Raw genomic sequence first — 72,089 nt, 5'->3', positions numbered from 1 at the left:
CTCCTGAGTAGCTGGGATTACAGGCACGTGCCACTGCGCCTGGCTAATTTTTGTATTTTTAGTAGAGACAGAGTTTCACCATGTTGGCCAGGATGGTCTCAATCTCCTGACCTCGAGATCCGCCCGCATCAGCCTCCTAAAGTGCTGGGATTACAGGGGTGAGCCACCTTGCCCGGCCTCACAAGTGTATAATTTTCAAGTCATTGCATTGTAAATTTTAAATGGATGTGGTTTAACTACACATAAATCATTCCTCTCTAAAGTTGATTAGGAAAGATAATACACATGGTACAAAATTCCAAAGGTACAAAAGATTTTAAGTAAGTGCCCAACCTTAGAGGCAACCACCGTTACCAGTTTACTATGTATATTTCTAGACATATTTTTACTTAATATAAATTGCAGGTCTTTACCTATCAGTCCATTTTAAAAAACCCTCTTTCTTTTTTCTTTTTCTTTTTTTGAGAAGGAGTCTTGCTCTTTCACCCAGGCTGGAGTGCAGTGGCGCGATCTCGGCTCACTGCAGGCTCCGCCCCCTGGGGGTCACGCCATTCTCCTGCCTCAGCCTCCCGCGTAGCTGAGACTACAGGCGCCCGCCACCACGCCCGGCTAATTTTTTGTATTTTTAGTAGAGACGGGATTTCACCGTATTAGCCAGGATGGTCTCAATCTCCTGACCTTGTGATCCACCCGCCTCGGCCTCCCAAAGTGCTGGGATTACAGGCGTGAGCCACCGTGCCCGGCCAAAACCCTCTTTCTTTTTAAAAAGTGTCCATTTATGGCTGTACCATAATTTGCAGACCCAGTCTCTAGTCAATGGTCACTAGATTATCTCCAATCTTTTTACAAACAAAAATGAGCATAAAATTGCTGGACTAAAAAGTATGTGTATTTTTTTCTATTTTTAAAGATATTGTTAAATTATCCTCCATAGAAGTTATAGCAATGTATATTTCCACCAGCAATGAGAGTGTCTATTTTTCCATCCCTTGCTGACACAGCATGTTACAAAATAATTCAATTTGATAGGTAAAAAAGTAAATATCACTATAATTTTATTTTGTATTTTATGTTATGAGAGAGATTGAACATCTCTTCACGTTTTTTAAGAGTCATTTACATTATTATTTGCTTTTATAGTTCCTTTTTTGTAAACTATTTAGATCTGCCTGCTTTTCTATTGGGTTGTTGGTCTTTTTCACACTGTTTTGTAATAGTTCTTTATATATGGTCTTGGCTCAGATTCCCTGTGAAACAGAGCCTGAAGCAAAGCTCACGTGGTAATGTTTTACTGAGGGAGTGCGAGCCCAGACCAGCATGCACGAAGGGAAAAATGGAAGGGAGGACAGAAAGGAGAGAAAGCAAGTACAACATGGTGCATTATCAGGCTGACCATAGCTTCAGGAGGATACAGACAGTTGCTCAGTTAAGTTGCCCAGTTGTCAGGAGTGAAGGATGGTGGGAATGGGAACAAGAGGATTTTATCTGTCCTCCTATCTGCAGCCTCTCATAGATCCTTTTTTGCCACAGGGCATTAACTATCCTGCACTTCTGGGTTGCCTCACCTAGCACAGATGATGGGAAAGCCAGGTCCTATGTCCCACCTGAGACCAAAGGAGGAGAGCATCATATCTTCCAGATTTGGGTAACTGTGCAACTGTTGCCCAGCCTTCATCCTGGGGGCAGATGAGACAGGCAGTGTTGCTGGGAAGAAGGCAGAGAGGGCAGTGTTCAGGGCACCCTATGGAGCAAGCCACTGAGGCCCTGGAGAGGCAGGTAGATGTGAACAATTATGGAGAGAATAATAGTTATAGATATAGATACAAATATAATAATATATACTTATAATAATATGTATAATTATTGTTTTGCTGTATTATAATTTTTAGATATCCTCACTCACCCCCCCAAGTTTGTTATTTGACTTTAATCATTTATGTGATTCTTTTTGACCGTGCAGAAATATTTGATTTTTATCTGACAGAATTTATCAATTCTTTATATCATGGCTTCAGCCTTTTCTGCCCCTGAGATTATGAAAAAACAAACAAGCAAACAAAACCAAAAAAACTTTTATATTTTCTTCTTGTGCTTCTGGAATTTCATTTGTCAAAATTTAAATAGCTGTGATCCATCTGGACTTTATTTTGGTATAAAAGCATATATTATAGATATAATTTTATTTTTTCCAAAAGGCCACACATTGTCCCTGATGTAAAAGGCCACCTTTATCATATATTAAATATACTTATTTTTGAAGAATTCTTATTGAACATGCTTTCACCTAATGGGTCTGAAGTTTACTAGGTCTAAGAAATGATTTATGGGAGGAAAGTCAAAAAATTGTAGAGCTGGACTCTGTCTTGCACTATTATCCACTCTATAGAGGACAATGGTGGTCAAATAACAGAGTTAAAACATAATTAATAATTCATTTTGTAATACTATGGCCAAAAGTTTCATCTCCTTCATTTCACCAAGATGTTGCTAGCTGTGGAGACATCGCCCAGTCCTGACGTATTGTGGTTTGAATTAAAGCTTCTTTCCCTGGAGAATGTTGTAAAATACAAATGTAGCTTTAGATGTGCTATTTTTACTTGGCATGGTCTGTGGGATATCCTCAAAGGTAATTAAAATGCAAAAAAAAAAAAAAAAAACAGTAAGACAGGAATGAATAGGAAAAAGAAAAAACATGTTTGAAAGAAATTGGACCTTTGAAACAACACTTGACCTAGAGAATTAACCATTTATTTGTGCACCCAACCCCCTCCTCCCATTGATTTAACTTGTGCATCCTTCTGGCATAACCCCAAGACAATTTTAATGTCATTTAATTATTTATAGTCCATCCCTCCTGGCCAGACGGAAGGAAGCCATGCCTACATTTAATCCCAGGGCTTAGCCTAGAGCCTGAAACAGAATAGTTGCTTAAAACAGATTTCTGAAATGAATGAAATAAAGAGCAGGTCAATGAATTAACCCAAGTCCTTTGAAAGCTTCTTCTGATGTCATCATTTCTTCCTCCAACCCCACCTGGACTCTGGGGTCCCACTGTGCCCTTTTATCTAATCACTGACTTCCTCACTTACCCATTTATGTGTCTGTCTTCCCCATCAAAGTGTGAACTCTGAAGATGACTGTCTTAATCATTTTTATATCCCTAGCACCTGATATACACTATAAACATTTGTGGAGTGAATAAATGAATGAATTACAGTTACAGAGGCAAACAGTTAGAAAAGGTCTGAAAGTTGTTAAGGGGAAGCTAGAGTATCTGGTCTTTGCATCCAGAAAAACAGACTTTTCTTTCCAAAGGAGAAAATGTGGTTAAGTAGAAAGCCCATATGCTTTGGAGAGAGAAGGCCTGAATTCTAATTCCAGCTCTGCCACTTACTTTGGGCAAGTCACTTATTTTCTCCGAGCTTCAGTTTCCTGCACTGTAAACTGGAAATAGGATTGGAGATAACGTTTGGAAGTGTCCACCACAGGCATGGGCATGTAGTAGGCTATAGCTGTGCTTGGCTATTATTACTATTTACACTTATCATTATTAAGAGGTGTAGGAGGAATACAGAGCAAAGAGAGCTGTTAAATTTAGAATTTAGGGCTGTGTGCGGTGGCTCATGCCTATAATCCCAGCACTTTGGGAGACTGAGGCAGGTGGATCACTTGAGGTCAGGAGTTGGAGACCAGCCTGGTCAACATGGCGAGACTCCGTCTCTACTAAAAATACAAAAAAAATTAGCGGGGCGTGGTGGTAGTCCCAGCTACTCGGGAGGCTGAGGCAGGAGAATCGCTTGTACCTGGGAGGCAAAGGTTGCAGTGAGCCGAGATGGTGCCACTGCACACCAGCCTAGGCAACAGGAGACTCTGTCAAAAAAAAAAAAAAAAATTAGAATGTGGGTAGCTTTGGAGGAGATAGTTTGGGCGTGGAATGGAGTGAGGGGGACCTCTAGTCATCGTCATGGTGATACTAACCATCAAATACTGAGCCTACACTCCAAACACATCATTTCATTAATCCTCACAATAAATCCTAACATCAGTGGTATCACCCCAATTGTCAAAAGGAGGAAACCAAATCTCAGAGAACATCTTTGAGTTTCAAGGTCACAGAGCTAGTAAGTGGTTGAGCTGGGTTCAAACCCAAATTCATTTGATTTCAAAGCATGTGCTTCAATTTTAACTTTTATTTTCTTATTCTGAATAATCTGGGAGCTGAGAATATTCTGGAAATAAAATCCAGGTTAGAGACCTGCCAAGAGCCTAGATAGTGAGTTAAGCTGGGCTAAGGCACTGAGTAAACTCAGAAATGTCTGTTTGTCATCTCCCTGTGCTTACTGCTCCTGTTGTTAAAGATGTCTTAGCATCTTAAACAACTGAGCTTCTGCTGAACCAATGGACTACACTGGGTGTGGGAGCTGGTCCTTGGGGGAAAAAATCTCTCCCTGCACCCATATGTTTAGAAGCAGAAAGTTACCCGTGATTTTAAGAAAGCTGCCTTTTAGGAGACTGCCCTGGGCCTGGCTTATCACATGAATACAGAATACTGGTTTGCATTTCACCAGCCTACATCAGATGTTTGTTTTAGCATACCATACATTCTTAAAGCATGCGGGACAAGGAGATGCACTCCAGGAAGGGCCCTTTCAAAGTTTCGACTGGCTACAACCTCTTTTGACCTTTGCTCTAGTGCACAGGCCATCCTAGTCAAAGACTTGTCTTCTGCATTACAAAATTTAGAAACCAACTCTGAATTCACAGGCATTGTTTGCCAATGTTTTTCAAGTCTTCTCACTTCCAGCTGGATGGTCTTAAATGTACTCTGACCCACACAGTTTCAGGCAAGTTGCAGAGCGCTTTGTAGGTATCCGATAAGTATGCCCTGAATTGAGAGGCTAATTAAACAAGAGGAATTTAGCAATATCACCTCTTGGCATGAGTATTATGTAGCATCTGTAGTCAGGAGGGGTGGAGGGGTTGTAGAGCAGGGGTGACTTCTTTAAAACCTCTCAGTTTGCATATATGCCTCCCCTACGGAGAGTCCTGCTGGTAATAAACATAATCTGCCCTGTGTGTTCCCACCACAGGGGGGACATATAGCATGAATAAGAACTGGCTTCCCTTAGAGAGCTTTTCCAAAGGACACCATCTATTTACTCAGCAAATATTTACTGAGCAAAATGGGAGGAGAAGGGCCTTCCCGGGAGAGAGAAGAGTTTGAACAAAGCTAAAGAGGAGGGAAAACCAGGAGTATGTATGGGATACACTGAATAGTCAAATTCAGGTGATAAAATCTGAAAGGTAGGAGGGAACTGATAAGTAGAGCTTTGAATGCGTGGCAAGGAGTTTGGACTCACTGAAACAGGCAAGAGGGAGCCAAAGATGATTTTGAGCAAGTGATAAACATAATAAAAAATGCTTATTAGGCAAGTTAATTTGCCAGCGTTTCCTAAATTGGACTGGGTTGAAGAATAACTACATAAAGCAGCCAGCAATGATTGAGTAGTCACTATGTACCCAGCACCATGCCAAACTCTTTGCATACATTTTCTCATTTAATGAAAGTAATAGTTAATGCATTTAAGACTCAGTGTCTGGCCCATAATGTATTCCAACCCTCACAATCGTCCTGTAAATTGAGTATTACTACTTCAGATTTATAGATGATGTCTATATTGGTCTGTTTGCTATTGCTTATAACAGAATACCTGAAACTGACTAACTTCTAAAGAAGTCTATTTCTTACAGTGATGGAGGCTAAGAAGTCCCAGGTTGAGGGGCTGCATCTGGCGAGTTTTCTTGCTGGTGGGGAGTCCCCAGATAGTGCAGGGCACTCCATGGTGAGAGGCTGAGCAAGCTAATTAATTAATTAATTAACCATTTAATCCATTAATCCATGAATGAATTAATCCACAAATGAGGGCACTGCTCACATCAAATGTTTGACAGTTTTTTCTGTTTTTTTTTTTTTTTTTTTTTTTTTCTGTGTCTAAAGGGTTTTTTATTTAAGAGCCTGTAGTGCTGAGTTCCACCAAGGATTTGGAAGGTCACTCTCAGCAGCAGCCACTTCTGCCAGGACCAGTGGTGAGCACCTGGCAGGGCCTTGCTGTTTCCACATAAGGCAAAGGAATCCAGGTTTTCTGTAGGATTTTTGCTGCAGCTGTTCAAAACCTTGTGTGAGCCAGCAGTTCCAGTTCAAAGGTTAAGAGGGAGCATAGCACCTAGGTGGCCAGGTTCCTGTAAGTCACCACTCAGGTCATAAGTCACCATGGAGGGGAGAGACAAAGCAGCCACAGCTGTTCTGTTTCCAGTCCCACCCCTCTGGCAAACAGATAGGGGGAAATGGAGAGGAAAAGTTCACAAAGTAGTGAAATGCCAGTCATGGTGGCTCACACCTGTAATCCCAGCACTTTTGGAGGCCAAGGCAGGTGGATCACCAGTGGTCAGGAGTTCGAGACCAGCCTGGCCAACATGACGAAACCCCATCTCTAAAAATACAAAAATCAGCCAGGCATAGTGGCAGCCTCCTGTAATCCCAGCTACTTGGGAGGCTGAGACAGGAGAATCGCTTGAACCCAGAGGCGGAGGTTGCAGTGAGCCAAGATCATGCCACTGCACTCCAGCCTGGACGACAGAGTAAGTCTCCACTGAAAAAAAAAAAAGTAGGTGAAATGAAGAGGGCAGAGGAGCTGCAGGCAACTACGTGCAGGCCCCACCACACACCTGACAGTCCTGCCTTCAAGATCCAATCACCTCTTAAAGGCCCTACCTCTCAATACTGCCACAGTGGGGGTTAAATTTCAACATGAGTTTTGGAGGGGACCAATACTGAAACTATAGCACCGCCCAAGGTTCAAAGAGGTTAAGTATTTTATACCAAAGATCAAAGAGCTATACGTGGCAGAGCTAGGATTTAATCTCAGGTTGATCTGACACCAAAGTTGACTCTTAAGACAGGGAAGTATTAGGAAGCAATTTCAAAAGTCCTGACAAGTGGTGATGGACTAGGGGAGGGCAGGGGGAAAAAGACAGGAAAACAGATGTACAACTAATTTACAATTGCATAGCACACATGACATGGCAATTGATAAACCTTTAGATAGAGAGAATGGTCAAAGATGACCCAAGGTTTCAAACATGAGTGACCAACAGAAAGGTGGCACCAGACTGAAAATCCAGAACCTAAGAGGCAAAGTCAGTTAAAGGGATTCTGAATACGTTGAATTTGATGCGTTGATGATAACCATGTGGAGATAACTTGCAAACATTTGGAAAAATTTTCTTATTCCTTATACTGTGTTCCTCATTTATAACTCCTCATTCTTTTATTTAAAAAATTTTAAGAACAACTGAAAAATCAACAGCTCTTCTTAGATCCTTCAGAGAAGTGAGGTCACGGGACAAATCACTGCCTCTGAAATTAGAGAGACAGATACAGAGAATTACAACTTAACCAAGGCAGAAACCCATGAGCAGAAACTTCTGCGGAAACCAGTATTAGGGTAGAACAACTTAAACTGTAATTGATAAATTGCTAGAGGCTCCATTGTGGACAAGTCTGAAAAATAAAAACTCCACGGGGTCCTGGTCAGAGGGAGGCCCCACAAGTTTTTTGTGAGGTTTAGCTGCAGGAGCTCTACCAGGTTCTCACAGAGAGTACTAGAAAAAAAGCCCTTTATACTTCTAGGGAAAAGTAACCATTTTGAAATATGCCAGAGCATTCTGTTCTTCTGGACAAGGTCTGCCTTCAAGGGAAACGATTTTACCAGAGCCTAACCTAATGGGGTTTTATCAGCGCCTAAAACCAACTGGGGGGAAGAGAAATACCCAACTCCAGCCCACTGCAGCCATCGTGTCCCACATTGCAAGTTGAGGTGGATACTGAGAAGCACTGTGAAGTTTACAGCCCAGGGGCAAAGGCTTACTAAAAAACTGAGACCTCATTACATAGAATGCTTATCCTGTCCCTACGTCTTAACTCCACACCACTAAGGACTGTTTACCAGAGTTCCTTTTACCCAGTACATTGTATCTGTTGTGCAACAAAAAAAGTATAAGACATACTAAAAGGCAAAAAACATAGTTTAAAAAGACAGAGCAAGCATTATAACCAAGCTCAGGTATAGCAGGGATGTTGGAATTATCAGACCAGAATTTTAAAACAACTATGATTAATATATTAAGGCCTCTAATGGAAATAGTAGACGACATACAAGAACAAATGGGTAAACAGAGGGATGGAGATTCTAAGAAAGAATTTTAATAATGCTAAAGATAAAAAACACTGTAACAAAAATGAAGAATGCTTTTGATGGGCTCATTAGCAGACTAGACACGGCTGAGGAATCTCTCAGATTGAGGATATGGCAATAGAAACTTCCAAAGAGAAAAGAGACTGAAAAAAAAAAAAAAAGGAAGAGAATTTCAAGAACTGTGGGACAACTACAAAAGGTGTAAAATAGGCATAATGGAAATATCAAAAGGAGGAGGAAAAGAGAAAGAAACAGAAGAAATACTTGAAGCAATAATGACAGAATTTCCCCAAATTAATGGCAGTTAACCAGACCTCAGATCCAGGAAGCTCAGAGAACACAAAGCAGAATAAATGCCAAAAACAATAACAAAGCCCTACACCTAGTCATATTATATTCAAACCACAGAAAATCAAAGATGGAGAAGCCATGGAGTGGGAAAAATCCCATTACCTATGGAGGAGCAAAGGAAAAAATTACATTAGACTTCTCAGAAACCATGCAAGCAAGAGAGAAGAGAGTGAAATATTTAAAGTGTTAAGAGAGAGAGAAAAAAGCACCAACCTAGAATTCTGTGAAATTATCCTTCAAAAGTGGAAGAGAAATAATTACTCAGACAAACAAAAACTGAGGGAATTTGTTGCCTGCCTTGAAAGAAATGCTAAGACAGTTTTTTTCAGAGACAAGGAAAATGATATAGGTCAGAAACTCTGTTCTATATAAAGAAGAGTATCAGAGAAGAAATAAGTGAAGGTAAAATAAAACTTATTTTTCTTATACTTAATTGATCTAACATAATAGTTTGCTCAAAATAATTATAGCAACAAAGTATTATATTATGGATACTTGTGCGTATGTCTATATATGCTTATATAAGTTTATGTATTAAGTAAAATGAATGAATGATTAAAAGGATGAGAGGAAGGAATTAAGAATATTTTGTTATTATAAGGTACTTTCACTATCCCTGAAGTGGTATAGTGTTATTTGAAAGTAGACTTGGATTAATTGTAAGCATATATTGCAAATTCTAGGGCAACCACTAAAAAACATTTTTTAAAAAGTATATATTGATTAATACGCTAAGAAAGGAGAGAAAATGGAATAATACCAAATGCTAAATTAAAGCCACAAAAGGCAGAAAAAGAATAGAAGACAAAAATAGGAACAAAGAATAAGGATAATGAATAGAAAATAGTAATAACTATGGTAGATATTAATCCAAATGTATCAATAATAATTTTAAACATCAATGGTCTAATATACCAATGAAAAGACAGATTGTCAGAGTAGATTTAAAAAAACCCAACTATATGTTGTGTACAAGAAACTCACTTTTAATATAAACATATAGATTAAAAGTAAATTAATGGAGAAAGTCATACTATGCTAGTTCTAATCAAAAGAGAATGTGAGAAACTATATTAACTTTAGGCAGCAGACTTCAGAGCAAGGAAAGTTATCAAGGGTAAAGCAAGGCATTAGATAATGATAAAAGGGTTAATTCTCTAAGAAGACAGGACAATTCTTAATGTGTGTGCACCTAAAAACAGAGCATCGAAATATGTGAGGCAAAAATAGAATCGCAAGGATAAATAGAAGCAACCACTATTATAGTTGGAGACTTCAACACTCCTCCATCAGAAATGGACAAATCCAGCAGGCAGAAAATCAGTAAGGACATAATTGAACTCAATAGCACCATTAATCAAGTGGATATAATTAACATCTATAGATGACTTCATCCAACAACAGCAGAAAACACAGTCTTCTGAAGCTCACGCGGAACATCTGTCAAGATGATCACATTCTGGGCCATAAAACACACCTTAACAAATTTAAATGAATAGAAATCACGCCATGTCTGCCCTCAGATGTCAATGGAACTAAACTAGGAATTTATCACAGAAAGATAGCTGAAAAGCCCCAAAATATTGGGACATAAAACACTTCTACACAACACATGGTTGGAAAAAAGAAATCTCAAGAGACATTTAAAAATATTTTGAAGTAAATGAAAATGAAAATACAACTTATCAAAATTTGTGGGATGCAGTGAAAGCAGCACTTAGAGGGAAAGTTATAGCATTGAATGCATACATTAGAAAAGAACAAAGATTTAAAATTAATAATTGTTATGTACTGAATGTTTGTGTCCCCCTGAAATTCATATGTTAAAGCTCTAACCTTGAATGTGATGGTATTAGGAGGTGGGACCTTTGGAAAATAATTAGATTTAGATGAGGTCGTGAAGGTGGAGTCCCCATGATGAGATCAGTGCCCTTATAAGGAGAGGAAGAAGCAGTAGAGCTTCCTTTCTCCACCATGTGAAGACACAGCAAGAAGGCAGCCCTCTGCAAGACACGAAAAGGACCCTCACCAGAACCCAATTATGCTGACACCCTGATCTCAAACTTACCAGCCTCCAGAACTGTGAGAAATAAATGTCTGTTGTTCAAGCCACAGTCTCTGGTATTTTGTTATAGCATCCCAAGCTGACTAAAACAATAAATAATCTAAGCTTCTACCTAGGGAAACCAGAAAAAGAAGATCAAATTATAGACAAAGTAAGCAAAAGAAAAGAAATAATAAAAATTAGAAGCCGGGCGCAGTGGCTCACGCCTGTAATCCCAGCACTTTGGGAGGCCGAGGCGGGCGGATCATGAGGTCAGGAGATCGAGACCATCCTGGCTAACACGGCGAAAACCCGTCTCTACTAAAAATACAAAAAATTAGCCGGGCGTGGTGGCGGGCGCCTGTAGTCCCAGCTACTCGGGAGGCTGAGGCAGAAGAATGGCACGAACCCGGGAGGCGGAGCTTGCAGTGAGCAGAGATGGTGCCACTGCACTCCAGCCTGGGGGACAGAGCAAGACTCCGTCTCAAAATAAATAAATAAATAAAAATAAAAAAATTAGAGACAAAATCAACAAAATTCAAAACAGGAAATCAATAGATAAAGTCAATGAAACAAAAAAACTGGTTGTTTGAAAAGACCTATAAAATCGATGAGCCTCTAGCCAGGCTAACTTAGAAAAAAAGAGAGAAGACATAAATTACTAATGTTAGAAATGAAAGAGGGGGCATCACTACAAATCTCATGGACATTAAAAGGATAATAAATAGATATTTGGGTGACTGTATGCCCACAAATTTGATAATCTCCTATATGAAATGAACCAATTACTTGAAAGACACAATCTGCCAGAACTCTTATACACACACACACACACACACACACGCACACACACACAGACAATCTAAATAGGCCTGTATCTATGAAAAAAATTGAATCAATAATTAACGACCTTCCAAAGCAAAAAGTACCACACTCAGATGGATTCACTGGTGAATTCTACCAAACATTTAAGAAGAAATTATGCCATTTCTTTATAATCTCTCCCAAAAGATAGAAGCAGAGAGAATGTTTTCTAACTCATTCTATGAAGCCAGAATTACTCTAATACCAAAATCAAAGACATTATAGAAAACTACAGACCAATATCTCTCATGAACATAGATGCAAAAATCCTCAACAGAATATTAGCAAATGAAATCCAATAATGTACAAAAAGAATTATACAGGCCAGCCATGGTAGCTCATGGGATTACATGGTAGTGTAATCCCAGTGCTTTGGGAGGCCAGTAGGAGGACTGCTTGAGCCCAGGAGTTTGAGACCAGCCTGGGCAACACAGCGAGACACTGTCTCCACAAAAATAAAAAATTAGCTGGGTGTGGTGTCACATGCCTGTAGTCCCAGCTACTTGGGAGGCTGAGGCAGAAGGATTGTTTGAGCCCAGGAGTTCAAGGATGTAGTGAGCTATGATCAAGCCACTACGCTTCAGCCTGGGTGACAGAGCAAGATCGTATCTCTTAAAAAAAAACAGAAAGTATACACCATGTCCAAATAGGTCATATCGCAGGTATGCAAGGCTGATTCAACATTAAAAAATCAATTAATGGGATGCATCTCATCAACAGGCTAAAGAAAAAATCATACAATCATATCAATAGACACAGAAAAAGCATTTGACAAAATCCAATACCTATTCACAATGAAAACTGTCAGCAAACTAGCAATAGAGGGGAAATCCTCAACTTGATAAAGAACATTTGCAAAAACCCTGCAGCTAACGTCATACTTAAGGTAAAAAACTGAAAGTCTTCCAATAAGATCAGAATAAGGCAAGAATGTCCCCGCTAACCATTCCTTTTCAAGATCGTACTGGAAGTCCTAGCTAATGAAATAAGACTAGAAAAGGAAAGAAAAGATATTAGGATTGGAAAGGAAGAAGTAAAACTGCCTTTGTTTTCAGATGACATAATTGTCTATGTAGAAAATCTGAAAGAATCAACAAAAATCTCCTGGAACAATAAGTAATTATAGCAAGGTTGCAGGATACAACGTTAATATATAAAAGTCAATCACTTTCCTATATACCAGCAATGAACAAACAGAATTTGAAATCAAAAACACAATACTATTTACATTTGCATCTCTGAAAATGAAATACTTAGATATAAATCTAACAAAATATGTACAGGATAAATATGAGGAAAACTACAAAACTCCAATGAAAGAAATCAAAGAATAACTAAATAAGTGGAGAGATATTCCAAGTTCATAGATAGAAAGAGACAATATTGTCAAGATACGTCATTCCCAACTCAATCTGTAGATTCAACACAATCCCAATGAAAATTCCAATGAATTATTTTGTGAATATTGATAAATGGATTCTAAAGTTGATATAGAAAGGCAAAAGACCCAGCATAGCCAATCCAATGTTGAAGGAGAAAAACAAAGTTGGAGGACAAACATTACCTGATATCAAGATTTACTATAAAGCTACAGTAGTCAAGACAATGTGCTACTGGTGAAGGAATAAACAAATCAATTAATGGAACAGAATAGAGTGTCCAGAAATAGGCTCCCACAAATATAGTCAACTGATTTTTGACAAAGGAGCAAAGGCAATTCACTAGAGTAAAGACAGTCTTTTCAACAAATAGTGCCAGAATAACTGGATTTCCACATGTGAAAGTATGAATCTAGACACAGACTTTATACCTCTTACAAAAATTAACTCAAAATGATGGCCGGGCATGGTGGCTCATGCTTGTAATCACAGCACTTTGGGAGACTGAGGTGGGCAGATCATGAGGTCAGGAGTTCAAGACCAGCCTGGCCAACATAGTGAAACTCTGTCTCTACTAAAAACACAAAACTTAGCCAGGCATGGTGGCATGCGCCTGCAGTCCCAGCTACTTGGGAGGCAGAGGCAGGAAAATCTCTGGAACCTGGAAGGTGGAGGTTGTGGTGAGCTGAGACTGGATCACTGCACTCCAGCCTGGCGACAGACCAAGACTCCGACTCAAAAAAAAAAAAAAAAAAATTAACTTGAAATGGATTATAGCCCTAAATGATGTAAAACTACACAAAACTATACAAACACAAAACTACAAAACTCCCAAAACTCCTAGATGATAACATAAGAGAAAATACAGATAATTTTGGGAATGGCAATGACTTTATAGATACAACATTGAAAGCATGGCCTGTAAAAGAAATATTAATAAGCTACACTTCATTAAAATTGAAAACTTCTGCTCTGTGAAAGAAACTCAAGAAAATGAGAAGACAGGAATGTAAAATGATATAGTCACTGTAGAAAACAGTATGGGAGTTCCTCAAAAAAATTAAGAATAGAATTACCATATGATCCAGCAATTACACTTCTGGATATATTCCCAAAAGAATTAAAAGTAGGGTCTTGAAGAGATATTTGTACACCCATGTTCATAGCAGCATTAGTCACAATAGCTAAAACGTGGAAGCAACTATTGCTTTTGCTTATGCTATTGCTTGCATATTTGGCCCTCCAAACCTCAGGCTGAAATTTAATCTTGTGTTGGAGGTGGGGCCTAATGAGAAGTGTTTGAGTCATGGCAGTAGATCTCTCATGAATGGCTTTGCTCTACTAGAGCAAAGATTGTTAAAAAGTCTGGCACCTTCACCCACACCCACGCTTCTGTTCTCTCATCACGTGATCTCTGCACATGCAAGTTCCATGAATGGAAGCAGCTTGAGGCCCGCACCAGATGCAGATGCCAATGGCATACTTCTTGCACAGCCTGCAGAACCACAAGCCAAATGAACTTCTTTTCTTTATAAATTACCTAGCTCAGGTATTCCTTTATAGTAGCACTAAATGGGCTAAAACACAACTCAAGTGTCCATCAACGGACGAATAGATAAGTAACATGTAGAATGGAATATTATTCAGTTTTTAAAAGGAGGGAAATTCTGACATATGCTACAACATAAATGAAACTTGAAGACATTATGCTAAGTGAAATAAGCCAGTCTTAAAGTGATAAATACTGTGTGATTACACTTATATGAGATACTTAGAGTGGTCGAACTCACAGAGACAGAAAGTAGATTAGTGGTTGCAAAGGACCGGGGAAAGGGGAAATAGGAGTTATTGTTTAATGGGCATAGAGTTTCAGTTTCTGCAAGAAGAAAAGAGTTATGGAGATGGATGGTGGTGATGGTAGCACAACATTATGAATGTATTTAATACAACTGAGCTGTGTACTTAAAATGAGTAAGATGATAAATTTTATGTTATATGTATTTTACTGCAATAAAATTTTTTAAAAGAATGCGAAGATAAGCCACATACTGGGGAAAATATTTGCAAAAGACATATTCAAAATATACAAAGAACTCTTAAAACTGAACAATAAGAAAACAAACAACCTGATTTAAAAATAGGCAAAAGACCTGTACAGTCACTTTACCAAAGAAGGTATACAGATGGCAAGTAAGCATGTACAAAGATGCTCAACATTACACGTAACGAGGGAAATTCGAACCAAGACAACAATGAGATACCACTATACATCTATTAGAATGTACCACTATACATCTATTAGAATGGCCAAAATCCAGAAAATAGACAACACCAGGTGTGGCTGAGGATGTAGAGCAAGAGGAATGCTCATTCATTGCTGATAGGAATGTACATTTGTACAGACACTTTGGAAGAGAGATCGGTGGTTGTTAAAAAGAACCTGGCACCTTTCCCAACACCCTTGCTCTGTTCTCTCATCATGTGATCTCTGCACATGCCAGCTCCCCTTCCCCTCTTGCCATGAATGGAAGTAGCTTGAGGCCCCTACCAGAAGCAGATGCAAAGGTAAACATACTCTTACTATATAATTCTGCAATCTGGCTCCTTGATATTTACCCAAAGGAGTTGAAAAGTTACTTCCACACAAAAGCCTGCACATGGATGTTTATAGCACATTTATTCACAGTTGCCAAAACGTGGAAGCCAAGATGTCCTTCAGTAGGTGAATGGATAAATTGTGGTACATTCAGAAAATGGAATATGATTCAGTATTAAAAAGAAATGAGATATCAAGACATGAAAAGATATGAAGGAAACTTAAATACATATTACTAAATAAAAGAAGCCAATCTGAAAAAGTCACCTACTATCTGATTCCAACTATATAATATACTGGAAAAGGCAAAACTATGGAGACAGTAAAAAGATCAGTGGTTGTCAGGAGTCAAGGGGCTGGGAGTAATAGACTGGCAAAGCACAGACTTTAAGGGCAGTGAAAATATGCTGTACAATACTGTCATGGTGGATCTGTGTGATTACACATTTGTGAAAACCTGTAGAATGTTCACACCAAGAGTGAACCCTGAGGCAAACTATGGACTTTGGCTGATAATGATGTGCTAATGTAGGTTCATTGATAGGAAGAAATACACTACCTTGGTGAGGGATGTTCATGGTGGGGGGGGCTGTGCACGTGTGAGAGCAGTGGATATATGAAAAACCCCCATACCTCCTGTTCAATTCTGTTATGAACCTAAAACTGCTCTAAAAAATCATCTAATTTTTAAAATTTTAACATAAAATTAAATTGGCATGGATGTGTGTAGACTTGAAAATTTTAATGTATGTATAGGTTTGTGTAACCACCACCATAATCAGGACACAGAACAGTTCCATCACCCCCAAAACTTCCTCATTCTGTCTTTTTGTAATTACATTTTTTCCCTGTGTCTAACCACTGCCAACCACTGATCTGTTCCCCATTACTGAAGAATGTCATATAAATGGAACCATGCAGTACGTAACCCTTTAAAGACTGGTCTCTTTCACTCAGCATGCCTTAGATTCATCAAACTTGTTTCATGTATCAACAGTTTACTCGTTTTTAATCTATTGTGTGAATGAACTGCAGTTTGTTTATCCATTTACTTGTTTAAAAATATTTGGATTATCCATTTTGGGCAATCATGTATAGAGTTGCTATAAATATTCTTGTATGGGTTTTTGTGTGGACACAAATTTTTATTTTTCTAGGGCAACTATCTAGTTGCCCTATATAGTACAATTGCTGGGTCATATGGTAATTTATGTTTCTTTTTATAAAAAAATTGTCAAGCTTTTCCAGAGTGGCTGTACCATTTTGCATTTCCACCAGCAGTGTGTGAGAGTTCCAGTGTAGGACAGCCTTCTCATCAGCACTTTGTATTGTCAATATTTTTATTGTCACCATTCTAATGTGTGTCATGCATCTTATTAAGGGTTTAATTTGCATGTTCCTAATAACTAAGGATGTTGAACATCCTTGTTTGCTTTATATATCATCTTTGGTAAAGTGTCTTTTACTCATTTTTTTATTGGGTTGTTTGATTTCTTGTGCGAAGTTTTGAGAATTCTTTATATATTCTGTATTCAAGTCCTTTTAAAAATCTGATTTGCAAATATTTTCTCACAGTCTGTAGCTTGTTTTTCATCCCCCTTTATTATGTATTTTACAGCAGCTTTTTTTTTAACTTTGATGAAGTCCAATATACCCATATTTTTATTTTATGGATCATGCTTTTTTGTCACGTCTTAGGTCTTTATGGCTAATTCCCGGTCATTAACATTTTCTCCTGAAAGTTTTATAGTTTTATGTTTTAAATCTGTGATCCATTCTGAATTGATTTTTGTATACTGTGAGGTTTAGGTTGAGGTTTTTCTGCATACAGATATCCATCTGGTCCAACACAATTTGTTGAAAAGATTATCCTTTCTCCAGCGAATTGCCTTTGCACCTTTGTAAAACATCAATTGGCCATATTTGTTTGTGTCTATTTCTAGATTCTTTTTTTTTTTTTTTTTTTTTGAGATGGAGTCTCGCTCTGTCGCCCAGGCTGGAGTGCAGTGGCACAATCTCGGCTCACTGCAAGCTCCGCCTTCCAGGTTCACGCCATTCTCCTGCCTCAGCCTCCCTAGTAGCTGGGACTACAGGCGCCTACCACCACGCCCAGCTAATTTTTTGTATTTTTACTAGAGACGGGGTTTCACCGTGTTAGCCAGGATGGTCTCGGTCTCCTGAGCTTGTGATCCGCCTGCCTCGGCCTCCCAAAATGCTGGAATTACAGGCGTGAGCCACCAAGCCCGGCCTATTTCTAGATTCTTTATTCTGTTTCATTAATCTTTGTATCTCTTCTGTTTCCAATACCACAATGTTTCGATTACTGTAGCTTTGTGGTAAGTCTTAAAATCAGGTAGTGTGATTCATCCGCTTTTGTTATTCTTTTTCAAAATTTTTCTAGCTATTCTAGCTCCTTTTCCTTTCTGTATAAACTTTGGAATCAGCTTGTCTATGCCTACCAAAAATCTGCCAGGGTTTTGATTAGAATTGAGTTAAATTTATTTATCAATTTGTAGAGAATTGAATGTATACTCGATTGAGCTTTCCAATCCCTGAACATGGTTTATCTCTCCACTTATTTAGATCTCCTTTGATTTCTTTCATCAATGTTTTTTAGTTTTCAGTATGTAAGTCCTGGACATGTTTTAGGATATTTACATCTAAATATTTCATTTTTTAATTATTGGAAATGGCATTGGTTTTTTTGAATTTGGTCTTCAATTTTTGTTTTTAGTATATAGAAATATGATTGATTTTTATATGTTGACCTTACATCCTGCAACCTTGTCAGACTCACTTATTAGTTATATGGTGTGTGTGTGTGTGTGTGTGTGTGAATTCTTCAGGCTTTTCTACATATACAATCATGTCATATGTGAATAGAGATGGTTTTATTTCTTCTTGTCCAAACTGTATGCCTCTTATTTATTTTTATCATAAATAGATGTCATTTTGTCAAATGCTTTTTATGCATCAATTGCAATGGCTTTTTTCTTTAAATGGCAAATATGGGGATTACATTGATTGCTTTTTTTTTTCCTTTTCAAATATGGAACAAGGCTTGCATTCCCTAGCTAAACCCCACATGAGCATGGTATAGAAATCCTTTTGTGTCTATGTCCATGAGAGATATTGGTCTGTAGTTTTCTGATTTTTTCTGGTCTTGGTACAGTGATATCCTGTTCATGTACCAATGCTTTATTTTTAAAGGATGGAACTTAAGAAATGACAAGGATTCTGCAAACATCCCATAAAAGACACTTCCTGGCAGCATTTGTTGGTCTGTGAATTGAATATGACTACATTTTGCTCCTGAATTTCAAATACAGATGATAGTCATGTTATTCTCAGTGATAATTGACTTTTATAATCTCACTGTCTTATCATAATTGTTAAAATGGGTTTTTCCTGCTGACACATTTTCGGTCACTGATGCAACAAATGTTTACAGTTTCCTATAGCTGTACGGTCAACTTGATGGCTTTTTCTTCTCTATTTCATAGCCACAGCCAAAGTGGAACAAAATCTACCAACTGGGTCAACTAAGACAAGACCTCTGTGCATTTCACAACTATGTAGATTCCAGGGAGCTGAGGGTATTTCTGTTTCCTTTTCCTCCAGAAAAGTACATATAGGTCAGGTAACCCAGGCCTCTAGCAAAGCACGGCATTTGGCTGAGGAGACTGCCCACCTGAGGCCCATGGTTGTTCAGATAAAGGCCATCCTGGGTCATCGGCTAGGACATGTGAAAGCAGACAAGGGGAAATTTCCACCAGGCAGCCCCTCTCAAAGTGGTGGGAAGAATAGACAAGAAGTTAGTTATTCATTTCTCTTGTTCCATTTTTTAAAAAAACTATTTTTAAGTTTTTCCTAAGTATTAAATGTATGTAGTCCTAATGTGGAGGGATGTTTATGAAGTAGAGTGGGAAATAAATGATTAATAAGTATATTAAAATAGTTAAAACTCACGTGGTGCTTTTTATATGCCAGATACTGCTCTAAGAGCTTTACATGTATTAACGAATTTAATCCTGATAAATATCCTAATAAGGTAGGTATCATTGTTATCTTGATTTTACTAGGAAACTATCACAGGAGGGCTTGCCAAATAATATGGATAGTACCATATGTACAATTTTAAAATCCACATATGAATATATGACGTGGAGGTGAGGTTCCCCCACTCTACACCTGGAGTGTGGGAGTCAGTAGAGAGATAGAAAATTTTCTACTTTTGTTGCATGTACATCTGTTTGTTTAGATTTTTTACAATGAGTATGTCTTACTTTTGTAGGTTAAAAAATTATTTTAGGCCGGGCATGGTGCTCATGCCTGTAATCCCAACACTTTGGGAGGCTGAAGCAGGAGGATTGCTTGAGCCCAAGAGTTTGAGACCAGCCTGGGCAACATAGTGAGACCATATCTCTACTAAAAATAAAAAATTAGCTGGGTGTGGTGGCACATACCTGTAGTCCCAGCTCTGCGAGAGGCTGAGGTGGGAGGATCAATTGAGCCTCGGAGCTTGAGGCTGCAGTGAGCTATGACTGTGCCTCTGCACTCCAGCCTGGGTGACAGAGCAAAACTGTCTCAGGAAAAAAAAAAAAATTAAATTAAAATTTAATTTGAATTATTCGGCAACATAAGGTAATACACACTCATTGCAGAATTTTTGAAAAAGGAAGACAAACAAAAATGAGAAAATAAAAATGATCTGTAATCTCACCACATAGAGGAAACATGCATTTTGGTGTTTACCTTTCAGTTATTTTTTCTTTATATAAATATATAATTTCATGTTTACCAAAAAATTGGGTCACACCGTGATGCTGTTTTCAAAACTGCTTTCTTTCAGCTACGAATATTATCATGAACAACTTTCCATGTCATTAAATATCCTTCTGCCAGGCTACACAGTATGGCCTTCTATGACTGTACGGTATTTTTAGTCACTTACTGCTGAACTTTTCTTTTGCTGTTGTAAGTGTAACATGGCGATTAATTGAACATTTAGTGTGGCATAATAACGTGATTGAGAAATCAGCCATATCTGGTTTTCTTGGCTGTGGACTCTTCAGAAAAGAATGTGAAGTATTTTCTCCACATCCTCCCAAGGGGGCAGCCAGGGCTTCAAGTCCAGGATGTCAAAGAGGTTGGAAGGTGGTTTTTCCATTGAAAAGCAGAGTAGCCTTACCTGTGGGCAGTGACTTCCAGCACCAGGAAAGAGGGTGGGAGATCACAAGTGTCCACAAGTGGCAGCAGTTGAGATCCAACTGGAACTCTTCCCTCCACCCTGGGGATGGCACAACCTGAGGTAGAGCTAGGGGTGAGGAGGCTGGAAGAAAGCCCACTAAGTAGCTTGCTGCTGGGAGAGACCACTGTGAGTGGGCAACTCCCCAGCCTGCCTAGAGAAGCAGTACCCACAGACAGGGAGGACCTGCATACAGCCTGAGGGGCAGCCATTAGCAGTGGTGAGCTCCACTGAATCCCAACCAGCTGCCCCAGTCCTGCAAGAACAAACTCTTTGTTTATTTGGGGGTTTTCATTTTGTTTTATTTTTTGTAAAATCCAACGAGCCAAGAGAGGAAGCCCTAAAAATGATATCAGACTTCTCACCCACTGTGGATGGGATTTGGGAACAGATTTAAATAAATGTGGGAAAATAAAAAATACTGGCATGTCTTTCCCATCAAGTGTCAATGAAGCTATTCCTCCCTCATTAATACGCAAATATGCAACACCATGAGGAGCACTGATGCGTTCATCCATGATCACTGGTTGTTCATTTCATACATCTCCTTGGACCCCTAAGGGATAACAGGGTCTGTTGGGTCAGCCAACTCCACGGACGAAGCTTCCTGGATTAAGGGACCTGAACTGAGCCAAAACAGATGGGGTGGGAGAACCTGGGTCCAGTTCTTGCTCTGTCACGAATGTGCTTTATAGCTCTGAGCAAGTTTCTCACCTTTCTGTTCCTAAATAGAGGATTAACAAATAGGCTGCTCTGTAAAGCTCTGGGAATCTGTGGGTCATTGGCACTTAGGAGCCCTCAGCCCGTAGGGAATCTAGACAGACTCACACGTCCACGGAAACCGCAAGCAGCTCCACATTCTAAACCAGATGGCTGGCCACGTTCCAGAGCATACCCTACATTTCACACCTCCATATTCTTTCTCTTACTGTTCCCTCCATCTAAAGTCAGTGTTCCTCAAGTCCGCCTCTTGAAATCCTAGTCATCCTTTAAGATTCAACAAAACCAACTCTCCTTCACAAGCCTGCCCCATTCCCTCCATGGGGAGCGTCTTTCTTTCTTCTTCCACGGGCGTCTTCCGCCTCTGACTGCAGTCATCTGGACACATTTTGCAAGCTCCCTGAAGGCAGGGGCTGGGCCTCATTCATCTCTGCATCCCCCACGGGACCCAGCTCAGGATCCTGCAAGCTATGGTGCAGCCAAATGTTTGTGGAACTAAAATTGGGACGTGGGCCTAGGCTTGGATGAAGTTTCGGGCTATTTCAGGCCCTGGAATGGGTACGGCGATGAGGGGAATGTTGGGGTTGGGAGATAAAAGACTTGAGAGGGAATGTGGCCTGGGCTTCACTGACTGGAACAGCCTCTCCATCCCCACCCCTTGATATCTCCTCATCTAGCCCCGACAGAAACAGGGAAACACTGTGTACTTGCGACTCTCTTCCATCAGTCCCTTGAGCCCTTCCAGGCCCTCACGTCATCCACTCCTTCCCTGAGCCCTTATAAAGAGGTCAAAGGGCCAAGCAGGTCTGCAGGCAATGGCTGAAGGGCCTTTGTGGAGAGGCCAAGTTCCAAGCTCCTGGTCTCTGGCATGAGATCCATTCTTGCTGTTGGTCTAAAACATTGTGTTGACCCTCCGTCGGGACTCTGTGGAAGTGTGGAAGTGGCATGAGCTCATGTTGGAGGCTGAAGAGCTCTGTCCTCACTGCTGCAGAATGGGACAAATGCTGAGGGTGTGGAGGATGAGGCTTAACTCTTTCCCCGGGGAAGAGGCCAGGCTTGTGTTGTGCATGTGGAGCCTTCAACTCTTAAAAGGCTGTCCAGGCAGAGCTCCTGGAATCATGGAGCAGAAGGGAGGTTTTCAAGACCAGGGTTGAGAGGCATGACGGGCAGCCTTGGGAATCCAGGTCGGCTGCAGGGAGGGCTTGAGAGGGTGAAATGGTTAATGGTTTGTTGAAAAACAGGGAGAGTCCCTCCTCCAGGGGCCCAGCTGGCTGCAAAGCCAGGAGCAGAGACTCCAAGGGTGATGCAATGGGGCCCGCCCTGCACACCAGAGAGGGTGAGGAAGGCAGGCTCCCACCCCGCAGCAGCCTCCGCACCACCAGCAGCGGACCACTCTCCTCTGGCTCCAGCAAACCAGCCACAGGCCGGGCCCTTCAGGGCAAAGGGGCAAGACCCTGAGCACCTGAGCTTTGGGAGATGGCAGCTTCTGTCTGTTCCACTCCATCAGCCCCAGAGCCTTTCCAGTCAAGACAAATCCTCTGCTAGCTCCCAGCAGGCATCCTGAAGGAGTACCCACCAGGATATCGAACCATCCTGGCCACTTGTGTCTCTGCGATTCCAGGACTATTTCCAGTCCTAGAGGCAGGTTGCAGGTTGTGGGTAGAGAGGCAGGCCTGGGAGAGGCAAATACAGGCAGTGTCCTCCCTTATCCCAGAAGCTGACACTTAGATCTCGCCAGCCCACTCACCATTGTCCTGGGGGAGCACAACTGCCAGAGAAGCAGTATCCCAGAAGCTTCTAAAAGACTCGGGGTTACTTTAAGGGTGGGTCAGCATCTCTGAACTGGGGAGAGAGATTGCTCTTCCTTCCCTAGCATGGGGCTATTCACAGCCTCAGTGGCAGGGAGGGGAAGCATGCCACACACTCTGGAAGACTGCTCAGGGTGGGGCACGTGGAGACAGCAAGGAGGGGGTGTGCCCTCTCAGACAGTACTGGGAACCTCGATTTTCTGACAAAGCTCTGCTATGGACTGTAAGCCCCATGAGGACAGGAACTGTGTCTGTCTTGTTTACTGTGGGATCCCTGGCGCCCAGCACAGCTCCCGAGACAAAGCTGGTGCTCAGTAAATAACTGACTGGGCAGAGGCTAAAGTCCAAGGCCAGTGTCACAATTTCTACTTTTTTGGTAAACTCTTCACCATCCCCACCTCCATCCTCCCCCCTCCCATACACACACTTAAGAGCAGAAAAAACATACAAAGTGCATAAAGAGTCATCAGAACAGATTTCTTGAACATTGTTTACAACTGGTGGATGCCTTCTCAGTATGAACTTTAATGTGTGGCAGCTTTGGGAACTAAAAAAAGATACATCAGGATCTCTGGTCCAACCTAGAAAAAAAGCATGTGAAGAAGTTCCAAGGGGCTGCTGGTCACACAGCCAGACCCCGGGGCCAGGTTGGTCCAGGAAAGCAGCAATTGCTCATGGCTGGGGCAGTGTCAGCCCTCCCTTTTGAGGAAACACATCCACATGTCAACAAGTACTCAAAACCCACAATGACAATCCTTTCCTGCAGCAGACGGGTTTCTGCTTATTCCTGTCATTCTGGGAAGCGGAGCAAAGAGAGAATTCCAAATTCTCAACAACAGCTCCTTTGCCCTCCACGGTTAGCCTGGACCCACATCTTAGTACCTTACATTTGCACAATATTTGCAACTTGTTCAAAGCTCTTGCATATTTATGATCTTACTGGATTAGGTCATCACGAGCCCCAGATGGAGAGCTATCAACCTGTCTTGCATGAGGAAGAGGAGGTCAAAAAAGGTCCAGGATGCCAGTGGCCAAGTTAGTAGCAGAGTGAAGATTTGAGCCCACATCTCTGCCCAGTTTTCCTGCTTCCTCACACGATGCAGCCTCGCCATGAGTCAGCTATCACGAGTTCCAGACACAGGACCTCAGATCCTCTAGGGCCAAAAGGTGTCTCCTTATCCTGGTCCTTGTTTACAGTCAGTACAACTGGCCCCACTACTTACATTTTTGTTCCCTTTCTCTGGCAGGACCTGGTGCCGTGACCCATCTTCGCCTGTTTTGCTTGAAAGCCATCCCCACACCCACTCCGAAACCACCTCCCTCCATTCCATTATATTGCACTAGTTGGAAACAATTCAAATACCCAACAATAGGAAAACAGTTAAGCAAACTCATAAAGCAATATGACAGAAAGCTTGGGAAACGTGGACAATAATAACAAGTATGTCAATGTTCTCCGTTTGGGTCGCGTGTTTTTGAAATATTGTAATTTGATCAAAGCAGAATACAAAAGGACATGAACCTACCAATCACAGGTATGTAAAAATGAGTTTCTGCAAATTGCTAAGAACTAGGAGTGAACTTAACAAGATGAAAAGAGATTTTTAAAAAATCTTCATGGTTTTTTCTTTCCTATAATGTTCAAAATGATAATAAAGAGTAAGTGATCCTAATAAATATGATAATAATAAGCAGAGGGGGAGACAGAGAAGGAGGAAGGTTTTCCCACTGGAACTGGAGAAGGGGAAGGAGAAGAGGCTGAGGGTAGGGAGGGAGGGAGCTTGGTGGCAAGTAGGAGCCAGGAAGCCTGAGGACCAGCACCCACAGCCACAGAGGTGCAACCGGGAGCCCAGCCTCTGGGGGTCCCTCAGGGCCAGCGAGGTAGGTGACCAATCTGAAGTGGTGCTCCAGGGCACCTTTCACAATAATTACAATGTCAGTGGTGCCTCCTAGAGCTGTGCAAGGTAGCAGTTCTCGGACAGAAAGAAGGCTGGACCTGGAGGGTTTGCCCATGCTGGAGAGCCAGAGGCAGAGCCACTGCCCTCTTCACCTTCTTCCAGACTTCCATTGTCACCCACGATCTCTGCAGTTTTTCTGCACTTTCATTCCAGAGGGCTAACACGAGGCCTGGCCAACAGGAGCTGAAAGGCCTTCAGGAGGAGCACAGCCTCCCCCTGGTGGGAAGCCTGACTGGCAGGGAGCAGGCAGTTCCAAAAGGTGCCAATCTGGGCTCCCCTGAGACTCAGGGACAGTGCCCTCCATAGACATATCAAACTCAACATGTCCCAAGCTGACTCCTCTAGGCAGCCCCCCTCCACCCCTCTAGCCACACCTGCTTCTCCTCTTGTGCTCCCCAGCATGGCAGACATCACCACCACCTACCCAGGGCTTAACAGGCCCTGCAGGATCTGGCCCTGGCTTCAGCGCTCACTTCACCCTGCTTTGCACCCTGTGCCCCACCCACATGGCGATATTTACAGTTCCCGTAATATGCCAAGCTGTTTTAATCACCATGCCTATTCTCAGGCTGTTTCTTCAGCCTGGAGAATCTTCCCTCCCTTGCCCAGCTGCTTATCTGTCAAGATTCAGCTCTGGCAGCATCTCCCTCTGTGTCATCCCTTTGCCTTCCACTGCACCCCACCCCCATCACTTGTCCCCACGTAGAGATCAGCACCTCAGCTTATTTGTCTCTGTAGTCCTGACTGACATCTAGCCCTGCTGCTGGCACTTCTTCGGCACTCAATATATATTTTATAAATAAAAAAACAAATGACTGAATGTGGAACATCAATTTGGGGTGGACGAACAGTGAATCTGATTAACAAGACCAAGCCCATGTGTGGTACCCAATGCCACTACATTTCTGGTGACAGCATCTCCCAATTCACCACTGCCCTTAGGCCACTCCTTTCTAGCAAGGGTCCTCGCTCCAGGCCCTTGGAGACTTCCCACCACCACACACAGCAGGTGCATCTGTCTTTGGGTCCCTGCTCTTCTCCAATAGCCCCATAGAGGGGTCTCTCACCTGCGTGTGGACTGCGCTGTTCAGGGCAGTGAACTTGCCAGTAGAGGTGCTGAGTCAGGTGGCTGGGTAGGCTGAAGACAAGTCATCTCTTGGCATTCGTGAGAAGCAATCGCCTTAGCTGTGCCATGCGAGGCTATCTTAGGATTGCTTTTGGGGGTGGGGGACAGGATGCAATGATTCTCATGGATGTTATGTTGTCACACTCCCTGGCTGGGTGAGCTCTTTGCTCTCCAGTACACATATGATGGAAGGGATGGCAGCCACCCATGCCCCCTACAGTGGCTGGTTTCCAAGAATGTCCCAGGCCCCTGGCCTCACTTGAACCACACAGGCTAATGCTTTCCACCAGGGTAGGGGGTGCTGCCCTTCCCCTTTCCAGTCTGAGCCCCCGGACTCTCCTACATCAGCTCATCAACCTCCCCTCAGGCCAGCTACTCAGGTGAGTGGAGTCTGACCTGCTGATCTCCTTCTTAGCCCAGACTGCTAAGGTACTGCATGCTCTAGGCCTGGCCCTGTCTGTCATTCTTGGTGGCAGCAGCAATACCAGACAACACTGAGCCTGGTGCTAGGGCAGACCTGGTTCAGGAGGAGTAAAGGAAAGACTGAACTTCAATCTCCAGGAAGCTCACAGTCTGGATGCTTAAATGCACAGCAGAACTGGGGGACTGAGAGACAACATGTTTAGACAAAGTGAGTTCTAAAAATCAAATCCAAAAGACAGATACATTGATGCTTCTCTTAAAAAAAAAAAAAAGATCATCTTAAGTCACACGTTTTTCTATTATAGGGACTTGAGATTTCATCCCTGGTTCCAATGGGTTCTGCCTCGAGTCTTTGGGCAGGCATCTCTGATCCCTGGGTTCTGCCAACAGTTTGGGCAAACCCACAAGGATGAAAGCCACTGTGAGCCTTATGTCCAGAGAGTCCTTAGTGCACCAGGTGTGGTTCCTGACCCCTAGCTGAAAGATGCCAGTCTGGCACCCTCATGGATGAACCTGGTATTCTGCTCTCCATCTCTGTTCCTGTTCTGCTATAGTGATGCCCCTGACAGGGAAGTCTGAGTGCTCAAAAAAGTGAGCAGATGAAAGAATTCAAACAGTTCAAGACCAACGTCTGCAGATCTGCAAAGGGTGCATTCTTCCAGGCACTTCTACAGCCCTTTTCAAACAGACAGTCTCATGAGGCTAGGTGGCTGGAACACAGGATTCCCTGACTAAGACTTTTAGGGCCCTAGAGGTGAATATTTCACACTCTCCCCAGCCCTGAACACAAATCAGTGGGGAAAATGTCATTTCAAACCAAAACTTCCTTCTTGAAAGGGTAGGCCCTGTTAAAAACCTGGGAGGTCTCTGGATGTTAAAAGGTGGTCCTGACCAGGCGCAGTGGCTCACGCCTGTAATCCCAGCACTTTGGGAGGCCGAGGCAGGTGGATCACGAGGTCAGGATTTGAGACCAGCCTGGCCAAGATGGTGAAACCCCGTCTCTACTAAAAATACAAAAATTAGCCGGGCATGGTGGTGCACGCCTGTAGTCCCAGCTACTCACTCAGGAGGCTGAGACAGGAGAATCACTTGAACCCGGCAGGCGGAGGTTGCAGTGAGCTGAGAGCACTCCAGCTTGGGCAACAGAGAGAGACTTTGTCTCAAAAAAAAAAAAAGGTGGTCCTGGGGAGGAATTTAGGGAAAGGGCACTGGGAAGACTGGAATTGCTCAGCACAGCAGAGGAGAATCTGGCTTCCCAGAGTCTATCAAGGAAGAAAGGATGAGGTGCAGAGATGGGAAGGGAGGAACAGGAGGAAGCTAGATTAGATGGTAATGGGCTAGGGAGCGTGGTGGGATCTTGTGGCCATTGAGAAATCCCCGGGTGGTGAGACAGCCAAAATAACTTTTCAGAACATTTCAGAAATGTGTTCTTAAATTGTTTGCTGTGTGATGTAATCTCTCCCCTGTGACCCACAAACCTTTATGAAAAGTTTTACTACATGTTACAGCCTTATTTTGTAGTTGTTTAGCATGGGGTGGGGGTTGAAAGGAGAAGTGGCTGAATTGACCCCAGGAGCTACAGAAACAGTCACATGACCAGAATAGTGAATAAAATGCCAGACAAGGCAAAAAAACTAGAGCCAGGGGTGACCATGAAAAATCCAAGTCCTCCCAGTAATGGACTTTCCACAGGACATGGTAATTGGAGCCAATGTCATTTGAATCTCAAAGGACAAGCTACCTCAGCTGACATTAGGATACAGGCAGGCTTTGCCTCTCCAGCTGAACTAAGCCTTGCAAAACATAAAATGCGTCACATGCCCTTTTGCCAGCAGGGTCTTAGCACAGGCACTGCACGTAGTAGGCCCAGTAAAAGGGTGTGAACGGTCCATGAATGTCCTGGATGCCCACTGAGAGCTGGAAGGGTCTAATGCTTTGGTGGAGCAAGGACGGAAAGCCATTCTGGCTGGGGACTTCTCCATCAGCTCTCCTGGTCTCCACCCTCATACCCATCAGCCCTATCCCAATGAGGGTTTTGTAAACAGGCAAGGTCCAGTCGGAGATGGTGGTGGAGGAAGTCACAAAGCGTTCTGCAGAAACCAGACTACTCTGAGTCAGTTCTGCCCCCTATGAAGCCAAAGAGACAGGCACTGCCCCTTGGGAAGGAGCTTTAATCCAAACGGCCTGGGGCTGGGCCAGTGAGTGAGTGGGCTGTCTCGAGCCCCGGACTTTTCCTAGGAATGGCTGTACGATGTGCCGTGTGGGGCTCTGGTCTTTGCTCCCAAACACCCCTTTCATGCGCCTCTGAGGCCTTGCCAGGAACCCCGCAGCCCAAAGACCCTCCGTTCCGCAGCATCGTTGCATGAACCTCGCGCTGCTCCCAGGGCTGATGGTGCCACCTGGTGGCACAAAGGGTCCTGCTCACCCTGGGAACTTCGCTCTCGAGCGGGAGAGGAGCGGCTTCGGTGGCCCAGCCCAGCGTGGTGACGTCACGACAGAGTGCCGTTTCTCCCCGCCTCTTCCCCCTCCCGGGAGCTGCCAGTACTTGACGTGGCGTCACCGCCCTCTACCCTCGCTTTGCGTGCGTGTTTGCGTACGGCGGAGGTGGCGGCGCGGGCAGGTCGGAGCTCGGAGCTGGTGCTTCTGGTTCTCTTGTGGCCGCCGTCGCTGTCCGGCTGTCCGCTGTCCGAACAGACAAGGCGTGGGCCACAGCACCTCAGAAGCCGACGCAGCTCGACGCAGGGCCCGGCAGGAGGGTGGGCGATCGCGTGTCGGAGGGCGCCGCGCGGGCAGGCGGGCGGGCGCCAGAGGGGGAAAGAGGCGGGGGCGGCGGGTCAGCCGCTGGCCGGGCCGGCCGGGGGATGTCGATGCCTGACGCGATGCCGCTGCCCGGGGTCGGGGAGGAGCTGAAGCAGGCCAAGGAGATCGAGGACGCCGAGAAGTACTCCTTCATGGCCACCGTCACCAAGGCGCCCAAGAAGGTGCGGGGGCTCTGGGTGGCGGCGGGGGCTCGGGCTCCGGCCTCGCGGAAGGGACACGAGCAAGCCCGGGCTCTGGCTAGTTTGGGACTTCTGGGGGTGACTGGGGACGGCGGAGGTGATGTAGGGGGTGGCGGCTGTGCGGCCCCTGGCCTATCCCGGGCTGAAAGGCCGCCTCTGACCTCGCTTTCCTTTGTCCCTCGGCCCAAGTCCTCCGGGATCGTTTTGAAACCCGACAGGGCCAGGCCTTAAATTTGAGACAGACTTTTCCTGGATGAAGGGCCTCGAAGACGAGAGTGGGAGGGGGTGAACCAACTCAGCTGACCCTTGTGACCAGTCCGGGGGCATGGGGTGTACAGAAAATCTCTCTTCAGGTGAGTGGGTAAATCTGGCAGAACTTCCGTCAAATCTTTGGGAGCAGTGGCCGGTTTATCCAACAACTGCGTGATAGCTGGGAGGCAAGAGTAAAGAATGCGTGAAGCTAGCTCTGATATACAGGTGAAAGCAATGAGGGTAACATGAAATTGAAAATCTATGATTTTCACTTTCTACAGCCTTCCAATTACTTCGAAATATGTAAGAAATTGACATTTGGAGGTTGGTGACAGCAGACACTGTCATGGATACAGGTGGATCCTAGAGTCATGTGAATAGATCACTTAGGCATCCCTGGAGAAAGGAGCTTGGGTGGGTTGGAGTAGTGGGTGGTAAGGAAAGATTGCTCAGTCTTGACTGTACTTTTGAGGCAGAACAAGTTTGATCTATTGTGCTGTAGGTTGAGCTCAAAGGACACCCTTCGAATTCTCTCATAAATGGCAACCTTTGGAGATTTTAGTCTGACTAGCTCTCTGAGTGGTGGAATTGGGATCCTTATTGCTTTCTGATCATTTACTGCCAATCACATCTTGATTTTCCATACACCTGGCACCCAGTTAGCAGTAGACCAGAGAACCTTTACAAAGAGGTGACCTTCCTGAAGCCAGTGAGAACCCAGATAAATGTCTCCCTTCTTTATAAAGACAGAGTCTTACAAAGCTGTCTCTGCCTGCATCCAATGTTTAATGGGATGCAGAGCTGAACAAAGCAAGGGCTGCAGAAATAGTTAAGTCCTTGAGGCTTCAACTAGTTAAGCTGTCTTAAGTGGGAGAGATGGCTTTTTTTTTAAGTGAATTAACCTGCCACTCCAGTAATCAAATGCAAGATTAAAAAAGACAAGTCGCCATTGTGTGCTTTCGCTCTGTTTTCTCAGAAAATTAAGAATTTAATTCCTTTAAAAGATTGTGGAAGATTCCTTGGCTCTGAGGCATCTGATTAACTTTAGTGCTGTCAGTTCAGTTGACTGCTTTGTTGGGACAATGACCCTTTGCAATCTGCACTATTCTTTGGAGAAACAGTCACAGTTCTTATAAGCAGAATGATTGAGGGTGGGACCTTAGATGAGTTAGAGGAAAGAATGGGAAAGCCCTAGTACCTGAATTTCCCAGACTCTGGCATCTTTGCTGCTACTTGCCTTTATGTTAGTAAATCTGTATTCTTGAAAGTACCAGTGTTGATAAGACAAAGTCTATATTGTAGATTGTAAAAACTCATTAAGGCAGCGATTCTTGTTCACCTTTGTATCCAGTGTGCCTAGCTTTGTACCCAGCATATAGTAGGTACTCAAATATTAATTGCCCACCTGGCTAACTAGTAACTGAGATGTCCATATGGCTACCTACCAGGAATAACTATCCCTTTTCCTCTCTTCTCCCCAGGAGGAATATTACTAATGTGTATTATTGTCAGGCCAAGTGCTGATGATTTTAGACTGATATTGCATTAGCTAAAAGCAGCAGGCTCTGCCAGGAATGTGAGAAGACCCTGTTTTAAGTTTCCATTTGCCAGTAAATGTGCCCCACCGTGTTTCCTATTAATCTTTCTCTTCTAAGTTTTATTGTTTAGCATTTACGTAGTACTTTGTAATAAAGTGTTTTATGATGACTAATTACCCTTTCCCTAGTGATGATAAAAGACATTTATTTAGTTAATGGATCAGTTGAGGACTAGTCAAGGTCACTTAGCAAGTCCTAGGCAATCTGTTTTTCAGAACTGCTGAATTGAACATTATGACTTAAGTCACTTTTGTACCTGTGCCATGTGTTGATAACGTGAAAGCATGGGAAAAGTAAGAGGGAAAAAAGTAACTTGGCATGGTACTTAATGGTGTGAGAAAAAGACCTCTTCAAATGGTGCAGTCCTTCACCTGTGAGACTTCTACCCTAGCTCTAGACCAGTAATCCTTGGATTATTCTGAAGCCCTGAGGCCCCTCAAGAATTGAGGATGTTCTTGATGCCAGAGGATATAGGTTACTTCAGGGTGACCTTGATGGTCCTCAATTAGATCAGATCCCAGTGTCACTTTCTGGTCAGCTTTTATTCATTTTGTTTCCTTTGTTTGAGATAGAGTGGATGTCCACCAATTAAAAGCATAAATATCTAGATTCTTAACTATAATCATGACTTACTCAGTTTTGTGTGCCCAGGCCTATCACACTGCTATGAACAAAATAGGACTTGTTGGTTTGATTGAAGATTTGAGATGTCTGGGTGTTGAGAAGTCAACTAAAGTGATATGACCTTGAGCAAATTAATTAGCTTTTGTACCTGCATCTCCTCATCTGCCAAATAAATGCCTATTTTTTTTGGAACAGGTGGAGATAGGGGCATGTTGGGGAGTTAAGATAGCAAGTGTAATTTTTTAAAAGTCTATTCGTATATTTATATTCTTTCTTCGATGGGCATTTGAAGTGGCTTATAACACAGAACATATATGTGATATAAAAGGAAGTAAAAACTATAGAAAGAATGAAAAAAATATTGTTAACCTCGAGGGCTAAGATAGTTGATGAGGTTGATCACATGCAACTTTAAACTTTTAGCAGCCAGAGGATAAAAAGAATCATAGTTACAGTCTCCTTAGCAGGCATGGGAAATAATACATGTCAATTCCTCAAGAGGACAACTTTTCCCGACACAGAGTTCTAAAATAATTTTTCACAGGACTGTCTTAATAGCTGTAGTGTAATTCACATTGTAAGGCTTGTTCACGACTGTCACTGGTGATTTCAGATGGTATGGCTAGGAAAATTTGAGGTAAGAAAAGGAATCCTTGAGTTTTAAGAGTTAAGTGTACCACAACTGAAGAAGATCCTTGTTTAATGTTGGCAGTTATCAGTCAAACCAAGTAAGTAATCTAGTTCCCCATAACCACTGGTTATTTATCACTCTTTTTCTGCTACTTTGTGTAACAGAAGTGGTAACTGTCCTTGGACCTTTGGAAATTGACACTGTGTCAAGTTGATTCTTTTTTCGTAGTGTAAACCCAAATCTCTTACAATAAGCTTGTTTCTCTGGAATGCCTATCAGAACATTTGCTGTTCTCTGAACTTCTGAACATTAAGGGCACTCTCCAGAGTGATCCATTAAACATTTTGACCTAGGATCTGTGCAGTCAGACCCACCAGCAAAATGTGGGGAAGGAGAAGAGCATAGAAAAAACTACTTTTGTTTATAGGATATTCTTTATTTGAATGAAGCTGTGTGCCACTAATTCATCAAAAGGGTCAGCTGAGACTTAGGAAGCACACCAAGTAGAGCCCCAATGGGTACAGCTTGGGTGTTAACCTGATAGGTAAAATCCAGGTTTCTCCTTTTGTCATCAGAGTTATCTTATGGTTAATTTTTGGTGCAGTTGTATAGAATTTACACCAGGACTTGTCAGAATCACTGAAAGGAGATTTCATAGGTTGGCATTTCCTATCTTCACATCATTAGTATCTCTTGATTCTCCTTAGAGTGGCTGCTGTTTTAGTAGCAGTCTTTAACGCAGGAGTTGGGGTGTAAGAAGATCCTCTTTTTAAGATTTCTCCACAGGTATTGATTATATCTCTTTTTCTTGTTTGGTTTAGTTAGTTACACTCTAGTTTCCAAATTACTTGGTTCCAAGTTCCTTTAGACATTTAGCTTGTAACAGAAAGAAATCTGTTAGAAGATTTCTAGATCAGTAGTTGTCTAGATCTTTTGCTGCCAAGGTTACAAATGTATACCTTTTCTTTATCAGGAGTGTGTCATTTGGATCCAGAGCGTTTTACCCAATGTAATATTCTTTTTAAAATTTTTTTTTTTTTTTTTTTTTTTTTTTGTAGAGATGGGGAAATCCCTGTGTTGCCCAGGCTTGTCTTGAACTCCTGGGCTCAAGCAATCTTCCCACCTCGGCCTCCCGAAGTGCTGGGATTACAGGCAAGAGCCACCACGCCCACCCCAATATAGTATTCTTGGAAAGTTGTCTATAAAGGATATTTTGATACATGGAATCATGCAGGTCTTTAGTTGCCTGTGACTCCTAGCAAGTGTACTCTGCCACTCCAAGTAGTTAATGATCTGTAAATAAGCACTTTAATGCCCTCTTGGGGTTGTTTTAAAGGAACTGGCAAATAAAGGAGAATCATTTATACCTACCTGTTTCTCAAGTTTGGAAATGTGAGTATTGTATTTTTATAAAGAGTGTCAACCCTGATTATACTGGACATATTTTATTATAATTCAGAACCAAATAGTAATTCAGAACGCATGCTAATGAGGTGTGTCAGAAGCATTCCTGTCATGTGTGAAGGACAACCTACGTGCACAGACCAGAGTTTTTTCTAGCCTGAAATCTGAGAATCCCCAGTTGAAGACAAATTCTTACCACAAATTTTCCTTTTGATTATTGTCAATACTATCAGTGCCTATTTTGTAGTAAGCAGTTAATAAAAATTCATGCAGAATTTCAGTTGCCTTTCCTTTTCTGATTCCATATTTTCCTTTGACTCACTCAAGTAGTTCTTTTGTTCCACTGTTGCTTGGCTGTTACATAAGACGCCTTTAACTTCCCGTTTCTGTTCCTAAAACTGTGACTAGTAGTACAACATAAGGTAAGCACTGATTTTTGGAGTCAGTTTTACCTTTAGTCTCTATCTAATAGTTGTGGGATATTCAACAAGTGACGTCCTTTTCTCATCTATAAAATGGGGAACAATGATAGTGCTACCTATATAGATGGTTGAGAGGATTAGCATTTAGTAAATAGTAATTAGTGGGTCTTTTTTGTATCTAGAGTGACCATATATCCTGGTTTGCCTGGTGCAATTCTGGTTTATACCTGTTATCCTAGCATGTAGTCCAATGAGTGCCTCCGTAGCTCTGAAAGTTACCCTGGTTTATGTGGCCACCCTATTTATAACTCTCTGGATGATGCAACACGATAGTGCAAATGAGAGCCTAATTTTGAAATGTTAAAGAGCCAAAACAAGTTTCTATTGGAATGTCTTTTCAATAAGAAAATTTTTTTTCTGACAAAAATGTTATTTTATATAGAGCTTACAGCTACTGAACCCCAAAACATTTTGTTAACTACAGGGGCGGGGTGCGTAGACAGAGATCTTAGAGCTTTTGATGGAGTTGAGATGTTCTCTATCTTACCATTCCCCATTCATCCCCCGTAATACATAATGCACTCATAGAATGTGGGTATTTGTCAGACACTGGGCCAGTCTCAGTCCAGGAGTTTATTTCCTTAAACTGCAGGTGTTTGGGGGTTTCCCAAACTAGAATCCTTGAATTACATGAAATAATTCCAAAGACTTCTGAACTGTGACTTTATCATTTTAGATATGTACTCCAGCACCCCCGCCCCCATCCCTGCAGGTACTGTTTTCTCATTGCTCTTAACAGCCTGCTTCTAATTATGTATAACTGATTTTCTCCTGTAGAAATGTGTGGCCTTTGCTGCATGCCACTCATAGAACTAGAGTGGAGCATCCATGCCTTTGTTGAGAGACTCAGACTGCTTTCAATTTTGTTTCTATCTCTGTTTAATTTTTCTAAAGGATTTAGCCTGGTGCCTTAACCTCAGAATGTAGATAATGATTGATACTGCTTATCAGTATACATTGGGGGGCTTAATCATTCACTACCCAAATGGGACACAAAGTAAAAAGTTTAATGAACTACTGGTAAAAGGTAGTATTTGGAAATCTGGGGTAGAGATTGGAAAAGTACTTTTGAGAACCACAGGTACAAGACTCTCCAAGCATGCTCCTGCTTCTTACCATAAAAGCCCCAACGCCTCTGCTAATGTGCCTGTGTACTTAACCTGTGGGACTTAATGGGCTTAACATGTTCTTCTCTACCAGTCCAAGCCAGTTCACTTGTTTTAAGTGGACAGCCTGTACTCAGTTGTGTGATGGAAATGGGGCATATTAAACAGGAGGGGTCTGGGACTGCTCTCTGTTTCATGCTGTTCATCTTGGACCTGCCTCAGGCTTACTTCTTCACAATTTGAGGAACTGTTCAGCAAGAGCATACCCTATTGTTGACATGTTTTTCTTTTCTCTCCGGAACCTGCGAGTGTACGATGGCATTAGTGGAATCCCTCTGAGCCTGTGTGCCAAGGAAAATGCTAATGTGCTGATCCACAATGATGTGTGGCTCAGTGTGAACTAGATGGTAAATTTGTGAGTGACAGAGTAAAGGGGCAAGAGGCTGGAGGAGATGAGTGTAACCATCTTTCATTCACTTAGACTTCCTGAATGAAGCCGTTCATACTGAGTTTTGAGCAATGAAAGGATTTTGGAAGTTCTGTTTTTAATAAATGACTCCAACTCTTCTAGTAGTTACTAATTGTATTAAGGTGAACCTTTGGGACATAGGTTTCCATGTGCATAATGGGAAGTACTTTGTCCCTTTTCCCCCAGAACTGGCTTGACCTCACGTCAAGACCTCACATCAAAGCTTTTGGGCCATGACCTGTTTCCTTTGTGGTTCCAGAAATCTGAGGGGGAAAAAAGAGAGAGAGAGAGACCTATCATAAAAGTTACTAGGACAGGCCGGGCACAGTGGCTCACGCCTGTAATCCCAGCACTTTGGGAGGCCGAGGCAGGTGGATCACGAGGTCAGGAGATCGAGACCATCATGGCCAACATGGTGAAACCCCGTCTCTACTAAAAACACACAAAAAATTAGCTGGGTGTGGCAGCACACACCTGTAGTCCCAGCTACCCGGGAGGCTGAGGCAGGAGAATCGCTTGAACCCAGGAGGTAGGGGTTGCAGTGAGCCAAGATCGCACCACTGTACTCCAGCCTGGCGACAGAGCGAGACTCCGTCTCAAAAAAAAAAAAAAAAAGTTAATAGGACAGAGATTCTGATCTGTCCTCTTAGACCAGACCCACTCCTTCTCCTTCCTCGAAGACTTTAAGGAAAAGACTTCAGGTTCTCATGACTGTTAGCTTTATTTTGGGGATGTAGAAAATAGAGATTCACTTTGAATTTTCAAAATGCACATCCCCATCTTTGTTTCTAATTTTGGAAAAAAGGTCAGTAAGTAGACAGATTTGTTTAGAAGATAGAGAATTGGAATATGCTTCTCTTTTGCCTATTTGAGGGAATGCTCTTGAGAATCACTGGATTAGAGACTGTAGAACAATGGTTCTTACTCTTTGAGTCAGAGGTCCTTTTAAGAGTTTAATGAAAATCCTGGTTCTTTCCTCAGGAAAATTCAGGAGCACAAAAATTTGCGTATTCTGTTAGAGGATTTATGGGACTTCTGCAACTCATGGATCCTGGGTTTTAAAGCCCTGATGTAGAAGGCCAGGCCTCCAAGCCACAGCATCTCTTTTCATTACAAGTCCACAAACTGCTAAGAGATAAGTTTCCAGCCTACAGTTTGTCCTTATGGCTTGGAACAAAGCTGAGGTTGTTGGCATTGTCAGCTGCCTCTTTGGGATGCTCCTCAGCTTCCCAAAAGACTCATTATAAGTGCCTTGAGAGTTCAGCTCAGGAACTTAACACGCATTCAAACCGGCATTTCGGCCACTTTGGGGATTTTTTGGTATTATCTCAACTCTACCGCTCTTCATATGAAATGCGGATGCCCCTGAAGCTTCAGAGCTGATTCCATAGGAGTGTTTGAAATAGTAGCTCACATAGTAGATTATCAAAACTAAACAAAATAATGTGCTTCTGTATGTCTCTCAAAAATAGGTTTGATTTCAATGTAGTACTTCTCAAACTATTATATTTTAAGGACTGACCTGATATTTGAATTTTACTCATCATTTGACTTTTCTAGATGGAACATGTTGAGGGCAAAGACTGTATCTCACGCATATGTATATAGTACCTGGCACATAATACTGTCAGTAAATGTTTATTGAATAAAATAATGTGAGATAATCATTCCTAGGAGAAAGTAAGTTGGACTTATGTGGTGGCTTTGACTCACTTTCCCTTTCAGTTGGCTGGGGTGATTTTTCTAACTTAGAGCCCTCTCATATAGGTATAAGGAAGTACCGAGAACTGCAGGTGAGAAATTGATGAGAATTTCCAACTTCATAGATCCCTTTATAATGCCAGAAATAGGAGGTCAGGCAGAAGACATCTGAATATATGCCTCCAGCTTCTTAGCCCAGTGGCAGTGGGCATAGGGATATCCTTAGACAGTAATGGGGAAGGTAACTTGAATTTCTCACCATTGAAACAACTTTTAAACTTTCAGCATTAGGGACACTGCCCAAAGTTGAAACTGGTATCCTGGTTTATACATGCTCTTGATTTAAAGAACAGGGAGGCTTTCACATAGGGTGTTTGAGCTTTGGGGATTAGTGATGAGTTGAATAGTTTGATTTTGGAAAGTACATTGGAACTCTGAAAGTAATAAACAACAGCTCTGCCCAGCAGTGATGAGCAAACTTCTGGTTGTTACTCTGCAACCCTGGCTGCCCCTTCTGAGCCAAAGGCTGAGTTTGATGCTCAAAAGCTATACATGCCCTTCTCTCTTTGAAACACACCTTCTTTAGAATTACAGTCTTCTGGGAACTGGGCCAATGCTTATCCTAGCCAGAAGCTCAGGCTCTAGTTGGCACTACATTTTGTGTGTTCTGTTTCACTTCAAGTGTATAACTTAGGCAAGATTCGGGGGAAAGGGAGACCTTCAGAATCTTGCTATTTTGTGTTGTTTGTTTGAGATGGATTTTCGCTCCTGTCGCCCAGGCTGGAGTGTGATGGCACGATCTTGGCTCACTGCAATCTCCACCTCCCGGGTTCAAGTGATTCTCCTGCCTCAGCCTCCCAAGTAGCTGGGATTACAGGCATGTGCCACCACACCTGGCTAATTTTTTTTTTTTTTTTTTTTTTAGTAGAGATGGGACTTCATCATGTTGGTTAGGGTGGTCTCGAACTCCTGACCTCAGGTGATACAACTGCCTTGGCCTCCCAAAGTGTTGGGATTACAGGCGTGAGCCACTGTGCCCGGCGAATTTTGCTATTTTGGAAGTTGAAATAGGTGCTTCCTAGAGATAGCAGATGTATCCAGTTGCTTTGGTAACTAATTCAGTTTCCTATGGGTGGCCAAGTGGTATCCCACTTATTATGCAATACTTGAGGGTTCAGTGCCCAGCTTCTGAGCACCAGCTTTCTTAGCAAGCAAGACATGAAGATTCCCAGTGTTCATTTATGAGAAGTAGCCCAGCTGGCTTGTCATGCTGGACTGGATGAATTGTGAATGTTAATTATATTGATAATACAGTGGCCTTGGTAACAGACTTGTAGCTGCTGTAGAATCTGTTTACTTCAGGTTTGTAACAGAAAAGAGACCAAGCTGGTTGGGAACATGGTGTTCTCAGTGTAATAAGATGCATTGTAAGTCCAAGGAAAATGCATCTTGGTGGGGCTGACCTTATTGCACCCCTTCCCCAAGATTTTCCGGAGAGAAACATTATTCTGGGGTTAGTTTCTGTTCTTGTTTGCCAATCAATAATGAATTGAGGTTGGCAAAGGCCGGGTTTTTAGTGGAAGTGGGGTAAAGCATGTTTACAAATCATAAAGTTTAGAAGGAGAACACCTGTGTTAAGCACCTTATTTCTCTACCTAGTTTATAATTAGGAGGGGATGGTTGATGAGATTAGTTTCGGCCCTTGCATTCAGGAGGTGGAGCCCCTCCTATTTGGGGAGCAGGGGTTTCATAATTCTGTACATTCTTTTCTTACTCCGCAGTGAGGGGATTAGCTGAGCACTGGGCATGTCTGGAATGAGAGCACTTTGCCAATTTTTACTGAATTTGGACCAAACTAATAAAAATACAGCCTCGGTCTTCCTCAGACAGTCTCTCTATCATGTTCTCCTAACCCCTATGGATCCATCTGATGGATTGTCTGTTCCTAACAGATGGAGTTGGTATTAAAGGTAGATTCTCTACTTCCTTTGACTTATTTGTTTTATTTCTGAACAAGGCATATCTAATGCATTTGTTCCTGTATTGGAAGTTGCTTTGTCAAGAGCCTGGTAAACTCAGTGTACTTGTGTTTCCTTTTCAGATCCTGCTTAGATTATTTCTTAGATCAGCACTTCTCATTCTGTGGAAGGAGAAGAAGGTATCAGTCACACAGAGAGCTTTTTCACAACAACTCATTACCTGGCTCTAAACTAGAGCTGTGTAATCAGAATGGGGGAGGAGCTGAGAGTAAGAGAGCAGATGGAGAATGGGTTGGCATTTTGAAACAGCTTCACCAGATAAACTTGAAAGCTCCCAGATTTAGAACCATTCTTTTAGATTATCTAGCAAGAGTGGCCAACATTGTTAGGAAATCTAATATTGAGATGGTAATGGGCCAGGCACGGTGGCTCACGCCTGTAATCTCAACACCTTGGGAGGCCAAGGCAGGCAGATCACCTCAGGTCAGGAGTTCGAGACCAGCCTGGCCAACATGGCAAAACCCCATCTCTACTAAAAATACAAAAATTAGCCAGGTGTGGTAGCAGGTGCCTGTAGTCCCAGCTACACGGGAGGCTGAGGCAGGAAAATCGCTTGAACCTATGGGGTGGAGGAGGTTGCAGTGAGCTGAGATGGCATGATTACACTCCAGCCTGGGCAACAGAGCAAGACTATGTCTCAAAAAAGAAAAAAAGATGGTAATGCAGCTACTACCTCTCCTGGATGATTTTGATCACGAGGAGAAATCTTGGTCCTCCCTCATGTGAAAGGTCCTGAAAATAGTCTACTGTTGCTCTTTTTCTCCACGTATTCAGAGTAAACCATGACCAGAAATCATGTAGCCCTGTCTGCTCAGGGTGCAGTGTCCCGGGACCTGTGCTAAGCACTTAGGGTACATCAGTGAACAAAACAAAGATTCATACTCTGTAGAGCTGACATTCTTGTGAGGTTATTATTTGGATCATTTAAGTCCAGTAAAGTGGTTCTTAACCATTTGGGGTTTGGAACCCTCTGAGAGATGTGTACATATTCCAGCAAAATGCACACAGTCATGTGTCACTTAACAAGGGGGATACATTCTGTAAACTGTGTCCTTAGGCGATTTTGTTGTTGTGCAAACATCATAGAGACTTTAAATGACTGGCAATGCAGTAGGTTTGTTACACCAGCATCACCACAAACATGTGAGTAATGCGCTGCACTATGGTGTCACCAGGCAATGGGAATTTTTCAGCTCTATCATATTGTTATGGAACCACCACTGTATATGTGGTCCAACCTTCATTACACAGCAAAGGACCTTATAAGGGGGAATTGGCAGCCTGAAACCCATCCATGGACCCAGGGCTAAGAACCTAGAAGACTTGTCTAGATTTGAGGATGTGGTGATTGGGATAAAGCCAGGCCCTGAATTGAGTGTTTGGAACCATTATCTCCTCGCCAGACCGGGTTGTAGTTTCTTGATCTGTACAGCCAAAGCAGTATGTAAACAACTCAAGGATATCACTAGAAAAAGAGGGAATGGCTAAGTCTTCTCTAAGCTAAAGAGTCTGTGTTTTATGTGAAATGCTAAGAATGATTCTGACTCTGTTCTCACTCTTACCCCTAGTTTCTAGTTGGCTGGGCTTCTGGCGCTCAATAGATTAAAAGTCAGGTCAGAATAAGAATTTCCCTAATGTGCTAATTTATGTTATGAATTCCTAGACTGAGAGTGATAGTTAAGTTATAAAGATCATGAGGACATTTTAGTGAAATTCTGGCTTCAAAAACACAGAAAGTGACAGTAGTTGAGGGGCTGATGAAATAGCCCGAGTAAAGGTTAGAGAAAGATGACAGGAAGAAAAGGAGGGCAGAACTCAGACAGTCGACTAAGCTGGTGAGCCAGTAGCCAGGAGAACAGCTTTCTCCTTAAGCCAAAGTGAGCAGATCTGAGACTCATGCAGAAAAATACTCCTTTTTGGTCTTGAAGGGGTCTGTCACTGTTGCTTTGGGATAAAAAGTGGGAGGGCAGATAAGGGTTTGCCTTAACATTTATACCAATGTTAATATATCTCTGTTGTTGGAAAAGTTGGTGTTAAACTTGAAAGAATGGCCAAACCCTGCCTGAGGGTTAGTGCAGTGTGTAACATGTACTGCAGAAACATGAATGAAATGGAACACTGGGAGAGAGAATTATATAGAAAGACACAGCCAGATTAAGAGTTTGGAGCACACAGAGTCCTGTGCCAGTTCCACCTTTACCTCCCTGAAATCGGATCTTTAGTACAACCACATGCCAAGACCTCTTTACTTTAGGTTGATCTTTACAGGGATATCTAAGGGAGACTTTCCATATGCACACTGAAAGATAGCTGAATAACGGCTGTGTTCAGGCTAAACTTGTATAAACTCATCTCATTAGAGAACAGAGCCCACAGTCCTCCCCAGAGGAGTGAGGAGGCTCTAGATGGTTCCAGTTATAACTGCTCTCCAGCATATGGAAAAACTGTTCTGCTATGAAACCTTCCAACCAGCTACTCATATAAAGACATCTCATTGTTTGCTCAGTGATGCATTAAAGCTGAGGCTGCCTAAGCTAGAGAATATAATCACATACCAATTATCTTTATTTTTTATTTTTAAAGAAGCCTTTTAAAGTAACCAAAAGAATTTCACACCTCACTTCCTGGGACTGGGACTGTTTTGCAGTTGTATTCAGCTTGTGAAGTTATATAGTTAAAACTTGCTACTAAGTTTTTGGAAAAATTATTCTTAAAAATTATAATTAAAAATTCTTATTCTTGGGCCAGGTGTGGTGGCTCATGCCTGTAATGCTAGCACTTTGGGAGGCCAAAGCAGGAAGATCCCCTGAGCCCAGGAGTTTGAGGTCAGCCTGGGCAACACAGGGAGACCCTGTCTCTAAAAAATAAAAATAAAATAAATAAAAATTACTATTTTTTTGAGACGGAGTTTCACTCATTCGCCCAGGCTGGAGTGCAGTGGTGTGATCTCACCTCACTGCAACCTCCGTCCCCTGGGTTCAAGCAATCCCCTTGCCTCAGCCTCCTGAGTAGCTGGGATTATAGGTGCCCACCACCACACCTGGCTAATTTTTGTATTTTTAGTACAGATGAGGTTTTGCAATGTTGGCCAGGCTGGTCTCGAACTTCTGACCTTAGGTGATCCACCCATCTTGGCCTCCCAAAGTGCTAGGATTACAGGTGTGGGTCACTGAGCCTGGCCATAGAAATTCTTAAGTGGAAAATTTTCTCCATTCATTGAGTATTTGATATTTTTTTCAGCTTTATTAAGGTATAATTGACAAGTGAAAACTGTATGTATTTGGACCAGGAGCGATGGCTCATGCCTTTGGGAGGCTGAGGTGGGAAGATTGCTCAAGGCGAAGAGTTCAAGACCAGCCAGGGCAACATAGTGAAATCCCCATCTTTTACAAAAAAGAAAAAAACATTAGCTGGGCACGGTGGCACATGACTGTTATCCTAGCCACTCGGGAGGCTGAGGCTGGAGGATTGCTTGAGCCCAGAAGTTGGGGGTTGCAGTGAGCTATGATCCTGCCACTTTACTTTAGTCTGGGTGACAGTGAGACTCTGTCTCTTTAAAAAAAAAAAGTATTCAAGGTGTACAGTGTGATATTTTGATGTATACATTGTGAAATTATTACCACAGTCAAGCTAGTTAATATATCCATTACCTCATAGTTACTTTGTGTGTATGTGTGTGTATTGTATGTGATGAGAATACTTAGGATCTACTCTTAGCAAATTTCTAGTATACAATATGTTATTGTTAACTGTAGTCACTGTGCTGCTCATTAACTCTCCAGAACTTATTTATCTTATAACTCCAAATTGTACCCTTTAACCATCATTTCCTCATTTTTTCCACCTTCCTGACTCCTGGTAAGAACCTTCTGCTTTTTGCTTCCATGAGTTTGGCTTTTTTAGATTGCAGATAAAAGTGAGATTATTTAATTGATTACTTTAAATAAATATCTACCATAACTATGAAACCAAGACTCAGTAATCACATATCATGTTACTTAAATCCAGAATACTTCAATAAAAATAATAGCCTTACAAGAACTTTTGTTCGTCGTAGTAGTCAGAAAGGTGGTACCAGAAAGTAGAAATACATCAATGGTAATTTTTTTTTTTTTTTTTTTACCTGAGGTCTCCAAATTTAATATAACTTTTTTTTTTTTTTTTTTTTTTGGAGACAGGGTCTTGCTCTGTTTCCCTGGAGTACACTGGCACAGTCACAGCTCCCTGCAGCCTCGACCTCCCAGGCTCAAGTGATCCTTCCACCTCAGCCTCTCGAGTAGCTGGGACTACAAGTGTGCAACACCATTCCCCACTAATTTTTTTTTTTTATTTTTTGTAGAGACAAGGGCTCACAGTGTTGCCAGGGCTGGTCTCAAATTTCTGGGCTCAAGGGATCCTCCCTCCTTGGCCTCCCAAAGTGCTTGGTTTATAAATGTGAGCCACTGCACCTGGCCAACTATAACTCTTTTTCTGTTGGTAGAATTCAGCTGTACTAGATCTTTTAGACATAAGATGTAAGGTGACTTGGAAAGAGTGCATTTTGAGTGGCACACCACAGATGAGAAAGGAACCTAATGGAATGTTTTTAGTTTAAAAGAAATTCTCTGATTGTGCTAAGTGTTCATGTGTGAAAGAAATATTCCTCCAGCACCATTCAGCACAGGATAAACCTCTTCAAAAAGCACATTTAAAGTATATTCTCTGTTGCATGTTTTAGAATGTGGTAACTTCTCATGAAATAACCAGCAAATTTCCCCAGTGACCAAAAGAGGAAAAAGAAAAAAATCAGTGGTCAATTTAACCATACTAAACTAAAAATTTTGTTTAAACACAGGTGGAAATGATACAAATAGGGAATTCTGAATTAATTTCTTTTGTCCTAGTAAAGTAGTCAAGATTAGATTGCCCATGCATTCTCTTCCTTACTCCATCCCCAAAAGACAATGGAAGTGTATTCTAGAATGGAACATTTTGTTACCACAGTGTTTGGGCTCTGCTATTACTGGGCTCTCCTCACCCTTTCCAGATCTATGGAGCAGTACTTCTCAATGGCAATTCGTTGGCAACTTAAAAACATTACATTTCTTTGCATCATTTTACTTTTCTGAAAATTAGTAAAGACTTTTGGAACTGAAAGAATTATTTTCCTTTACCAGTGCTTACAAATGTTTATCTGGTATTATAAGCTCAGAAAGCTTATAGTGCAACAGTAGACCCATTCCAAGGTAAACTGACCCCTTGGAAATAAAGGGGAAAGCTGCTGTTTCCCCAGCCTATTCCAAAAGAAGGAAAATAGAACTGGGCTTGTGGGTGTTTTTTGTTTTTTGTTTTTGCCTTTTGCTTTTTAAATCTCAGTGTTGGTAGCAAATTGCCTTAAGCAAGTCACTTAGCCCCAACCCCTGTTCTGTTTTCTCATTTGTGAAGCATAGATGCAACATTGAAAGGATTCTAGAATGTTTTGAAAATACAAACCCTCTGTAAACTGTAAGCCAAAGGTGTTGAGGCAAAGCATGTAAAGTCATATAAATCTAGGTATTCAGGATCTTGGTGTCCACCCTACTAGTAAGTGTGGATTTCAAACTTCCTGTACAATCAACTTTAAGTAAAAATCTCCATCTAGTGCTATCAGGTGGTGTTACCAGTGATGCTTGTTCTTTGTATGCCAAGAGTTCAACAAAAATGGTTTGTAAAATATTTAGATCAGTGATATTCTAGCAGTGATACATATTGACAAAATTTGCCAATATTTTCCTATACAAAATTTAATTTTTTTTTTTTTTTTTTTGAGACGGAGTCTCGCTTTGTCACCCAGGCTAGAGTGCAGTGTCATGATCTCAGCTCACTGCAACCTCCGCCTCCCAGGTTCAAGCGATTCTCCTGCCTCAGCCTCCCGAGTAGCTGGGACTACAGGCACACGCCACCACGCCCGGCTAATTTTTTTAATTTTGGCTGAGACAAGTTTCACCGTATTGGTCAGGCTGGTCTCAAATTCCTGACCTTAGGTGATCCACCCCGCTCGACCTCCCAGAGTGCTGGGATTACAGGTATGAGCCACCACACCTGGCCTTGACAGATTTTTATTTCCCTGAGCCTATACTAGTTGGTTCTTATACCCTATGAACCAATACAAAATGATTCCCAAGTGAAAAAAACCAAGGTGCAGACTATATTATCATGCTACCTTTTGAGTAAGGGAGGGAAAATAATACGTATTTGCTTCCCACACTCCTAAAAAGAAACATAAAAAGGATAAACCAGAAACCAATGAAAATGGGGAGGGACTAGGAATAGCAGTGAAACTTCTCTGAGTATACCTTTTAAAGTTTTGAGACATGTAAATGTTTCATATGTCAAAGAGAAAAAAGGAAACCTTTGAGTTCTTACAAACACAAAGGAATGAACCCAACTAAAATTTAAAATCTTAACCTAATATATCAAATTGATTACTCAGTCACCCAGAAAATAGTACTTTGATTATACATCTTTATGAAATGTATTCTGAGGACGAGAAGAACTTCAGTGAAACCTTGAGACGTCACTCAGTAAATTTTGGTGCGTAATAACAGTCTTGTCGTTTTGAAACTTTTATATGCATTATAGAATAAACATCAGAGACAAGACATAAAAATAGGAAAATTAAACTTCTTTTAAAAAAGGTAATACTAAATCTGAAGTAGAAATATCAATATGAACTCATAAGTAAAAGGATTGATTTCTCTCTCTACCAAAAGAACCTAGGAGTAGTGGCATCTCTAATAGCAATTATCACACCTCTTACTCCAGATATTAGCTTCTAAATACTACTCCCTCCTAAAAGAAAGGCTCCTGAGAGAAATGGTTGATTCCAGCTTTGGAGAAGAGGAAGAACAAGGTGAGCCTGGTATATCTTATTTTGTCAAAAAGAGTGGAAGGACTGTAATGGAATCATGTCAAAGGACAGAAGAGCCAGCTTGAAGGAGGCTCCCACGGGCCCAATTTGAGACAATATGAGTATTCAGTGCAATTAATGTATAATTAAGTGTAATCTGTTAAATACATAAAAATCTGAATGACAAAGGGAGAAGATTTTTCTTTACAAAAGAATGCCAGCTAATGTGGAAGGATTGATAGAAAAATACAAGTTGCGATTCTATAACCTTCCCAATATAATTGGTTCAGGCAAGGATTATTAACAGATGGTAAAGTCATTAGGGAATAGGATATTAACATGATGAAAAATGTGTCACCCTACAAATTAACTTTTACTTGCAAAAGAGAAAATGTCCCTTTCAAAGAAGAGATCTGATGTTCTCACTTTAACCAGGACTCAATCTTAGCATTGCTAATAGTGGAACAACCCGACATGTGCCTCCTGATAATGACGCAAGGTGAAATATACTACATAATCCAGGAAATATTCTTGCCAGAATTTTAACCTTTTTCAAAATAAAACCTCAGAACTGAACTTCCAATTTATAGGAAGGAAACCCTCTGAAAAATTGAAAAATGAGTGATTTTATGAGACAATTAGTCTGGATTCCTCAAAGAAAAGTCAGTATCACAAGGGGGTAGGAGACATTGGAGAGACTGTTCTAGATTAGCAGAGGCTAAAGGAACCTAACAACCAACTGCATTTAATGAACCTTGAATCCATGCTGGGTTGGCAGGGTTGAGGAGACTGTTGGGATATAAATAAATATTCTTGAGAAAATTGGGGAAATTTCAATATAATCTGGACAGTCTGGATATATGAAGATATAGAATAATTGTTAATATTAAGTGTGATATGTCATCATGGTTCTGTAGGAGAATATTCTTATTCTTAGAAGATACATTCTGAACAATTTATTGGTAATGTTCATGTTTGCAACCTTTATTTTTACAGGACCATGTGAAAGTATGCATGTGTATGTGTATATATAGAGAGAGAAAACTATTATGGAAAATGGAAAGATTCATTCTAGGTGGAGAGTACAGGTGTTTATTATACTATGCTTTTAATTTTTTTATATGCTGAAAATGATTATAATGAAGTTGGAAAAGTAAAGTACAACAATGGTGCTAGCGAGTGGGGATGGAGGGTAGCGGGTGGGAGAGGAGACTTTAGTGTTGTCACTAAAGTAGTGGGTATGTTCCAGGAACTAGGATTTCTTCAGTCACCTATACTGATTTTTTTTTTAAACCTAGAATTGATGATAATTCAATGTCGGGAGAAACAGATGTCTGGCATGTGTTTATATAATACTGGTGGTGGGACTGAGAAAAGAGAAGTATGGACAGGTCAGGCAACTAGGTAGGTAGTAGATAGCTAAATAGGCATTGAAACAGTCTCGATGTGTGTTACATTCTGTTGCAAATTGTGGTGTTCAAAAGATTGGGAAGCCCTTTTCTGTCCTACTTACTGCCTTTTTTCTAACCTTATTTTTTACTTCTAGTTGGCAGTTGCAGGCCTCGATTACTCATTGACTGGAGCACTTTAGGAGATAATAGTGAAGTCAGTGAAGTGTTTTGTCTTATAGGAAGAGAGGGGAGTAGCTCACAAGGGTCAAACTATTCTTTGGCAGAGTTTTTCAAGCTGTGTGTTCCTTACCTTTTAAGTGACTCAGCAGTTTGGGGCCCGGTATTGCCTCACCTCTTCTCGCCGCGAGCATTGACAGAAGATCTAGTTGAGTCCTACTTTGAAAGGAGTATTGCTTCTGACTGTGGAATTGGATTCTAGCTGCGTGTGTGTTATATCCTGTTACTGTTCAGATACAGAGGCGGGAGTCGGGGGGAAGATATGTGCTGAGATTAGTCAGCCTGCCCTCCCTCTCCCCCCAGAAACTCAGGCCCCATCTGGGGAGACTGAGAATTTAAGAAACTTGAGACAGGGAAGGAGAGCAGGGAGCAGCCAAAACCTGCTGAGTCTCAGAAGACTGGTTTCTGCACAAGGGAATGGAAGAAGTGACTGGAGGTGGCTGTGGATTCAACTCTGGCCTGAGATTGATTCCCTTGAGATAAGTTGTTTTCCGGTGGGTGTGTCTGGGGGCATTGTGTTGGGAAGGGAATTCCTTTCTTTGGGAAACATTTTTTTTTTACTTGAAGTGAAAGATATTCAGACTTGTGTATTTCTTGTACCAAGGAGTGGGTGTTTATTGATAACTGTTTCTTTGGGTTCATCTGAAATGGGAATCAGACTGGTAAATATCAAGAATAACTGGGCATGGTGGTGTGGGCCTATAGTCCTAGCTACTCTGGAGGTGGGAAGATTGTTTGAGCCCAGCAGTTTGCAGCCACCCTGGCAAACATAGTGAGACCCTGTCTCTTTAAAAAGAGAGAGAACGTAAGGAAGTAAAGGTGTTACACCTGTTTTGGTTGTCTGCCATATCCTCTTCCTTTCTTCTGAAAAAGGAGTGGGTGAGGGTAGAATCTGTAGAAGAAAAAATAATTTAACCAGAAAATATGTGTGAAAGAGGGATTAGAAAAGATGTAGGAATCTTGAAAATGTTCTGACACACTATGCTTAGTAATGATGATCTTGTTAAAATATCTAGTTTTTTATTGTTACTTTTTTTTTTGCTGTTGCCAAGAAATATGCTGACCATAATTTCTAAACAGAAAAATTTCTACACACAATATGCTAGGAGAGACAGTGGGACAGAATATATAAATTTAGGAATGTCCCAGAGAATCAGTAGTGTACCAAAAGAGGGATACTAGCCCTTCAAATAATTCTCTGCAGTAAGAAAGACTGCTCTGCTCACTTCTGCATTACACTTTCTTAATGATTTGTTTTCCTAGTAACTGCTGTTTATCTTTGAATCTAGTTCTTGACACTTAGGAAGAAATCTTTCTAAGGAAATTAAAAGCTGTTAGATTGGTATTTGAAATAACGAATTTGACAAGATGTCTAAGTTAAACCTAAGTTAAACAATATCCAGATAAGGCTATGAAGACTATAATATCTGGCATGTTCCTCATGGAGCAGTGAAATTCCATGCCAAAGCCACTTACATTACTATACTATGGGTCAAAACATGTCTACAGATTTTAAGGGACCATGTTTCCTTGCATAGAACTTTTCTGGGGTAGCACTGGATACTTAGTTGGTGCCTAGCAAATGTGATGACTAAAGAATATAATGCATGACATATTATCCTGATCACCATTTCTTGGCTAAAATGTTGTAGTGGAATTCTGGTAGCTGTTAATTCTTTCTCATTCAGGAGATAGCAGGCAAAATTGGGTGGGCCCTGGGAAGGAGTGTAGCTGGGCTATTTAACATCTGAGAATATAGGATGTGTGTTTGTGAAAGTAAACTCAGCTTCTAATGGTTAAAAAAAAAAAAAAAATAGGATCAACTAAACGAACAGCATACAATTTTTCTTCTCTTGAGGTGTGTAACTTTTTTGGATTGTCTCTGATCCCCTTTTCTTGGTAAGGTCTGCACAAGTCTTTCAGCTCACTTTGTCAGCGGACTTCCCACTAGGTAGTGGATATACCCCAAATTATTCGTTTGGTAGAGCTTTTCTTTACCATTCTCAGTATCACATGGAAGAAAGTCAACCATTGTACCTGCTAAGCTATTTGAAGAGGTGCTTTAAATAGCATGTTAAACTGGCCTGATATTTAATTGGGTTTTTAAGACACAGCAAGTAGACTTCTGTATTTGGGTGTGCTATTTGAAGAATGGGTCAATCTGACCTTCTAGCCTTTCATAAATATGCTCTTAGTGTAAGAATGGAACACTGGTGTACTTGTTCAGTTGTGGGTAAGGCTGTTTATGGGATGGTGAGTACTCAAGCATAACATCGTTCTTTAACATAAGACTTTTTACTTAAAGATACTTTCTGCATTTCAGCCATTTTATTTCCTTTCCATTCCTTCTCTTCCCAATCCTACTTTTTATTTAGGTGTAGTATTCCTTGTAGATGTAGATTTGAAGAAAGATGAAAGCACAGTAATTAAGACTTAACGTTTGGAAGAAATTATGATGATAGGAATTAATAGAAACAGAACAACTTTGTAGTCTTCATTTTTGTCTTACCCAGATTATCATATTTGCCTTAAATTAGTGAGTCCAACCCAATCAGAAGGCTGTTGTTGAGATCTGGAGAGAAAACTTGTGATATCCAAAAGTTGCTTTTGGCAGCAGTGTTTATATTTACAATGTGAGGGTGAACAATGCTCCAGGAGATACTTCACCAAGAGAAAACAGAGCTACTAGCTGTGAAGATAACCAGTGGAGCTAGCAGGTCTGGAGGAAACTGGCAGAGCAGATGTATTCCACAGCATCAGTTGTAACACAGATTCTCTTCAGCATGTAATTTGGGGTGGAAGAGAAGACCAGGTTTTCATGCATCTTTGTATTGCTGGGACACCTTATAAGTGGTGAGAATGTCAAACAGCTGCAAGAATACACAGCCCATTCATCCTTGCCATGGCTTGGGTTAACTACATTCTACCCACTTCAAATATGGACCATATTCATTATTTGAGAGATGGGGAGGTAGGGGCACTGCACTGGTTAGTAAGCTGCTAAGCTGCTTGCAACACAGTCCAGTATTTTTAGATGGGAAAGATTTTGCTTCGCTTTAGGCTACTGATGAGCTTTATTAATATAAGGGGAAATTATGACTATTCAGTTTTTAAGTTGCTGAAGAAACACATTTCTCTCTTGCCACAGCCACCTTTCTATATAAAAAACTGCAAGTGTTATTGCAGTTCCCTCCCCCACCCTCACCCTCCATGTACCTGGTATCTGGGAACATGCCCAGAACCCTTTGAAAAAAGGCGAACAGGGGAAAGAATCATAGCAGAGGGGAGAGTAGCTTCCAAATAGAATAGGCTGCATATGCCGGCAGCAGGGAGGCTGGTGGAGGAAGGGCTGCCTCTGGAGAGTGTTAAGAGGGCTTGATGGTCTCTTGACTGTGTATTTTTTTCCATCATCAAAATAACAGCATATTGAGTTGGAAGTCATTACCTTGGTCCTGGATTAATCTCTTCAGTGAAACTAGCTTTACTGACTGCAGAAATCAGTTTCCAATTTGTTTATATTAGCTGCTTATGCCTAGGCTGCCCGCTTAGACCTGATTCCTGCACTGCAATCTGGTGCTCCCCTAGCTGAAGGGTACATGTGAAAGAGGAGGGGAAGCTTTTGCAGCTGTAACTAATGGATAGTTTACTGTTACTGGCTTTAAAGTGGCTGTAACCATGTTGCCAGTATTATACAGAGAAGATTTGAATCTGTAGTCATTTACATTTCCAGAGTATTTGCTAAAGACTTAGCTTAATGGATTCTCCACGGGAACCTTTTCAGATTTTGTCGGATTGTGAACAGAATCTCAGTTCACATACTCAAACCATCCTGCTTATTTCAGGATGGTGAAGTTTATTTTATTTTGAAGAAAGGGTTTATCAGAGTTTAAACAGGAGTTCGGGAGGAAGGTTTGAAACCATGTAATAAAAGTGTTACACACTTTATAAATCTATAAATAATATCAATTGCAAGCTATTTGCTATTGATTAGAGCCAGTTTTCTTCAAAGAATTATCTAGTTCTGGCTTATTTCATTTAAAGAAGTTTGTTTTTTTGGGATTTTGTTTTTGTTTTTGTTTTTGTTTTTGAGACGGCGTCTCATTCTGTCACCCAGGCTGGAGTGCAGTGGCACGATCTCGGCTCACTGCAACCACCACCTCCCGGGTTCAAGCAATTCCCTGCCTCAGCCTCCCAAGTAGCTGGGACTACAGGCACCTGCCACCAAGCCCAGCTAATTTTTGTATTTTTAGTAGAGACGGGGTTTCACCGTCTTGGCCAGGCTGGTCTCCATCTCCTGACCTCGTGATCTACCCACCTTGGCCTCCCAAAATGTTGGGATTACAGGCGTGAGCCACCGTACCTGGTCCATTTAAGGAAGTTTTTAATACAAAGTTTACCAAGTCATTATTTTCTCCTTCCTTCAAATTAGTCCTAATGAGTTAGAATTTACTATAGTGTATGTGGGTTTTTAAGTTTCTTTTTATCATTATATTCTGGTATTTTAAGTTTTTACTAGGATAGAAGGTTCTGGAGATACTACATTGGCTTTGTGAAGTATAGACATATGGTTAGGCTCTGAGTATTGGCACCGTAATGCCCATCACCATTTCTAGGCATCTCTTCATAATTCTTTCAGAAAGCAAGACCATTGCCAACTTTAGGAATGTGCTACAAGGGAATATTCTGAAAACAAAAACCAAAAAACCCCAGTAGCACTATGAGATTCTGTTTTCTGAAAGATTTGGGAAGAAGGGTAAAGAGTAATCTGTCAGGGTTATAAGAGGGGAAAAAAACTTGATGGAATGTGAGAAAGATTTGTAAAATTGAACATATACTAAAAGAAGTTGGTTCTTAACCTTAGCCCCTCCTCCCCAAATCCTGCAGAAACAATTGGGAGGAGACAGTGATTGACATGTTGGGAGAAGTCAGAGAGTAGCCTCGGTCTTCCCCCATTTCTGGTGGGAAAGTTGCTGGCTTAGTAGGAGCCATGTGATAACATGGCTTTTAGGGAAAGACAATGTATAACCTTAAAAAAATAAGACATTTCATGGATTTTCCTTATAAGTTTTCAACTTTTTGTCTTCCTTTTGTATAGCAAATCCAGTTTGCTGATGACATGCAGGAGTTCACCAAATTCCCCACCAAAACTGGCCGAAGATCTTTGTCTCGCTCGATCTCGCAGTCCTCCACTGACAGCTACAGTTCAGGTAGGTGTGAATGAACTCCATGTCCTCTCTAATCTCTCTTCCCTGTTTGCTACCAGTGCTCTTCACTTAGCAATCTGAAAATACCTCATGTTATGACTGCCCACCTTTGTGCTGAAAACTGTTAGTGGCTGGGCAGTGGGAATGTTCTGCAGCCAAGCTAGTAGCTGGGGAAGCCTTTGTCGACTCGAGACTTTCTTCCCCCTGGCTGTCTGTGTGTGTGGCCTGTGGCCAGTGCCCAGTTGGTAGGACTGGGCTAGTTCCCATTCCCACATTGATCCGCCCATTTCAAAAGGAAGAAATCAATGCTATTTTGGCTGACAGAATTGGCCTTAAAAAAGAAGTGCATTTTGAAGCACAATTTCTTTGTATAAAATATACCCTGCCACCTATCTCTTTCTTTCTTGTCTCCAAGACTGCTTAGATTGTAACAATAAAATTAGTATTTTGGCTTCTCTTATTTATTAGGTTATTCTTTCTGTTGGAATATCCTCCCCTGTTAGCCTCTGGAGTAGGAAGATTCAGACTACTGTAATGGGACTCCAGTTCTGTTTCTTTTTAGTTCTCTCCTCCTGTCTTAACTCTCTGTAAATAAAGTCTTTTTCTGTTTTGTATTGTGTCCTTCCCAACTATAGAGCATGTATTAGAAAATTAGCATGGAAAAGAATATAGAATCTTGGCAGCTGAATACAGGAGAAAACATTAGGGACATCAATACAACCTTGTCATTGTTTAACTGAAGACTCATTGTTAAAAGATTAAGAGGTTACAGATTGCTATTAATGTCAGCAGAGATATTGGTACCAAAAGCCATTCATTGTCCTTTGCCAGAATACCTTTTGCATTGTATTATCAACATTAAGGATTAACATAAATGAAAAGCCATTATATATGATCCTGGAGTGACAGATAAAAAGTGGTGTGTGACAAGCAGGCTAATTGTAGCCAAGAAAGAAGAAAAATTAATTGTGAAAAATTGAGTTATGAGAGGAAGAAAGATAAAACGACTGAAGAAGGCTTTTAAAAAGTCTTCAAAGATCTTGATGGCCATGTTACAGAAATGTATTAGAGCCTTTTAAAAAGTTTAGTGATATGGTTAAAATGTCATAGTGGGGAAGATAATCTTTAGCAGTATTTGTGTTAGCTGGACAGGAGGAGGACCTGTACATAGAAGTCAGCCAGTGAGAGAGTCCAGGTATACTAGCAGAAACCATGATGAGGAAAGTACTCAATTCAGAGAGGAAAGAAGTGATTTGAGAGGTAAGGAATGATTGTTGTATATCCTCTTGCATATCTGTCAGATAAGTGGTATTTTTAGCTTTTATGTGAAACCACTTTTTAAAGTTGATCATTTTGACAGACTTTCCCAGGACTATCAATAGAACCAGAGCTGTTTGCCTTTTGTGCCATTTCTTTCTTTCTCTATTCCTTGAGCACAACTTAGTGTAAAATCCCTTGTAAGACTATCTTATCACTTTTGTCTATATCCATGGTTCTCAAAGTGTGGTCCTCTGACTAACAGCATCAGCAACACCTGGTAACTTGTTGGAAATACTAATTCTTAGATGCCACTCCATACCTGCCAAATGGGAAACTGGCCACGGGGTCTAGCAATATATGTTTTAAAAAACCCTCCATGTGATCCTGATAGATGCTTGAATTTGAGAACCAGTGATCTATAGAAATAGCATTCCTTATCTGCCCTCAATTATTCTTCTGTTTTTGCCAGGTCTGGTTCCAATCCAGATGGGACCAAGTACCTCTACTATCTGGGATTACTATAGCTGGTACAGGTTTAGAATCAGTGGTCCCTTGTCACAGGCGCTAATGGCACAGTATTGTTAGGGTGGGTGAAAGAGCTGCAACATGGAAGCATCCACAACAGTTTCATTCATACCACCTATTAGAACCTAGAGGAGCAGAACTGAGAGCGTTGTAAAAGATAGCTCCAATCAAGGGTGTTCCCTTAACTTAAATGAAAGTCCCTTGGGGACTGCAGTCTGTAGAGTTGGGGACCACTGAGGTTTTTCTATCCTTGTTTTTTTCTTTCCTGGGTCTAGCTGCATCCTACACAGATAGCTCTGATGATGAGGTTTCTCCCCGAGAGAAGCAGCAAACCAACTCCAAGGGCAGCAGCAATTTCTGTGTGAAGAACATCAAGCAGGCAGAATTTGGACGCCGGGAGATTGAGATTGCAGAGCAAGGTAAAGAAAGGGAGTGGATTAGGGGACAGAAACAACCCTCTTGTTGACCATCAGAATCCACAAACAACTTAAGACTTGAAAGCTGACTTGAAAGTATACTAGGAATAAAAACAGTATTTTGGACTTTTGGATAAACACTTCTCTCTCTATGGAACTTAAGTCTCGGGATTTTGTTCTCTCTTCCTTCTGTTCTCAGCATGTGGTGATTACACACAGAGTAGTTTCTGTTTTCCTCCTTGCCCCACCCCACCACTGTATTCAAAGATCTACATGGCAGAATTGGCAAGTCCTAGATCACTACGTGGTAGTTGGTTATATGGGATCTTACTGTAGCTGCCAATGGCAGAGACCCAGATTGCCCAGAAGCAGCTGATGAGGAAGGGTTTTAAGGTAAGGATGTGGTGACCTAGAGTCTTGTTTGGTCCTGAGCACCCTCTGCTGGAGCAGAGTAAAAGTGACTGACAGTTAAATCGTGGTTTCTCTACCCCAGCCACTCCCAGTAAGGTCCTCTTTACTCTTGTGTTGTTTACACATTGAAGGCATGTTCTATACTGAGAGAGAGTAGAGAAACCAAACAGACTGACAGGACATGGTAAGACAGAATAGAAAAACAGAAGTTAGTGGTTTCGGCTGAGGGTACAGTCTTTCTGGTCTGATGATTATGTATAGGAATCTATTAGCCAATGCCTTGACTATTTTCCTCTCTTCCCAAATGAATGATGAGACTCACCCTTCATTTTGATCACTTCATTCTCTGTTCAGTCCTCTGCGTATAAAGCTGAAGCAGTAGAGGAAGAGAGAAACTCCAAGTGGTTGCATGACTGCTCTCCACTATTACTGTGCTGTTGAAGCTGCCAGTCGTCATGGAAATAGGCTTAAAGTTTTTCTGCCTCATCTCACCATATCTCAACAGATCCAGACCAGCCCTGGGGCAGGAACTGATGATACTGCTAGTGCAGACCTAGCTCAAATCCTCTGTTCTTTCACAGACATGTCTGCTCTGATTTCACTCAGGAAACGTGCTCAGGGGGAGAAGCCCTTGGCTGGTGCTAAAATAGTGGGCTGTACACACATCACAGCCCAGACAGCGGTGAGTTTGTTGGAAGAAAAGAGGGACTTCTGATAAGGGGAAGAAAGAAATCAATTTTTTTTTTGTTTCACTTTTCCTTTCCTAACTCGCCAACCTCCAAATGCTAACTATTAGTAGGATCTCCCTGTTACACAATAATGGGGTTTTCTGGGTTTTTTTTTATATGTAAACCCACTTTCAGCAAACTTGACCTAGGAAAGTCTAGATTTGCAAACATATGATTGTTATAAAATGTTATAAAGACTTTTATAAAAACTTTATGTTTTATGCAAAGTTAAATACCAGTGCACCACCTCGCTGGAGTACACCCCTTTGTAACTTTCCAGTGTAGCGCCTGTTGGTGCAGAGTTGATAGGTATTGTTATCTTGCTGAGGCTTGCTCTCCATTCCTGGGTGGCCCTTCTCTTCCTCACCCTGTCTTCCTACACCTCTACACAGGTGTTGATTGAGACACTCTGTGCCCTGGGGGCTCAGTGCCGCTGGTCTGCTTGTAACATCTACTCAACTCAGAATGAAGTAGCTGCAGCACTGGCTGAGGCTGGTAAGTTCGGGTTTTTTCCACCAACTTTGCCCCAAAATAGTTATCCAAACATATAAAATTTATGTATCAAAATTGTCATTACAATATCATATATGTCTAGAGGCTGTAAAATTGCGATGATAAAAACCTCAACAGGAAGAAAGTGGATAATAAAATTAAGACGGATATCCATGATGGAATATTATGTAGTCATTAAAAATGGCCTTTGAAAATAATCTAATGACATGGGGACATGCCCAGTGCCAGTGTTAGTTGAACGAGGAGGAATGTTAAACTATATAAGTGCCATCAGTTTTGTGAGAGAGCACAAGTAAGAAGTACCTTTTATATTGATAGTGCACTAAATAATTTGGTATTCAGTATAGCATTGAAAATATATGAGCTGTTTGTGAGTTTAATTAAACATAAAATAATTTTTTATTATTCAGGCCAGGCCTGGTGGCCCACGCCTGTAATCCCAGCACTTTGGGAGGCCGAGGAGGGCAGATCACTTGAAGCTAGGAGTTCAAGACCAGTCTGGCCAACATGGTGAAATCCCACCTCTACTAAAAATACAAAAGTTAGCCTAGAGTGGTGCTGTGCGCCTGTAATCTCAGCTACTCAGGAGGCTGAGGTAGGAGAATCACTTGAACCTGGGAGGCAGAGGCTGCAGTGATCTGAGATCATGCCACTGCACTGCAGCCTGGGCAACAGAGTGAAACTCCATCTCAAAAATTAATAACAGTAATAATAATTGTTATTATTCAAATATTCAGAAGAAAATCACCGTGAAGTTTCTTTGAGGACCTCTCATCTTTATTTTTTTTCTTAAGAGGGAGTCTTACTCTGTTGCCCAGGCTGGAGTGCAATGGCGCAGTCTCGGCTCACTGCAACCCCTGCCTCCTGGGTTCAAGTGATTCTCGTGCCTCAGCCTCCTGAGTAGCTGGGATTGCAGATGCATGCCACCACACCCAGCTAATTTTTGTATTTTTAGTAGAGATAGGGTTTCACCATGTTGGTCAGGCTGGTCTCAAACTCCTCACCTCAAGTGATCTGCCTGCCTTGGCCTCCCAAAGTGCTGGGATTACAGGCGTGAGACCCTGCACCCAGCCGGACCTCTCATCTTTCTAAAATCCTCAGAAAGCAACTTTATAATACTTTTGGGTTTTTTTGTTTATTCTTTTCTGATAAGTGTTAACTGCAAAAAATTTAGGAAGTTCCCCAAAACCCTACAATCCCACTACATAGAGTATTTGATTAATATTTTTCCTTTTCCTTTTTTCTACTTTACATGGATGAAATAAATTCTAATATGTATACAGTTTTATAACCTAAATACAATATTTTCAGACGTAGTTTTCTATGTCACTGAAAACTGTGACAGCATCATTTGTAATACTCATTCATATGGCTATGTGATTTTACCTCACTATTTTCCTAATGGAGAACATTTAGGTTGTTTGAAGATGTTTACTAATATCAATAATGCTCCAGTTAACAACTTTTATTAATTCCCACTTCATTTTATCTCCTTCTAAGTATAAAATTAGCCCAAAGAAAGGAACACTTTAAGGTTCCAAAATACTTTTAAAACAAAAATTTCTTAATTTCTTAACCTAATTAATATCTGAACCAAAAGTGATTCTTTGACTTTTGGCTCTAAATTTTTTCCTTTCTGAAATTGTTTCTTTTGCCTTTTTCTCTTCACATGGATCTCAGAAAGTGATTTGGTACAGGACACTCCTCAAAGGAGGAATCAGCTGATTCATTTCTGTCTCTACAGGAGTTGCAGTGTTCGCTTGGAAGGGCGAGTCAGAAGATGACTTCTGGTGGTGTATTGACCGCTGTGTGAACATGGATGGGTGGCAGGCCAACATGGTAATAATGCATATACATCCTACACTTTGACAATAGATTTATTTCCTTTTTTTCCCTCAAAGCATGGTTCCCTAAATATGTTTTGGATGTTTGGTCTTATGCACTGACTTTGTTGCTAAAGTGTTCAGCTTGATACCTATTCAGAATGGGTCTGAGTACTGAATGGAAAGGCGGGGGAAGGGTAAGACTAGCTGAACACATGGCTCAAACACACCAGAACAAAATAGTGGTGCTTCTCTGGAGTAGGATTCTGCTTTCTTTCCTTCCTGCCCCAGTTCTCCTTTTGCATTCAAAGGGGCTATATATTTCAAGACTCTAGACTAAAAATGAGTCTGTGATTAGCTTAATACTCATCACTGTAGCCTAAAACAAACCTAGGAATCCTTTTAACCATTTTACACCAACAAATTTGACTGTATTTCCACTCTCTAAGCCTGCTCTAAGGAGCTCTGAGGAGTACTCTTCCAAAACATACAGGGCTCTCTTACTAGTACAGAAAGTGGGTTCAAAGTTCCCCCCAGCCCTAGCAGCCTGAATGCCCATAGAAGTCTTCTGGCTGTTCTATAGATCCTGGATGATGGGGGAGACTTAACCCACTGGGTTTATAAGAAGTATCCAAACGTGTTTAAGAAGATCCGAGGCATTGTGGAAGAGAGCGTGACTGGTGTTCACAGGTAACAGATTCTGGAGTAGCTGCCCCTTGTGTCCTTGCCTCAGCAAACTCTTCTGGTCTCTGTTAGGCTTTAGGACTGTGTTTCAGACTTATAACTAAATGGGAATATCTTCATTAGATAAAACTTTTGAGTTTTTACTTTTGAAAAATCAAGTTGATCTTAGAAGGAAGTTATTTCAGGTTCTAGTTCATACATTTTTCTCTCCCATTTACTCCATTGAGTGATTCTCAACTAGTGTTGAGGGGTGGGTAGGGAATAAGTGTATCTTGAAAAACTGTATTCAATATTGTATTATCATTTTATATTTGAAATATGACAAACAACCCTATTGTCGAAACTACATGTTATACACACTACAGAAAGTAAAACTGGGCAAAATATTCTTGGCTTGTTGGAATACTGAAAAGATATCTGAAAGAGTGTTTCTTGGGGGTACACTGCGCATGCTTACTCACACGCACACGGAATCACATCAGAATCATTGATAGTCTTTGTTTATCAGAAGTAGGCATGGGTTTCTATTGAAAAATGCTGATCAAAGGAAATAACACTCCCTATAAAGGGAAGAGAAGTACATTTCTTCAATTGAAAGGCTTTTTTTTTTCTTCCAAATAAGGGGTAAAGGGAGAAGAAAATGAAAAGAAATGTGGAGGGATGACAAGGAAATAATCCATGTTTTCTAATATCCTTGGGCAATAAATGAGACTGGGAAGGGCAGCATGGAACTTGAAGAAAATTAGGCAGATTTTGCCACGTATTATGTTGTGCCAGCTAACTTGGTTTTTGTTTGTTTTTGTGACCTCTTCTCCCTTTAGGCTATATCAGCTCTCCAAAGCTGGGAAGCTCTGTGTTCCGGCCATGAATGTCAATGATTCTGTTACCAAACAGAAGTTTGATAACTTGTACTGCTGTCGAGAATCCATTTTGGATGGGTAGGTTGAATGTATATGTATTCAAACTTCTAGGGGCTCTGGTCTTGTCCCCTGGTCTTCCTTTGGCTTTAAAAGTTTATTAGAGGGACCATTTCATACTGACCTCAACCAGCTTCCCGTTGATATTCTCATGGGCATTGGCCCACACTTTTAACTTTGTGAAGAGGGACTGAGTTTGAGCTGTTAACGTTTGAGTTGAGCCCTTGTCTGTTTCCACAGCCTGAAGAGGACCACAGATGTGATGTTTGGTGGGAAACAAGTGGTGGTGTGTGGCTATGGTGAGGTAAATAGCTGGGTCTCAGTGTCTCTTTCTTTTTGTGTACTTATTAGAAATATTGGGTAAAGCAGGCTTGTGCTGTCAATCTAGAGTCACTGATACAAGGTTTAAATTTTTTTAGGTAATGTATCTCAAACAATAGCAAAAGTCTTTTATTCAGATTTATGAGTAGAAACATACAAAATGAATTGAGTTTTCAGATTTTACCATTTTGTCTTGTGGAATAGATACCAGTATCATTTTCCCCAATTATAACAGTAACCTTTAATGAGACTTAATTCAAGTGAATATATAGCATTTTAGCCCCACAAGCGACTTGCAGTAGAATTAAGGGTGGAATCTGAAATGGCATATAGTTGACTATCTCCAGACTGGAATAGGTCACAGATTTTGTTGTCTTCAGCAATGACCCAAAGAAGTTCCTGAGCTACGAGGGTATCCTTGAGTAGATTCTTCTGAAGTAAGAGAATAAGAAATTAGAGGTTGCTAAGAGTAAGTTGCTTTTGCTTAGTCTTGTTTCCCTGATGAAAACTGCTATGCAAAGCCCCAGTCCTGCCTATGACATGTCTGCTAAATTACCTCTCTAACTGAGGTTCACAACGTAATCTGGGTCTGTTTCTGTTCTGCTTGGGATTGGAGCGTCTGTGCAGCTGCTCACCAGATGACGGGCTATTTCATGAAGGTTAATTTCTGTCTCACAAATAGCCTACCTACCCTAAATATCCATGACTTAATGAACCTAACGACTTGACCTTTCTTTTGTTCTGCAGGTAGGCAAGGGCTGCTGTGCTGCTCTCAAAGCTCTTGGAGCAATTGTCTACATTACCGAAATCGACCCCATCTGTGCTCTGCAGGCCTGGTAAGAACAGAGTGATAATACTATTAGATTCACTCTAGGTACTTTACGTTACTGAGAGTTCATAATTGAGTATATTAATCATTTTTGCAGAAATCACCTAGGGGAAGAGAAGGCTAGGACTGCTCTGTTCTTCTCACTCTAACCCTAGGGCTCTCTTAGAGCCTCTTGGCATTTTTCCTTCCTGGAGGGAGTCTTGGGGACTCCGAAGAGGCCAGTTTATATAGTTTAGCACAGCTTATCACTCACCATTCCTCTGAGGTGGCACTGGATCCAACTTTAGAAGGGGATCTTGTCTCATTTCATGACCATCTTCCCTCCCACTGCCTTCTTGCTTTACTCATAGTGTTCCTTTCTTTTCTTCCAGCATGGATGGGTTCAGGGTGGTAAAGCTAAATGAAGTCATCCGGCAAGTCGACGTCGTAATAACTTGCACAGGTAAATAACTTGCATAGAGAAGTGTTTATTCAGAGGCTAAATCTCGAAAGTAGTCTGAGTGACTTTCATACAAAGGAGGTGAGACCTCTGTTCAGTAGAAAGATCTCAGAACTAGAATAAGCTATCAGAACCTTAACATGTTTTCCAGAGTAAAAAACTTTTTTCCCTGGTGACTTTCTATACTGCTTGATCTGAAGACCAGGTAGCCTAAGGAGCGGTTATGCATGTCTTCTCTCAGAATGTCTACATGTTCTTTAATGCCAGCAAGCCTCTTGTCTCCTATGTTCTACCTGAAAGCCAGCCAGTACCTTTGTTGCCTGGCATCTCTTTCCTTAGCCACCCATCTTTTCTTTTAGGAAATAAGAATGTAGTGACACGGGAGCACTTGGATCGCATGAAAAACAGTTGTATCGTATGCAATATGGGCCACTCCAACACAGAAATCGATGTGGTAAGGCTTCTCTCATTTGTTGCTAGGCATTTGTCTACTACCTTTCATCAATAACCACAGTCAACTGTGCTTTCTTCCTTTCAGACCAGCCTCCGCACTCCGGAGCTGACGTGGGAGCGAGTACGTTCTCAGGTGGACCATGTCATCTGGCCAGATGGCAAACGAGTTGTCCTCCTGGCAGAGGTACACACAGAGAAGGACTCTGGAAGAGCAGCACAAGCAGAGTAGTTAGATCCATGAGGGGAGAGGGGAGGGAAACAAATATTGGGCCTATGTTTCCCTGAATTTTATCTTTGGAGAGAGAGATATTTCACAAATTGGTCCCCAAAATAAAACCACTTAAAAAATCTACTTTTTACTAAGTAACACTATTTCCTAACCACAGCTGATTCTTTAACCTTTCAGACTCAGATGGATTTGCAGAAAATAGGAAAAAGCCTAGAGTCCTGATCTGGAACTGTAATTCTTCCTCTTCCAACTGAGTCTAGAGGGGTGTAAAGTCCTCTCCTGCTTTGGCTTGACTTGTATGCCATTGGAATCTGAGACAGAGCTCATCCCAGGGCTCCCTCTTACCTTTCCAGGGTCGTCTACTCAATTTGAGCTGCTCCACAGTTCCCACCTTTGTTCTGTCCATCACAGCCACAACACAGGTACGTGGCAAAATGCCTGCTTACACTGCACTGCAATTTGTGGAACTGGGCGTAGATCAGTTCCAGTGAGGGTGTACTGTACTATGTTCTCATCATCCTATTCTTTTTTTATGTAATAAATTGTTGAGACAGGTATTCTTAAGTATAGAAAAGAGTCACTGGTCAATATTTGTTGAATTGGCTGTTTTAGTTGAGAATATAATGTTCCAGCTTAGTTTTATTTGATTTGTTCTTTTGTCAGGAACTAAACAAAAACAACAAATCCTCTTAGGATGTGTGCTGCCCTTTAGTATAGGCAAAGTCCTAGGTGCTGTCACTATGGTAGATCACTGTAGTACTTACCCAAATGCTGTTAAACCTGGTTTTATTTTTATGTGCCTGTCTAAGAAATATTTTTGTGCTTTCTGGCCTTCTTTTCCCACCTTAGGCTTTGGCACTGATAGAACTCTATAATGCACCCGAGGGACGATACAAGCAGGATGTGTACTTGCTTCCTAAGAAAATGGGTGAGTGAAAAACAGTGGAAACCTATGCAGACAGCTGCATAGTTTGGCAAAATGACTGCCATGAAAGGCATTGGATTTAGAGTCAGAGTTCCAATTCCTGTTCCTGTGCTTACTGGTTGTTTGACCTCAGGACAAGTTCTAATCTCCATGATCCTCAGTTTCTTGATTGGTAAAATGAGAATAATACTACGTACATTGTAGAATTGTGTGAGAATCACAGCTAATGAGTAACAGTGCTTAACACAATGGTTTAGGGTAGATGTTGTTATTCTAAGTAGCCTTATGAAGTTCAGTAGACTTCCCAGTGCAGCTGAGTACATACAGCCTTGGAACAAAATGAGAGAAACAAACACAGGTTTTATTGTCCATTTTCTGTGAGTGTATGCAAACCATCCAATCTCTTGTAAGCAACCCATGCTGTGTTCATGGGACATAATACATCATCTCTAGTCCTTTACCCTTCTGCACGGTGTACCCATCTCCCATATCTCCTTGGCTAGCCCAAATCCCTGACTTCTTAATGCTAAAATACTTCTTGCTCTCCTCTCCTCCAATAGCTTACTTCAGACTTTTTTTTCAGTGTATAATTATAAAAGGGAAGCTTATCTATGGAAAAGTAAAAATTCTGTGTCAACTACCTTAGAAATTCATGATCCTAAGATCCATGGATCTTACCCTAATTGAGTGTTATTGACACAGGGTCTTTCTAGCTTACTGGTGTCCACTTTGATTGCTAATTTGACTATAATTTAATCTAGTTAAGGAGGTTGCTACAGGAAGGTAGGAGTAGCATGTGACATGTTGGCCACTGCAGGGAAGCCCCCTGCTTTGCCAGAGAAGGATAGAGAGGTAAAAGCCCACTCCCTTTTGTTACCCTGGTAAGTGGCTTTTCTGAACACGCTGGAGATGTGCTGAGAGAAGCACCCTGCCCAGAAAGGCAGCCTTGAGGTTTTTTTTTTTATTAAGCAAATATTTCAAGTTGTGGATTCTTTCAGAGTTATTCCATCCCTTGTCTGCTTTCTTAAAAAAAGCTTCAAATGAAAATGGGAAGTTATAACCTGAGAGACATTTTGAAAAGGAGTCTGCTCTCCTGCCACTTTGCTCTTCCTAGATGAATACGTTGCCAGCTTGCACCTGCCATCATTTGATGCCCACCTTACAGAGCTGACAGATGACCAAGCAAAATATCTGGGACTCAACAAAAATGGGCCATTCAAACCTAATTATTACAGGTAACCTGGGGAGAAGCAAGTGAAAAGCTCTTTTCCCCAGTATTAAACCAAGCAGGCTAACCTGTTTCTGACATAAAGATCAAATGTTGTACCTGATTTTGAAGAGTACAAGAAATCTGTTCCAGGCCAGGCACGGTGGCTCAGGCCTGTAATCCCAGCACTTTGAGAGGCCTAGGCGGGTGGATCACTTGAGGTCAGGAGTTCAAGACCAGCCTGGCCAACATGGCGAAACCGTATCTCTTAGCCGGGTGTGATGGCGGGCACCTGTAATCCCAGTTACTCAGGTGGCTGAGGCACGAGAATCACTTGAACCTGGGAGGCGGAGGTTGCAGTGAACCGGGATCACGCCACTGTCCTCCAGCCTGGGTGGTGGAATGAGACTCTGTCTTAAAAACAAACAAACAAACAAACAAAACTGTTCCAGTTAACAAGGTAGATAGAGAAATTGTGGTAGATGTCAGGGAGTTAGAGGTTTTTTTGAAATGTTGGAGCCTGGGCCTCACCCCAAGAGATTCTGATATATTTGGTCTGCGATGGGACCAAATTACAAAACATTATTTTGTAAAACCTCCCCAGATTATTGTAATGTTTAGTCAGGGTTGAAAAACACTGACTCATTCCTGGGAACAGGCGGTAACACCAAAGATGGCATTGTCAGAGACCCTATGGAAGAACAAGGGAGACTGGTGCCCTGGGGAATGACTGCAGGGATCCCACCCAGGCCGGGGAGGGGCCCTGGAGAAGGTGCTCTGTTTCCGATTGTTTTTTGGAACTCTCATATGGAAGACGTAAGTGTTAACCAATCACTCTCTCTCTTTACAGATACTAATGGACCATACTACCAAGGACCAGTCCACCTGAACCACACACTCTAAAGAAATATTTTTTAAGATAACTTTTATTTTCTTCTTATTCCTTTGCTCTTGATTTTTTTCCTATAATTTCGTTCTTGTTTTTTCATCTCATTATCCAAGTTCTGCAGACCACACAGGAACTTGCTTCATGGCTCTTTAGATGAAATAGAAGTTCAGGGTTCCTCACCCTAGTCACTAAAGAAGGATTTTACTCTCCCAGCCCAGAAAGGTGATTCTTTCTTTACCATTTCTGGGGACTTTAGTCTTAATTAGGTACCTTATTAACAGGAAATGCTAAGGTACCTTCTCTGTGGAACAATCTGCAATGTCTAAATCGCCTTAAAAGAGCCCATTTCTTAGCTGCTGAAATCAGTGCTCTTTCACTTCTTCAGAGAAGCAGGGATGGTACCTACCCGGCAGGTAGGTTAGATGTAGGTGGTGCATGTTAATTTCCCTTAGAAGTTCCAAGCCCTGTTTCCTGTGTAAAGGTGGTATGTCCGGTTCAGCGATGTGTATAATGAGCTTGCTCGTTAAGATCAGGAGGCCCACTTGGATTTATAGTGTAGCCCTTCCTCCACTCCCACCAGTCTTTCTCATTTTTCTAGTTTTTAACTAGACTATACTCTATTGAGTTTAATTTTGTCCTCTAGGATTTATTTCTGTTGTCCAAAAAAAGAAAAATTAAGAAGAATTTTTAGTGTTAATGCTGAGGAACTGCTTGAGTGGTTAGTTGTTACCAATTTCTCTTTTGAACCTTTGCAGCTAAGGTGCTGAGTCTAGAGAAATGCTAGTCTCAAGCCCTGTTAAGTCCCTCTGTTTCTAGCCCATAGTTCATAGCATCAGTGAACTGGAGCCATAACAGCAAATTCTATCAGCTCTGTCCCATACAGCTTGTGCTGAAGGCGAATTTCTTGAGCCATTACTCAGTATAAAGCACTGAGTTCTATCTTTAGGATTTATCTTTAAGAGCAAATTTCTGGTCAGCTGTGCTTCTGCAACCTAAAATATTTGAAGGGAGGTAGGTGTGGGCAGGAGGAGGAATGATAAATTGGGCCAGGGCAAGAAAAATCTAGCTTCATATAATTTGTCTGGGACTATACACCCTATATAATGTTAGTTTTACAGAAGTAATATGACTTTTGATTGCTACATACCACAAAGAGTTTATGAACTGAGATCATAAAGGGCAACTGGTGTGTGAAGAAAGTAGTCAGTACATCCTGGCTCATGCTCTGAAAGAATATCCAGAGAGGCTCTCTCAAAGATCAGGGAGATGTATTCCCATGCCATGCACCCTGCTTCCCAGCATTTCTGCATGGTCAAGTGAGCTTTATGCTCATGAGCTTTAAGTATATAATTAGCCAGGATATTAAATCCTCAACTTGTTCTAGCTTGTGATCCTTCAAAGTTGGGTCATACGTTAGTGCTAGATACTAGAAATTTTCACTTTTCCACTGATCAGAGAGACAGACATTAAAAACAAAAATAGAAGAAAGGAAAGCTTTCACCCTGCAACTTCTTAGCAGGGGACAATTGTCTTGCCAAAACTTTTTTCCCTTTTCTCTCCCATTTTCTTTCACCCAATCCCTTCTTACTCCTTGCCAGTGTGACCATGCTTTCTTCTCTGTAGATGTTAACAGTTAAGGCCTATTTTCCTCGGGCACTTAACCAGCCAATCAGAACACCGCATCTGTTAGGGGAGGTAACCTGGCCAACAGTGTATCTATCACATCAGCCCTGCTGGAGGGAAGGGACCCACATTCACCTGCCCTCTGGCCTGCCCCTTGATCCCATATCTATTACCGTGTCCATAGGAATAATAGGTAAGGGCTCTGTCTCTGTCAAGCCATGTAACAAAGGACACTGTAAAAAAAAAAAAAAAAAAAAGTCTGGCATCAGAGGGAGCATGTGGAGAGCAACTTGGGAAGAACAAGTTCATTTTGTATTGAATGATTTTTAATGAATGCAATATTAATCCTTGCAGATGAGCAATAATCATTAAAATCGATTAAAATGATAAGACCTTATTGGCAGTCTGTATGTGTCATTCTTTGTTGAACAGCAAAACTTCATTAGAACCTGTTTTCTAGGGTGTGACAAATTATAGGTCAGTAGCATTTAATAGAGATTTGTTGAGGGCCTAATAATATAGAGGCTGGATACAGGATTCTTCAGTAATACCTGAAGTTTTGTATGCCTGCTCTGTGCCAAGCACCGGGCCTGGGTACTTTCACTCCTAACTTCCTTCAGGAAGCAGACTTGCTGCTTAAGCCTCAGGGTTCCTCATTTGCATAGTCCTTCTAAGACCTAATTTCTAAAGAATGCCCCCAAAGTTATGTAAGCTTCAGCCTCCTTCCACACCTGTATTCATTTCTGAAGTGGTCTCATTGTCTTTTTTTTTTTTTTTTCTTTATTTTTTTTGAGACAAGGTCTCACTCTGTCACCCAGGTTGGAGTGCAGTGGCTTGATCTCAGCTCACTGCAACTTCTGCCTCCTGGGCTCAAGTGATCCTCCCACCTCAACCTCCCAAGTAGCTGGGACCACAGTGTCAGCTAATTGTTTGTATTTTTGGTAGAGATGGAGTTTCGCCATGAAATCTAGGCTGATCTCAAACTCCTGGGCTCGAGTGATCCTCCTGCCTCTGCCTCCCAAAGTGCTGGGATTACTGGCCAGTGTCTTCTGATGTAAGAAAGTATTTATCTTGGTCAGTTTCTGCTGCTCCAGCAAAATCCTGAGACTGAGTAATTTATAAAGAACAGAAATTGATATTCTCTCAGTTGGAGGTTGGGAAGTCCAAGGTCAAGTCGTTGGCAGATTTGGTGTCTGAAGAGGGCTGCTCCCTGCTTCCAAGATGGTGCCTCTTATGCATCCTCATATAGCAGAAGGTAGAAGGGCAAAAAGAACCTATTACTTCATATATGCCAAAGTCTGTTTTAGATACTGGGGATACATCAGTTTAAATCAGATGATCTCTTCCTTTGTGGTGTTTACGTAAAATTCCAAGAAGATCCAAATTCCTTCCCTTTTTCCTTTACCCACAATTCGGCCATTAGGTAAGACAGAGCAAGCTAGGGATTCATGTGGATTTGCAGCCTGTGAGTGTGGGTGGTATCCCTGTGGGAACTGGGGATGTAGCTTGGTACAAGGAGTCAGATCCCAAGTGGTGTGGGGAATGCATCCATGCAGGGGATGAATGGCAATGGCAGATTAGTTAGGGATAAGGGATTTGATCACTATAAGTGAAAATATTAAGGGTAGTGGAAGCCAGCTGTCTCATTTTGGAGGAAGGTATTACACATTGGAAAGGGAAAATACGAATGAACTCTGCTGTTGGGTTTGAATAGGAGATGATGGTGTGAAGTCATAAATGTCAACCTAGATAAATACAGATGTCAATGTACGTGTGTGTGTGTACAAACACTCCCTAGCTCTCTCTACTAAGCAAGCCTTGGAGCAGCAGTTCCCCTCTTCCCCGAGTGCACACACCTGACCTCCAGGTCTAGGCACTACATTCTCCACTGAAAGAAGCCAGGACTCGTCGGAGAAATGACTGATTCCATGGCAGAGCAAAAAAAAAGTACAAGATAAGCCAGAAAGCAAGGAAGGGCTTAAAAAAGGATACATGAGCCAGCTTTAAGGGATTTATATGGGGTAAATCTGAGACAACCTGAGCATCAGCATAGTAATGATTTGTACCCCATTGAACAAAATAGAAAACTATGACTCTGCTAATAGAAATGAAGAGTAAATGAACAGAAGTTTAATGAGGAATTGTGTGTGTGTGTGTATATATATATATATATTCTTTTTTTCTATTTATTTATTTATTTTTGAGATGGAGCTTCGCTCTGTCGCCCAGGCTGGAATGCAATGGCATGATCTTGGCTCACTGCAACCTCTGCCTCCCGGATTCAAGCGATTCTTGTGCCTCAGCCTCCCGAGTAGCTGGGATTACAGGTTCCCATCACCACACCTGGCTAATTTTTGTATTTTTAGTAGAGATGGGCTTTCACCATGTTGGCCAGGCTGGTCTTGAGCTCCTGACCTCAGGTGATCCACCCGCCTCAGCCTCCCAAAGTGCTGGGATTACAGGCGTGAGCCACCGTGCCTGGCCTATGTATACTTTCAAAGTAGCCTTCCATAAAGTATTTCTTAAATACAATAATGGGGAAAAGAGTAGCTTCACAGTAGTGAAGTCTGGCTGGCAGACCACCTTAATCAATGGAAAGAAACGAACTTAAGTAATGGGAAAAATCTAGATCTTCACCACTTGATAAGTTGCTTGAGAAGAACGCAGCATCCCTTCTATGACAAATCCACATTGAAGGACATTTTACAAAAGGACTGGCTTATAATATTCTAAAGTATTGAAGTCAAAGAATGACTAAAGAATGGCAGGAGACTAATACAACAACTAAATGCTATCCTGAACTTGTTCATTTTGCTATATAAAGATACAAAGGACCTTATTGGGACAACTGGTAAAACTTGAAAGGGCTTGGAGGATGAAACGATAGTAATATCTGTTAATTTCCAAATGTTAATGGCTGAACTGTGGTTATAGAGAATGCTTGTTTGTAGGAAATCAACACTAAAGTATTAGAAGTGATGGGTTATCAAGTCAACAATTCACTTTCAGATGGGTCCAGAAAAAAAATTATTTGTAATATACTTGCTACTTTTTTGTTAGTTTGATTATTTCAAAGTTAAAATTTTGTTCAATGAGAATTTGAAGATAAAAAAGTCAGACCAGCTTGATCAAGAAAATTTTAAAAATCAATTGTGCTCTATTTAGGGACATCTTAGACCAAAAATAAAGGTGAAGGCTTTTGGATTAGTAAAGGAAAATAAAATCAACAGAAAAACAGTATTTCACATATCTATACAAAAAAAGCATTTCATTGACAATACGTCACAACTAAAGTAATACACAGACCAGGGGGTTCAACAAGAAAGTGGAGGCCGGTACAGTGGCTTTCTCCTGTAATCCCAGCACATTGCGAGGCCAGGATGGGAGGACTGCTTGAGCTCAGGAGTTTGAGACCAGCCTACACAACACTGGTGAGACTCACTTAAAAAATTAGCCGGGTGTGGTGCTGCACGCCTGTAGTCCCAACTACTTTGAGGGCTGAGGTGGGAAGATTGCTCGAGACCAGGAAGTCAAGGCTGCAGTGTAACCCTGATCACGCCACTGCATTCCAGCCTGGGTGGAAGAGTGAGACCCTGTCTCAAAAAAAAAAAAAAAAAAAAAAAAGTGACGAGTGGGGTTGCAAGAAACTACTCCAGAGTGTTCCTTCGTTATGGATACTGAACAAAGTCTTCCCCACCAACTAACTTCTGAATTCAGGACATGTCTAGAGAAATTTGTAAATTTTGAAAGAACGTAAAACAAGAATTAACGTCGGTACTTCTCTGCTAACTGGGTATGAAACACTGGGTTAGAGCAATGGTTGGCAAAACCACAGCTCTCCCACCAGCCAAACCAGCCTACTGCTTGTGTTTGTGTAGTTCACAAGCTAAGAATGGTTTTTACATTTTTAAACAGTTGGGAAAAAATCACTAATATTGTGTGACATGTGAAAATTATATAAAATTCAAATTTTAGTGTCGAACTTTTATACATAGCCACACTCATTGATTTACGAAATGTCTGTGGCTACTTTCATGCCACAGTGGTAGAGTTGAATAGATGCAAACAAATGGCCTACAAAACTCAAAATGCTTACTATCTGGCTCTTTACAGAAAGTTT

The 72,089-nt window shown here is 41.5% G+C and overlaps 1 protein-coding gene across 4 annotated transcripts; it reads left to right on the top strand.

Moving 5' to 3' along the window:
- The first annotated feature begins 29,346 nt into the window (after positions 1-29,346).
- On the top strand, positions 29,347-68,366 carry AHCYL1 (adenosylhomocysteinase like 1). 4 transcript variants are annotated; one of them, XM_032155069.2, is made up of 17 exons: positions 29,347-29,753; positions 53,669-53,780; positions 55,838-55,981; positions 56,971-57,071; positions 57,510-57,612; positions 59,375-59,469; positions 60,037-60,143; positions 60,959-61,075; positions 61,295-61,358; positions 62,123-62,211; positions 62,576-62,646; positions 63,003-63,097; positions 63,182-63,280; positions 63,679-63,747; positions 64,175-64,253; positions 65,365-65,485; positions 66,308-68,366. In XM_032155069.2, exons 1-17 carry the CDS (start codon positions 29,634-29,636, stop codon positions 66,312-66,314), a joined length of 1,593 nt encoding a protein of 530 aa, XP_032010960.1. In that variant the 5' UTR covers positions 29,347-29,633; the 3' UTR covers positions 66,315-68,366. The 4 variants fall into 4 exon arrangements, with proteins under 4 accessions (XP_032010960.1, XP_058295468.1, XP_032010962.1 ...); XM_032155071.2 differs by lacking the exon at positions 29,347-29,753 and adding an exon at positions 29,878-30,124; XM_032155070.2 differs by lacking the exon at positions 29,347-29,753 and adding an exon at positions 48,982-49,067.
- The last annotated feature ends 3,723 nt before the right edge of the window (positions 68,367-72,089 follow it).

This window comes from Hylobates moloch, unplaced genomic scaffold (genome assembly GCF_009828535.3).
Source record: "Hylobates moloch isolate HMO894 unplaced genomic scaffold, HMol_V3 SCAFFOLD_5, whole genome shotgun sequence".
In the NCBI taxonomy this organism is placed as follows: domain Eukaryota; kingdom Metazoa; phylum Chordata; class Mammalia; order Primates; family Hylobatidae; genus Hylobates; species Hylobates moloch.
Note: the sequence above shows the minus strand (reverse complement) of the source record. Positions and strands in the feature narration are given on the sequence as shown.

Coding starts and splice junctions, on each gene's coding strand:
- AHCYL1 (XM_032155069.2), top strand. CDS start 29,634: ATGTCGATGCCTGACGCGATGCCGCTGCCCGGGGTCGGGGAGGAGCTG. Junction 53,781..55,837: donor CACTGACAGCTACAGTTCAG/GTAGGTGTGAAT, acceptor TCCTGGGTCTAG/CTGCATCCTACACAGATAGC. Junction 63,098..63,181: donor CCAACACAGAAATCGATGTG/GTAAGGCTTCTC, acceptor TCTTCCTTTCAG/ACCAGCCTCCGCACTCCGGA.